The following is a 68,208-nucleotide window of genomic DNA, read 5'->3' as shown; positions in this document are numbered from 1 at the left end:
TCCTGCCCTAAACCTGTGCTCCCAAGAGGGTGGGAGCAGCAGAAGATTTTATTTTATTTTATTATTTTATTTACTTTATTTTATTTCAGCAGAAGCTCCTGCAATCTTCACTGTGGCCCAGGGTAATGTAGCCACAGGAGATACTCAGCAGTGTGCGGACACTACAACTCCCACTTCACAACCAGAGGAGCAGGGAGGGAGGCCTCTGGAGGCAAAGAGTGTAGGGGATAAGAAGGAGGTCTGGAAAAAGATCCCATGAAGCTTAGTATGATGTTCTAGACTCACCCTTGAGCTGGACATGTGTGGAAAGGCTTTGAGCATTGAAACATGATACAGACCATTGCCAAGGTCAAAGACTGGCCCCAGGGTCATGCAAGTGTGAGATGTATCCAAATAACACTGTGAAGACTGTGAAAACTGATCTCATGTGGGAACCACAGCCTACAGGAAGCAGATCTGAACTTGTGGTCTGCTTCTAATCAGGCTGACCTGACAGCAAAAACAAAGTGAGCAAGGTTGGAGATTTTGATAGGATCCAGAGACTTATTAAGTAATACTCAAAATGTTCAAAATACAATCCAAAAGTACTCACATGACAATAACACCAAAGAAAATCTCAGGAATTTGTAAGACAAAAAATAATGAACGATACTAACTCTGAGATGATCCGGTGTTGAAACTACCACAGAAAGCATTTAAATCAGCTATCATGAATATGGTCCATTAAGTAAGGAAAACACTCTTGAAACAAATACAAAGGTAAAAATTTTCAGCAGAGATAAAAAAAAAAACTATGAAAAAGAATAAGATGGGATTTAAATTAAAAATACAGTGACAGAGATTAAAAAAATCATTGAATGGTCTTAATGGGAGAATGGTGAGACGGAAGAAAGTGAGTGAACTTGAAGACCATTATGAATGATAGAGAGAAAAAAGAGATTGGCAAAGACAGAGCCTGGGCCCCTGCAGGATAACATCTGCATTACTGAAGTCCCAGAAGGACAGAAGTGAACGGTTGATAGAAAAAGCATTTGAGGGGCACCTGTGTGGCTCAGTGGGTTAAGCCTCTGCCTTCGGCTCAGGTCATGATCCCAGGGTCCTGGGATCGAGCCCCGCATCGGGCTCTCTGCTCAGCGGGGAGCCTGCTTCCCCCTCTCCCTCTGCCTGCCTCTCGGCCCACTTGTGATCTCTGTCTGTCAAACAAATAAATAACATCTTTAAAAAAACGTCATAGAGCCTGGGTACAGTGGCACAGCGCTCAAAGGAAAGGGCCACCAGCCTTGGATTCTCCTGCAGTTCCCTTGTTCCCCACAAATGAAGAAGTAAATACATTCTCAGACGGAGGCACAGTGAGATTAGTCTCCAGCAGATAAGCTCTCACAGCCGTCTTAAGATTTCCGAGCGAAATGATACTGGAAGTATAGATACTGAGGAATAAAGACAGAGCAACAGACAGGGACAGAAGAAGGAGGACGAGGGAGCTGTGCCACAGCAGTGCCGACCGGTGGAAGACAGGGAAGTACCCCGCTGCTCTCGGTCACACGAGCTGCCGCAGCAGAGAAAAACCATCCATAGTCCGGTGGGGCCTTCCTTAACCGTAACGGGCCGACTCCATGAGCTGTAAGGTTTGTAAATGGGCACACAGCTAACAACAGGCTCATAGCACACGGACACGGTAGGAGCTGCAAGGAGAATGGGCGAACGCACACTTACAACTGCAGTCGTCAGTGCCCCCCTCAGCAGCCTGTTAGAAGGAGACAAGTGGAGCGAGCACACGGACGATCTGCAACACGTCAGCCAGCAGCCGCAGGGCGCGCGTGGCATTCAGCAAGGAGGACAGACTCCTGCCGCCTCCAAGAGAACCGAAATCACTCCAAGTATGTTCTGTAGCCAGAGTGGAATTTAACTAGAAAATAACCAGAAAGAGGTAGAGAAATCGCCAAAGAGACAACACACTTATTTTTTAAGACCTTATTTATTTATTTGACAGAGAGACAGATCACAAGGAGGCAGAGAGGCAGGCAGAGAGAGAGGGGGAAGCAGGCTCCCCGCGGAGCAGAGAGCCCGACGTGGGGCTCGATCCCAGGACCCTGGGATCATGACCTGAGCTAGAGGCAGAGGCCCAACCCACTGAGCCACCCAGGCGCCCCCACACTTCTTAATAATCTGTGGGTCAAACAGAAGCCTCAAAGTAAATTAGAAAATATTTTGAGGGGTACCTGGGTGGCTCAGTCATTAAGCATCTGCCTTTGGCTTAGGTCATGATCCCACGGTCCTGGGATTGGGCCCTGTATTGGATTCCCTGCTCGGCGGGGAGCCTGCTTTCCCTCTCCCACTCCCCCTGCTTGTGTTCCTGCTCTTGCTGTCTCTCTGTGTGTCAAATAAATAAATAAAATCTTTAAAAAAAAAAAAAGAAAATATTTTCAATGGAATGAAATGATATGCTGCCGGTCGTACTACGGGATGAAGGTAAAGCAGCTCCTAGAGGCAAATTGATGGCATTACATGAACGTATGAGAAATTCAACAACATGAGTGAATCCCAAGCATTCTTCAAGTGAAGAAAGTCAGCAGAACAGAGACTCAGTGGACACTGGGAAGACAGACACCAAAACCACACGAGATACCATTTCCCATGGGGACAAATTCAGAAAGATGGTGAGGTAATGGGGGGTAGTTGGTGTCACTTATTTAAGCGGGTAATATGCACACCATTTGTCCTTCCTGGTAGCTATAACCAGGACCACAAAGTGTCTGTGTCTTTATTGGGTCATTAGCATCTATAACATAATTAACTTACATCTAGTAATGGGGAAACGTCTAGGCAGACCATGGCACATCCAGTCTCTAGCACCATGGAGCAGGCAAGACCAGGGTGTGGTGCCAGTGACTAGGGCAGTGAGGTGGGAGACAGGGAGTCCTGGGGTGCGTGCCAAGGGGTTTCTCCACCCAGGAATAATGGTGTGAAACAGAGGAAGTGATGGTCCCACCAGCGGAAGCCTTTGTGGGGCGTGAGCATGAGAGACGAGGCTTGGTGTTTTGAAAAAAGCTGAAGCCAGGGGTGGAAGAACAGAATTCTGGGAAAAATCTTTTCCCCAAAGTCCCAATAAATTCCATCTGTGGTCACTTTCCTCTAGCCTTCTAGTAAATCAACTCTATTTCATCCGTTGTTCATTGAGGACGTGTTGCCTGGCCCAGTGCTGTGTTAGATGCCCAGAGGGCATGCAGCCTGCGCCCTCCAGGACACCATGGCCCAGTTCAGGGACGAGCTTGTCACAGTGTTATAAGGCAGAAAGAGCGGCAGTCCCTCAAATTATTCTGGGCATGGGGTGGGGGGGAAGCGGACAGCCTAAGTGATGTAAAACAGAGGAAGAGATGCAAGAGGCAGCTGTTTCCATTCTCTGGCTGTCCCAAATGCTGGCCTGGGCACCCGCAGCCCCACTCCCCACCCCCCAGCCATATTCCCACAATACACAGCACTAAGAGTTCTCAAAGATTAAGAAATAGTTTAATGATGGCCAAAGTGAGGCTCCCTTTATAGAGACTCCCAGGCACGCTGCGGTGTCTTAGCCAAAGTCAGGAAAAGTCTGGAAAGCGAGGCAGTACAGCCCACGGTGCTGTGTGGGTATGACGAGCCAGGCCTGAGAACGGGGGACCCACTCATCAGAGGAGGCACCGGGGAAACACAACCCAGCACTCAGAAGGCAGAAAGCAGGGGCGCCTGGGTGGCTCGGTCTGCTAAACGTCTGACTCTACATTTCGGCTCAGGCCATGATCTCAGGGTCCTGAGATCCAGCCCCAAGTCAGGCTCTGTGCTTAGCTGGGAGTCTGCTGGGGATTCTCTCTCCCTCTGCCCCTCCCTCTGCTTGAGCAGTCCCCTGCGTGCTCCCTCTCTCTCTCAAATAAATAAATAAATCTTTAAAAAAAAAAAAAGGCAGGGAACAAGCTTGGCCCTTGAAAGGGTGCCGTGACGTGGCGGCATTCAGGCCAACAGCAGGGCTGTGACAACATTTCCCAGCTGACACCCTCCTATCCTGCATCCCTTTGCGACTTCCGCCTGCCCCAGCTCTTGTCCTTTCGTGACCGCTCCCCGATCTTCACTTTTATTTTCTTTTTAATTTCTTCCTCGCAGTAACTTCCTTCTGCAATGTTGATTCAGCTGCTGCTCCCTTTGTGGGGCAGGAAGGGGGTGGAGGAGCCCGCGAGGCAGCTGCGGAGGAGGCGCGAGCATGCTGGGGGGTGGGCAGAGCAGAGCGGAAAACACTGTCAGCCCCGCCAGGTGCTCTGAACAGTTCTCTCCCTGGAGCCCCCACAAATCCAAACCAACAGGCAGAAAGCCACACCGCCAGGGCCACAGAGATCCTTACTGAAATCCAGGCCACACGGGTGCTAGGGCAGCCAGGCGAGCGTAGAAGGTAGGGAAGATGTTTGAGGGGTTGGGCCTTTTCCAGCCACCTACTGTCCTGGATGCTGACCTACGTGTCCTCATCCCCACTTACTGCCCAACTACAACTTCATGTCAAGCAGAAGGTCTTTTCTCCTTAGTCTTCCTCTTTCTGGCTTCCTCCTTCCAACCCGGCTAAAGGCAAGACACCCCGAGGAGGCCGGGGCAGAGGCTGGCCTATGGCCTGAGCAGGGACTGCCCAACCCTCACCAGAACAAAAAGATTAACCAACAGACTTGACTTTGTGGAAGGTCACACTGAGGACATGTTGGAGGGCAGAAGACTTGGCTCCTTCAAAGGAGATTGAGCCAGAAAAAATGAAGCAATTATCAAAGCTGGGGGAAAACCAGAAGTTGTATAAGGAAGAAAATATAATTCTAGAATGTTCCCTTGGCTCAGCAGTGCACAGTTACACTGTCAGGATAACCAACGCACTGAGCCCAGGTTAGAAATGGAACTGTTGGAGGGCACCTGGGTGGCTCAGTCAGTTGAGTATCTGCCTCTTGATCTCAGCTCAGGTCTTGATCTCAGGGTCATGAGTTCAAGGCCCATTTTGGGCTCCATGCTGGACATGGTGCCTATTTTAAAAACAATAATTTAAAAATGAAACTGTTCATCGTTCTACAGAGATGTGATGGGCGGGGGCGTGAGGAGCTAACATCCTCATTACCACAACAGGAAGGTCATAATGCCTTCCTGGTCCCCTGGAATCTAATTTCTCCTTTCAGTATGAAGACCGGGATGACAGGTGGGGCTTCCAGGAGGTCAGGCGAGCCGTCTAACCCTAACCCAGGTCCCAGGGTCATTTCTCTCCTTATGGTACCTACCAAATTGCCATTTCCTGTTCAATCTGTCATTTCTTCCAATGTCAAATAAAGCCCCTTTTGGACATCTTTAGGGACGTGTGCCCACTGGACGTCTCGGCTGCCTTTGTCAAATCAACTTTGTACCTTCCAAACCTGGATTAAGGAGCTCAGTTTCCATGTTTGCCTTCTAAGCTCCTGTGGCTGTAGGGGCCTGGTTTGGGGGCATGGATGCTAGGCTGAGAGAGGAGCATGGACTTGGGGTCCGACAGATGGGCCCGCTGGTAGCGGTAGTCGTCTCCAGACAGCCAATCCCTTTTCTTCCCTGGGCCCCCATTTCCCTCACCCCCCCTTCCACTGTGAGGACAAATGAAGACATATGAAAGGGTTCCTCAAAGGGCCTGGCACACACAGCAGGTGCCCAATAAGTGTGAAGTTGCAAATCATCAGAAAGATGGCAGCCACAAGGTCCCAGGAAGCATGGAGCTCTCAATCAAATTACAGCAGATTTTTCTTTTTTTGAGGGGAGTGTCTATACCTGGAGTTAAAGGAAATTTCTTTTGGGGCTACCTGGATAGCTCAGTTGGCTAAGCATTGACTCTTGATTTCGGCCCAAGTCATGATCTCAGGGTTGTGAGATCGAGCTCCGAATCAGGCTCTGTGCTCAGGGCAGGGTCTGCTTGAGCTTCTCTCTCCCTCTCCTGCTGTCCAGCCTCCTGGCTGTGGTGACAAGCAGTCGCTTCTGGCCTCGGGCTCCCCACCTGTCCATGAGGTGAGTGATCACTGGCCTCCCCTCCGTGGGTTTGAGGTTATGGGCCGACGGGGACAGAGAACAGGCCCGGCCCAGAGAAAGTGCGGGAAGAGCGAGCAGGAGGCATGTGTCACGGGGCTGCCGCGGAAACTGCTCTGCGGCACCAGGGAAGCCTCCGACCCGCCGCACGTAAGCGAGCTTAGCTGGGCTCAGAGCAGGCAGAGCCCTGCTCCATACCAGTGGCTCCCTGGGGAGGCCGCTGGGTGGGAGAGGAGGAAGTACACACAGGAACCTGGAAATCCCGGCCTAAGTGCTGGGCAGGGTCCGTGTGAGGAACGCACACCCGGGGCCCACACCCAGCCCGTGGATCTCAATCCTGATGGGGGCGGGGCTCGAGTGTCTGTTTCACTCGCTCCAGGGGGTCTGATGGGATGCTGGGTCCGGAGCCCCGAGCAGACTTTGAGCCCCGGGGCTGCTGGGTCTGCACTAGGAAGGCACTCGGTGCTGGGGAAGAAGGACTGGAGGACCTCAGGGCCCAGGACAGAACCAGGATCCCATGAAGCTGAAGTCAACCCTAGGGGCCTTTTTTCTCTCTCCAAAAGCTTCTCTCTTGGCCTCCCACACCAGTTTCAAGACTACTCCTCCTCCGCGGAGGAGATCCAGGCATTTTATTCTGCTCCCCAATTCCCCACCAGCACCCCCCCAAGCCCCAGAGGTCAGTGTTCCCGTGCCTGTCCCCCTGGGTCCACATCACCCTCGTGGGCAGCCAGCTGGGGCCAGGGGCCTCCTTTCCCGGTCTCCCGTGAAGTGCTCCAGCTCTGCCCACCTGCTTCCCGTCCCCCGCCTTGGATCGGGGTCCCAGCCGAGAGCTCTCCCCCAAGGAGCTATCCAGGAAAATCTCGCCCTCCTTCACCTGGGAAGCCCTTGCAGGCTAGGGGCAGCCTTTTCCGTCCTCTTCTTCCTGTTTTCTCTCTCAAGAGAACAGCAGCACCTTTCCAGCGTGGGGCCCCGTGGTCAGTCTTGCTTCTGGCCCGCCGAGGAGCAGGCAAGTGAGCAGGGCTGGGCCACTGGGCTCTGGGAAGCCCAGACGGCAGTTCCAGGTCCCCCGCTGGGCAGGTGGCTGCGAGGCCTCAGCCCAGTTCCTGAAAGGTGGGGGTGATGGGTCCGCCTCTCGGGGTGCTGAGATGAAGAGCCTGGAAAGGGGGAGGTGGGGCGGGGGTCAGGGCCCAGCGCCCAGGGCCCAGCCCACTAGGGCTGGTGAATAAGATCCAGCAGAGGGGTAGGAGAGGAAAATCCCATTCCCGTGGCGGAGCACCCAGGAGCCGCCTAAGCTGGGGTGAGGCTCAGGTTGGGGGGGGCGTTGGAACATGTGCCCTAATCTGGGTGTGACCCTGGCCACCCTCGGAATTGCCCACTGAAGCTCACATGGGTAGGATGGGGGGGCCGGACTGAGACCCAGGGCTGTGTGCTGGGTGGGCTCCAGGGAGACCTACCCCTTCTCACGCCTGAGCAACATGAAAATTTCACGTTTTTAAAAAGGTGGCAAGACCCAGACAGGTGGGGGAAAGGCGCTGGGAGGAACTGACGTTCATGGCCAAGCACCTCTGGGCAAGGGGGTCAGAGGGATTTTAGCTGTTTAAAGTAGGTTTCTGTGTTTTCCAAAGTGTTTCCGGTGGATGTTTGGGGCCTGGGGCTCTGCGGCCGCCCCCGGAGGGCGATGGCAGGCCCCACCCCGCAACCCCTGGGGGCAGAGCGGGCTGGTGAAATCTCGACTTCCCCGGGCCTCTTCCTCCCACCCCTCGCTCACCACTTCCTCCAGTCAACCCCCGGCATCACGCAGTGAGTTGGGACACGTTATTTTTACCCAGAAAGTTTCCAAATTCGGGAACTGCACAGCCCCAGAGCGTTTGCATCTGAACTTCCTGTCGCATTCCTGGGCGCGGACAGGCGCAGACGGTCAGCCCCGCAGACGCGCCCACGGCCTGCGGCCCCGCCGCACTGTCCAGGAGCCACGTGGGACGCGTGCGGTCCGACTCCTGGAAATCCCCCTGGTTACAGAGACGTTCAGACCACAGCCGTCCCGCAGAGATTCAAACCGATCGTTTTAACCCCTGAAGTGTCCGAAGCAAAGCCAAAGGGCACGGGGGTGTGCCCTCTGGGTGGCGGAGAAGGTTCTGAGCGTGGCCTCGGCGCTCCTCGCCCAGAGACCAGGCCAGGCGGAGGACACCGGGACCTGGCGCCTGCCTTAGTCTCCCAATTTGTAGCTGCGCCCCAGTGGGGCAGGTGTCAGCCACACGCCCTGCAGCATGGCATCTCCTTCCCAGAGTCGCTGGGTCCAGGACGCTGGGGAGGGTCCAGAAGATGGAGGAGGGGGGAGGGAAAACGCCCTCCCATCCCTGCGCCCTCGAGCACCCGGGTGGGGCAGGATGGGCTGGGGTCACACTCAGGATTTCAGCCCTGCCAACCCCACGCCGACCCTGAGCCACGAACCAGGCCACATTTGCTGCCTACATTTGCTGGGCCCTGGAGCCCACTGAGCCAGCTGCTGCGGGCGCGCCTGGGGCTCTGTCTCCCCAAGAACCCCGCACTGGCACCCACACTGTGGAAATGGGGAAACAGCCCCAGAAGTTCCTCCCTTGCCAAGTCAACCTCAAGCCTGGACAGCTCTCTGGGGGCGCGGGCAAGGAACTTCCTGCCAGGCGTGGGGCCTGGGGGCACCCTGAGACGGGGACTCAGGCCAGGAAGGGGTTGAAGGGAGTAGAGTGTGCGGGGAGAGGGGCAGAAACGGGCTGACAGGACACGTTCCCAGGGCTGAGTGGGGAGCGTTGGGGCGAATTTATCTGGACCCACGTTGGCCCCGGCTGGTGGCAATGGGGTGGCCATGACACCCCGGGAAGGAAGTCCTGACCCTGGGCACTTGGCGAGGGCAGGGTTAGGGCAGCGGCCTAGGGCCAGGTAGGGCTGGGAGTCCAAACTCCGGGGCTGTGACCGGGCCCAGGCAGCGTCAGAGCTGGGAGGGGCTGCACTACGGGGAGCGGTCGCTGGCCGCCCTCATGCGCAGCCTGGTGGGGTCTGCGGAACGGGTTCTTCACTAGGAAGTCCCTCACTGAGGGCCCGGGGGGGGGCAGGGGGGGACAGGGAAGGGCCGCGGGGGGTCTGCACCTCCTGGGATCCATCCTTCCGCGGCTGCGTGGGACCCCAGGCCTCGGCGCGCGGCGGTCTGGAGACGGCCCGTCCGCAGTCCGAGGGCGCAGGCCCTGGGGAAGCGGATTCTCCGGCAGCCCCACGGCCCCCCAGCTCCGCCCGGAAACCCAGAAGCCCAGGGTGCGCGCAGAGCCGGCCGCGAGCGCCCTCGGGCGACCGAAGAATGAGTCAGGGGAAAAGCGAAGAATCCCGGTTCCCGCTGAGCGCCACGAAGGGCAGAGCGGATGGGGCGGGGCCTCCCGGACCGAGAGCAGAGCCTGGCGGGGCGGGGGGTGAAGGAGGGGGAGGATTCTGTTTTAAGATTTTCACTACATTTTCGGGTGGAGATGGGGAGATCCGGCTGCAGATGGAAATGTGAGGACAGCAGGGTCGGGCGTGGGAAGTGTGGACAGGAGGAGGTCAGCCCGGGGACCATGGGACAGATGGAGAGAGAAGAGGCCCCAGGACTTTGGAAAACTCCTAGCTGACCCATTTTGTCGGACACGATTTTCTCTGTGTGGAGAAAACTTGCACTGCACAGAAGAGGCAAAAAGCAGGCCCCAAAACTGAAGGTGTCGCCGCCCCGGGGTGACCAAGTGCTGAGTGCCGACCGGGCTGCTCACCGCCTCGCAGGAGGTCCTCACCAGAGGCAGCCGGTCTCTCCTTTCCACCGACCTGGGCTGGCAGATACCGAGCAGAGCCCCACGCTGGCAGCTCTTACAGCGCAGGGATGTCAAGCCTGAGAGGGTCTCTGGGGTTTCTTCCCAGGACATTTCTCTGGCTTCAGCCCAGGTCCATGCTGTGAAGTCACCCCTGTACGTTCAGGTCTGGTTCTGCACCTATGAACCGCCTGGTTCCCTGTTGGGCCATTCTGGAACGGGACCGATCGGCTCCTGCACAGCCTGGCCAAAGACACCCTGAAGGGACCTGCTCTCCCCCCAAGTAGGACGTGCCCACGTGCCATAGTCCTGCCTCTTCTAGCACACTGTATGCTCAGTAAAGCCTTGAATATATAAACGGACACAAATTCCGGCCCCTTACGTGGCCTTGAGTCAATCACAGACCCCATCACCTTGGCCTTAAGCAGCTGATGTGGTCATCTGTCCAGTGTCCTGCTGGGGAGCACCTCTGTGTCCCTCCTGAGTAGCGGCCCCCGGCCCTGCCAGCAGCTGGCTCCTCCTTTCCCAAACTCATCTGTGCGCGTGGACTTCCACCGGGCTCCGGCCATGGTTGAGCTGTGGATGCTGACTCCCACTGTGGGGGGGGGGGTGGACACGGTGTGGCTAGTGTCCTGGCTGTCTGGGCTCCCGTGTGGCCCCCATCGCAGCCCTTTTTGTGCTGAACTTTGTTCTGGACTCATCAGCCTTGTGTCCCCAGCAGCACAACAGGGTCCCTGGGGATGGGAGTCACCCCCAGGTTGCTCTCCTGAACGCAGCCGTCCGGGCCGCATGCCCTGGAGCCCGGAGCACGGAGAGCAAACCGGGGCTGTCCGACGAGCGGGGCTCTCCAGCCTGCGACCCTGCCGCGCTTCACCGGGGCTGGGGGAGGTGGGGTGGGAAGGGGCGGGTTGCGCCAGTTTCCAGGAGCCATTCGGAGGAGTGAGTGAGACGGTGTAATTGTCCGGTCAGGGCGGATGAAAGCAGACGCGCCGGGTGGACCACGGGTTGTTGGGGTCCCCCTTGGTGTCCGGGGGACCCCCGCAGACCGGACTCCGCTTGTCAGCACATACAGGCCCGCACGGCCCCGGCCTCGGAGTCCTGCTCTCCCCCGGCGCGTTTCTGAAAGGCACGAGGCCGTGGGGCTGACACGCTGCTGTATTTCCAGCAGGTTTGGTCCGCGGCGCACCTGCTCCGTGGCTACCCCAGATCGCAGGACCGCAGAGGCGGTGGGGGCGGGGCCGCGCGTCCTAGCCCCGCCCCCGTCCGCGCACGTGCGCGGGAGGAGCGCGGATCCAGGCCGCCCGGCTCCTGTTTCCGGCCGGGCCGCCCGCGCGGAGGACCAGCTTCCGGCCGGTGGGGCGGCGCGCTGTCCCGGCTTCCGGCGGCCGGCGGGGCTGGCGGGGGCATGGGGAAGGTGAGGGGGCTGCGGGCCCGCGTGCACCAGGCGGCGGTGAGGCCGGCGGGGCAGGCCCTGTGCGGCCCCGCGCCCCCGGCCCGGGAGGCGGCCCCTGCGCAGGCGGCGGCCGGCGGGGTCGGCGCGAAGGTGAGCGGCGGCGCAGTGGGCGCCCGTGGCGTGGGGCCGCGCGGGGTCGGGGTCGGGGTCGGGGCGGGGCCGTGCGGGGCCGGGTGTTCGCGGACGCGCTCCGCCTGCCGCTTTCGGGGCCGGGGGCTCGGCGGGGTCGGCGCGCCTCGCCGGGGCGGACGCCGGCCGCGGCCCCGCACGGCTCCGCACGGCCCCGCAGCGCGGTCCGAGCCCAGGACGTGGGAGGCCGCGGGCTGCTCGGCGCGCGGGGCTGGGGCGCGGGCGGCGGGCGCTGGGACGCCTGCGAGCCGCGCGGTCTCTGGGGGGAACACCGGGCGGCGCCGGGTGAACGAGCGTCCAGTGACCCGGCCACCCGCGCCCCAGCCCCGCCGCACGCGGCAGCGTCCGGCCAGCGGGGTCCTGCCCACGGCCTGGCCCTCGGGGCGCTCGCGGTACGGGCCGGAGGTCGCGCGCCGGGGCGTCGGGGTCAGCGCTCGGGGCCGGCAGACGGTCCGTCACCGCCACAGAAGCCCGCGGGGCGGCCCCTGCTCTCCCCGCTCGCCCGCCGGTCGGAGCCGCGATGACGGGGAGGGGGCGGCTCTCAGCGTCCCCTGCAGCAGGTGGGGGCGGGCGGGGTCCCGGCCTCTGGCTCTCCTCGGACTGGAGCCGGCGCTCGTGGGGGGGGGGGGGTCGTTGGCCGCCGCGGCCTTTCCCGGGGGGGTTCTGTGAGGGGCGGGGTCCAGCGCGGCCTGGCCCAAGCCGCGGGTCCGGGGCTCCGACGCGTCGGTGAGCGTCCCCGGCGGATGGTTTGCGGGAGGCGGTGGTCGCGCTCTCTGCCCCCGTCTTGCTTACGTGCCTGACAGACACACGGCGGGAGGGGGACAAGCAGGCTCCCCGCCGAGCAGGGAGCCCGTGACCTGAGCCGGAGGTGGCGCCCCTGCAGCCGCGGCTCCATCCCCATCCGGTGCTGGCCAGGCCCGGAGGGGCCCCGCGCGGACAGAGTCCTGCTGATCCCGACCGCAGCCAGCTGGGAAGGAGCCGCCCCCGGAGCCGCCGTGGGCTGGAGCCGGACGCCGCGGCAGAGCGTTGAGCTGTCACGTGGAGACTGTGGGTGCGGGCTCTGGAGTGTGCAAGAGGAGGGGCCGAGAAGACCGGGAGAGGAGGGCGGCCGTGGGCCTGTGGAGACGCAGCTACAGGGGCTGCTCCGTTGGGGAGCACGCCGTCTCCAGTCACTGGGCGGCACCGCAGGCCCGGAAGGACACCAGCAGTGTAGCCCACGCCCGCTACGGGAAGTTCCGGACCCCTGAGGCTGTGAGCGCGGAGCTCCCCTGTGACGGTGTCCGGATGGCCGCGTGGGAAAAAGGGAGTCTTGGCTGTGCGCCACCACGGGCCCCCGGGTCAGCAGGCTGGACCTCACCTGCTGCGCGGCCTTCTAGCTGCCTCCCAGGCCCCAGCTCTGTCCCTGTGGGTTCTCCGACGTCTCCTGCGCACTGACCTCCCCTCCCGCCCGGAGCTCCTGAGGCGCCAGCTCTGGGCCGCAGGCCAGCCCTGCACCTTGGCGCTCAGGCTGGTTTGTGCTCACCACAGGCCTGTCTTGGTCTGTGACTCCCCTGGGGGTCCACGCTGCCCCCCCACCCCCATGCCTGTCCTGGAATGAGCTGGGGGAGGGGGAGCCTGGGAGGAGGGCTCTGGCTCAGCACCGTGTGCGTGGAGGGACTGGGAGGGTTTTGGAGTTTCCCTGTGGGCTGACCGTGGTGGGAAGCAGGCCTGGGGAGAGACGGCCGAGGCGGGACGGTGGTCACCAAACGGGAGAGTGCCGTGGGGAGAAGGTGGTGCGGGTTCCGGAGGAGAGCTGGCTCCTGTCACGGTGCTTCTGAATGTTGACCTTCCGTTCACAGCCCGTACCCATCCAGAGCCCGTGCTACGAGGGTCCCCAGAGCAGGAACAAAGCCCGTTTGAGGCTGGTGGGAGGGAGTGCTGCCTTAGGGGCCCGGGGCCCAGGGCTCAGCTCTGGGGGGCGAGGGTTCCCTCCCCTAGGCTCTCCGTGGAGGAGCTGGCCTGGCCCGGCCCATTGGGAGACCCCACTGGGGGCTCTCCCTGCGGTGTGACCAGCCTCGTGTGTACTCTGGAGCCGTGGAGAGATCTTAGGGTTTCTTTCCTTCTTAGGAATGGGCTTTCACAAGCACCGATATTTTCGCCGGGACGAAGATAGACCCCAGCGCCTTGGTGCAGAAGCTGGACCCGGACGCGAGGAGTGTTGCTTCCATCAGGAGAGGTGAGCATGCGGGGCTGAGGCCTGGGCGTTCAGAGCCTGGTCCCAGGCCACGTCTGAGACACTCACGTGTGGGCCAGGGTAAGGTCAGCTAACCTGTGCGTGTTTTCAGAATGGCAGCGTTTTAAGCTGAACTAAAGTAGAAAGAGCGGCGTAAAGATACCCGTGTACGCATCTCTCTTCCGCCGCACGCTGGAGCGCACTGTTTCACTCCCAGGCTCTTTTGACGCGTGTTGGCAGGGCTGTGCAAACACACGCGTTTAGTACGTGGATCAGCGAGTACTTGTTCTTTATCGTCAGGTACGCACACGGTGCGCACGTCGTCGTGACGTCCTGAAAACGTCTTTGTAGACATCGCTGCGCTCGGGGACGCCCGTCCCGTCCCAGCTCCTGCCCGACTGTATCTTTCCGTGCCGTCCGGTGTGGGGCAGGTCATGTTCCCCGCGTGCTTCCCCATGCGGGACTTCGCCGGGTGCTTTTCTGACGGGCTGCTGCTGGTCGCAGCCCTTGGGCGCGGTGGGCTCTGGCCTGGACAGGGCACGCTGCCACCGCCGCCACCTGGAGGGAGGTGTCCCCGCTGCCCCGGGGACGGCACACGCACAGTGGGGCAGTTGGGCGATGGCGGCGTGTGAACCCGTGCAGGGCAGGGCCGTCTGCGCAGCCCCGAGACCCTGCTCTGCTGGGATCCGCTGTCTTTTCACCTTGCCGGAGGGAGTCCTGCTCTGCCTTTCGGTCTTGAGAGTTGCAAGTCTGTGCCGTGCCGCGGTCGGCGCTGGTCTCTGGGGCCCCGCGGTACTCAGTCCGTCCACGCGCGCGTTTCGGAACTCTCCTCGTGTTGGGTAACGGCGTGGCTTCCAGGTCTTCATAGCGTCCGGGTTCCGTCTCCTGCTTGTCGCCTTTCTCTGGGCTCGTGAGCTGTAGTTTCGCAGCTGTGGCTTGTGTCAAGCCCTTAGCCTGGGGTTACGCGCGCCGTGCCGTGTGGTTGTTGCTGTTTCCCGGGCAGATGGGCCATCCCGATCTCCGTGGCTTCTCGGTACGTTGAAGCCTGTAGGGGAGCCGGCTCTGCGTTCTCAGCCGGGAGCTCAGTGACCAACAGAAGACAGACGAGAGGAAGAGGGTATCGCCCGGGGGGAGCCTCTGTGAGAGGAGACTCCACGGGGCCGTGGAACTGCGGCTTCTCTGGCATCTTAGCATGGAGGCTGATCCTGTAGGCTTCCAAGGGCACAGACGAGAGGGTAAATCGAGGAGGCCTTAGCGGAGGAAGGGGCGTCGGTGCAGGTGCAGCCAGAGGACATCCCAGGACAGGGACCCCTGCAGTCGTTTTCAGGATTTTCTGCGCTGAGTCAGGAAGGGGCGCTCTGGGAGGGCCCCCTCCCGCGTCTGCCTGCAGCTGCGGGACGCCTTATGGTGGCCCCCAGGGCAGGTTCGTCCCTCACGGGCCCCCGGCTGTCTTGGAGGACGCCCGCCACACAGCGGGATGTAGCTCGGGCTGCGTCCTGCCGCGGTGTGAGCCCCTGTGCTTCCTCAGGGCCACGGGGGCCGCAGGCCCTCAGGCCTCTTCGTCGACCAGCGACAGCTGTTCTGTCTTCGTCTGTCCACGTGGACGGCTTCTCCCCCTTCGCTCGGCGTTGGGTGAGAGCTCTGTGTTCAGGGTCGCTCTTCGGGGTTTCTGAGTCACCGTGTGGACTGTGCCTTCAGAGAGCGGACAGACGCGGTCTTCCCACGTCCCCCCACCCCCACACTGTGCCACCCTGTGGCCTCTACCCTGCTCTGCCTGCCTCCGTGGTGGCTGTGCGGCGGTTTGCCTCCTGCCCGTGGGGCGGGCTCAGGCGTACTGGTCCGGCCCCAGTCTGGGCCGCACAGGCTGAGCCCTCCGTGGGGTGGGCGGGCAGCGGGCGGGAGATGGCACCACTTGGCGCACGCTGTCTTCTCGTCGTGTGCTCCTCACGGTCCCGTCTGTGGCTGCCAGCTGGAGCGGAGCGGCTGAGCCCAGCCAGACCTGTTGCCGTGGCGATGCGCCCTGGGCAGCTGCCCGCTCCGTCCCGGCGTACGGTGGAGGCAGCTTGTGTGTGGCTCTTGTTCCCGTGGCCGCTGACGAACCACTGTCAGCAGCAGCCGTGTCCATGGGCGCGCACCTGGGCTCCCCCTGACCTGAGACGGTGGGGTCGGTGGGGCGCTCCGGGGACCCCAGTCCTGCGCCCGCCTCCAGCCTGCCTGTAGTGGGGGCTCTGTGAGGGGCTGGCTTCAGGGGCAAAGGGCGGGAGAAGGCGTCCGTGCTGTGGAGTCCCCAAGCAGCGGCGGGAGCCGTGGGACAGAGCCTGGTCCTGCCTCGGCTGCTGCCAGTCCACAGTGGTGGCTGCTGGCGATCGGGGCTCCCGTTGCACTTAGGGGTCAGCTGAGGGTGGCATCTGCCGGGCAGGCGTGCCACGTGGCCTGCCTGGGAGGGTCCGGGGCGCCTCTCACCGTTCTGGCCAGGCAGCGCTGCCCTGCCTGCGAGGGGCCGGCGTACTGTGTCCCCCTCGTGGATGATACGGGAGGAGCTGGTCTGGGCGCCGGACCCTCTGCGGAGCTCGGAGAGATGAGGCCCCATCCAGGAGTGAGAGTGACAGCAGCGCCTCTCTCGGGTTCCCCGCAGGGCACAGTGGCCTCTCCCTCCATGTCTCTCCTTCCCTGAGCAGCGAGAGCCGCTGAGGTTGCGTGCCCACCAGCATCACGGGGACCCCAGCCGGACCTGCCGGACCTTGCTGCCGCCGCCCTCCAGTGGTCTCCACGTCGGGGAATCGGCCAGGAGCCGGTGGGTCTTGTTTGGCAGCTGTAAGGGCACAGGGGCCCCTCCCGTCTTCTTCCGGACCCTCTTGAAGACCGTAGACCCCAGCCCAGTCCTCTCGGTTCTTTACTCTGCGTGAGCACGTCCTTCCTGACCTGACGGGGTCCTAGCAGCCGCTGTGGTCCCGCGGGAGCCCCCGGAGTGGCGGCCCCTTAGCACGTCAGCGGGTCCACCCGCAGAGCTAGGGCCTTGGCTCGTGTCTGTGCCCACGGGGAAGAACTCCGTTACCTCTTGCCTTTGCGCTGAGTCCGAGGGCTCGGTAGAAAATGCCGGACCACACGGAAAGCGTGGCCACCCAGAAAGGGCACCACGTTCTTCCCAGCAAAGAGAGCAGTGCACCTCCGGGTGGTGTGAGCCGGACCACCACGGGGAAGGCGCTTGGGTGTCTTTATGGGGCGGGCAGTCAGATGGGGTCCCAGGAAGAGGCAGGAGGAGCTCGGGAGAAGCGTGTGCTCCGCTCTCGGGTCCTGGAGCCGGGGGCACGGCACAGTGGGCCTCGCGGGCGGAAGTGCCGGGGAGGGGGGTGGTTAGGAGACGGAAGACGGGCATTGGCTAGTCCGTGGCCTCTCCCCAGCCAGGAGAGTGTGATTTTAGGATGTCACACGTCATCACACACAGAAAACTAAGCAACACGAGCAGAATGAGAGGGCCCGGGCTCAGGGGTGTGGAGCTCAGCGCTCGGGCTGTGTCGGGAGCTCTGCAGTCTTTGCAGTCGGCGGAGCCGGGAGGGCCTCAGGAAGAGCCCGGGTCCTGGGGACCCTGAAGTGGGCAGGTCGCCTGGGGCCGAGCTGCTGCTGGTCAGGGGCGTGTGCTCAGGAGCCTCATGAGCCGGTGGCCTCCAGCAGGGCGCCGGGTCTGCAGGTCTGTAGGCCAGAGGCGGCCGTGGTGTCTGCCTTCCGAGTCCTGCCCGGTTTGGTGCAGGTGGGCCAGGTGGGAAGTGCTGGACAGGGCACTTGATTCCTGTCGCCGCCCGCCTGGGGCTGCCGAAGCTGCGGCCCCTTCCCTGCCGGCCTGACGCGTCCAGACGGCTCAGATGGCAGCTTTCGGCCTCCCCCCGACGCCGGGCCGCCCTCCCTGCCAGCGGCTCTTCCGCCTTGGCCTGCATCCCCTTGTCTCCCGACTGACCGGCGCCCTGGGTCCTGGCATGCTTTGTGGCTCCCCAGGTTTGCGCCGGGGCTGGTGGCCTGAGGCAGGCGCGGGTCCTGTGGAAGGAGGCATCCGAGGACTCGGCTGCTGCTCAGTCACGTGCTGGGCCGCGAGGGCGCGGGTGCCTGCCGGCCCGGGTCAGCGCAGACACGGTCCTTCCAGAGTCCTTGCCCTGGGCTGAGTCAGCAGCGGAAGTGCTGTCTGTCTGGCTGCGGGAGCCATGTGGTGGGGGGCGCTGGGGCGGCTGGCCCACCATGTGTCCCCGCGTTTGTCCCCACCGCGTGCGCGTGTGCAGCTCCCTGCCCTAGTCTGGACTTGTGCTCACACCCAAGTGGCCTCTGACTGTGTGGGAGCTGCTGCTGGCCTCTCCCCTGAGCCTGTACTGGCGTCTTTGCGATCCCTGCTGGCCTGTGAGCCGCATCCTGCCTCCGTAGGCTGCCTTGTGATTGCCGGCTGGGATGCTGAGCTCCCCCCGGAGGGCCCCCGGACTCTGTGCCGTGGGCTGTGGGGTTCCTATGCTGCTGTGGCTTCGTCTCCCATCCCCAGGGGCAGGAGGCTATGCTGCAGAGCCAGAGGTCACCCCAGTTCCTGCTGCAGATGGCACCCCGTCCCCTCCAGTAGCGGAACTCGGCATTGCCCAGGGGTCCAGGTCTGTGGGCTCCTGGACCTGTGTGTGACGTGGCTTTGAGGCTCCTCCATGTCTGTCTGTGAGGGCCCGCGGCCGGTCGGGGGGGCGGGGCGTCTGGCTCCTGCGTCCCTGCCCCGCACAGGACACTGCTCTGCCGGTTCTCTGTCCCGTGTAGTCCTCTGTGCTGGCAGGTTGCAGGTCACAGGCCCCGTCTGCTGTCATGTAAGCGCGCAGAGTGTTGGGTCAGTACTGGGGCGTGTGGCCTGGGGTGGGCAGTGCTGGCCCCCAGACCCAAGCCCAGGGGAGCAGGCGCGCGCGGGGAAGGCCTGGTTGGGTGGGGGTGTGTCAGCATCGCCGAGGGGCGCGGTCAGCCCACTTGAAGGCCAGGACGCTGGGCGGTGTGGAGGCTGCAGGGACGTGCTCTGGGGGCCCACTTGCCTGTGGCGGAGAAGGTCTGCAGGTGGCTGTGGTGAGCGGACCAGGCCAGCCTCCGGGCTGGTGGGACTGAGGCCTGTGACCTTGGCTTTAGGCTGGAGCAGGTGCAGGCGCGCGGTCTGCTCAGCAGAGGGCGGCAGAGCCGCGTGTGCCGCGAGGCCCAGCCTGCATCGGGCGGCTGGATCCTGTGCCGGACTCCCGGGGCTTCCTGGTGGTTGTCGCCTGGGATCCCGTAACGCTCTCCCCCTTCAAAGACTTTCACAGCTTTTTGTCCAGCTGTGAGGTAGGGGCGAGACGACCCACCGGGAGGGTTTTCATTACTCCCCTCACGCTGCCCGCGTGGGATGAGTGGGAAGCGGGGATGGCTCTGGGCCAGGCTGGGGCCTTGCGTGGCTGTGCAGGGACTGCTTTGGCCGAGGGGGTGTCTGACTCCCCCGTGGCCTTGTGGCCCTCCTGAAGACCGTTGTGGGGGGGTCCCGGAGTCTGCAGGGGCTGGCAGTGTTTGCCAGGTCCGGGAGCCAGAGGGCCGTCCTGTTTCCTTGCTGTGCGTGGTGACCGCCTCTGGGCGGTGGCCACGTCTCCCGAGACCTGTGGGGCGGGAGCGCCTTTGCCCAGCCCCAGGGAGGGGCACCCACTGCCTCCAGAAGCACCGTGACTCACGGGGCCCAAAAGTCTGTGTGCCTGTCCGTGCGGAGGACGGGGAGGCAGGCTCTCCAGCCCTGGGCCTGCTGGCCGCCACGGGGCCGCAGAGCTGGAGTGCTGATGGCCCCTGACCTGCAGTCACACACTGGGGCGCAGGAAGGGGCCCGCCGTTGGGCTGCCCGCGGCTTGGTCTGCCTCCAGCCCGTTCTTTGCAACAACAGGAAGCCGGGAAGGGCAGGGTCAAGGAGGCAGCCTGGAAGGGCCCTGCTCCGATGGCTTGGAGACGGTGTGGGGCCTGGGGCCTGTGTCCCGCTCCCTCTGTCATCAGTGCTTGGGAGGAGGAACGTGGGAGGCCTTGGTCCTGTGCTTGAATTCCCCTTCCTCCCACTTTGGGACAAGCCAAGGCCGCTTCGCTTCCAAGACCTTCTTCTAGCCTGTAGACGGGCTCCTCTTGGGGGATGAAGCGTGGGAGGACCTGGCTGATGCCCGCGGGCGCTGCAGCCCGGCCGCACAGGGGCTTGCGTGCGCCGTCTGTGCTGAGAGGGTTCGGTGTGGGGCTGTGGGCACGGCAGCGTGCCAGCACCCTGGAGTGACCGCAGCTTGCCCTCTACCCACTGAGTTCCTGTGCTTTGATGTGGGGGTCGGCTGTGCCTGTGTTAGGCTGAGCGGCCGGAGCCTCTGCCCATCCCGGCAGCCCTGAGCGTGGGGTGGGGGCTGAGATCCACGCTGGAGGAGGCCTGGTGGCCTTAGGAGGTGTTTTTCCTGGGCCAAAGCAGGGTAGGTGTGGGGTGGTGAGGGTCTGCAGGACACCCACACCTAGGCCTGGGCTCAGGGCGTGCAGCGGGCAGGGCCTGGCCAGCCCCTGTCTTTACCCTGCAGGTGGCTGGGGCAGCCTTCCAGCCGGCGCCTCCCTGCCCGGTTCCAGGCCATCTTGTGGGCACCCCTCTCGGAGAGCCCCAGCCCAAGCCCTGTCCCCACGCTGTTGCCCAGCCCTGATGACCCAAATGCCAGTGGCGCTACACAGCCCACATAGCGGGTGGGGGAGAGACGGGACGTGCTGGGCTCACCCGGGCTCCCAGAGTCAGTGTGAGCCACAGCAGGGTGTGGGCCCCACGTGTCACCGCGCTCGCCAGGTCCAGGGCCTCATCGATGGTCACAACCCCTTTGAGCAAGGGGCCCTCCTTCCTCCCAGCAGGGGTCCCTGGCTTGGCCCAGTGTAGCCTCTGGAGTCTGTGTCTACCTGTGTCTACCTTCAGGGAAGCATAGGGGACCTTCGGGGTGAGCCCGGCAGCCATCCCGCAGGGCTGGGGTCCAAGGTCCCGCCTGGCCGTGGGAAAGAGGACCAGGGTTGGGACTGGGAGGACCGTACCTCACTCTACAGTCAGGCCACGGGGGTGCCACGCTGTGGGGCCTTGGTGTGCCTATTGGCTGAGGCCCCGGGTCCAGGTCTGGATCAGGCTCCAGCCCTGGCAGTGCTCATGTTTGTGCTCCTCGGAGGCTCTGGGCGTCCGTCCCACCCCGACACACGCCCGAGCCGCCTCCTATAGCAGTGGGCAGTGGCCGGCATGAGGACACGCCCGGAGTCGGCTGTTCTGGTCGGGTCGTTGCGGACCTGGGAGGCCGAGCTCTCCTCGGGCAGCAGTGAGAGGCTGTCCCTTCAGGGTGGGGACGCTGGAGTGGGGTGCGCTGCGGCTTCTGGGCCGGCCTGTGCGGGGCTGGGGCTGTGTTCCTCTCCGCAGCCATCTGTAGGGCTGCTGCCTTTGTCCCGGACCCCGCGTGCTTCAGTGACTCTCTCTGCTGGGTTGGCGGGCAGTCGGGGGAGCCGGCCTGCTCCGTCACGTCCTGCCCACCGGTTTCTTCCTGTGGTTGGCTCCCTCACCGGCAAGAGGGCTGCTGGGGGGCCCTGTGAGGTCATCCTCGCAGAGCTTGGCTTGCAGGGCGTGGCCCAAGCAGTGACAGGGAGGCTCGTGACGACCCCTGCTCTGTCCTGGAGCGTGTCCCGGCGGCCCCTCCCTGGCAGCTCGGCGGGCCTCATGAGCGTCCGTCGGACGGAGGAGGCTGTTGGATTTGACCGTCGTAGGGACGGCTGACGCGTGTCGGGGGAGAACAGGCAGCCCTTCGGGGGCCAGCGTGGAGAGTCGGGCGGGAAGGCAGACCGGGGCTCGCTCTGGCATCGGGGGGAGCGGGGGGGCCAGGCTGCGGAGGAGGCCCCTTCGCTCTGTGCCACTTGAGGTCCCCGCTCTGCGAAGCTGAGCTGACGCGTGAGCAAATGCCCCGATCCCCAGCCTGGAGCCACCAGGGCAGCCACCCGGGGAGCCCTGGCGGAGGCGCGGAGGTCAGGGCCTGGCCTCCCTCTGAAACCGCTTTTGTGGAAGGTAACGCTTCCCAACGGGAGAAGCTCGTGTGCGTTCTGGAAAAGACAGCGCCTCCGTCTCCACCCAGGGAGCGCACTTCCTGTGTCTCTGTGTCCCTGTGTGGGCTTTGTGTTTGTGACCCGGCTGTGCCCACGCACTGACCTGGTCAGAGCAGGTGTCACCCGCCCCGTTTCCGGATGCGGCCGGCGGCTGCCTGGCCGAGCTGGTCTCCCGCTCTCTGAGCAGACGGGCCCCTCCGCCCGTGGCTGGCTGGGGGAGCCGCCGGCCCTGTCTGTGGCCGCGTCCCTCGGAATCGCCCCGCTCGCCCCTGCACGGCTCGCGCACCGCCGCCTCCACACGCGGCACGGGAGGCCGGCCTGGCCCCGCGGAGAGCTGGCGGCCCAGTGTCGGGACGGTGCGCCACCTCGGCTCCTGGAGCTCCTCCGTCAGCGGAGTTGGCTGTGGTCGCCAGCGGGTCCTCGGGGCTCTCTGTCACCGGACACCGCCTGAGAGCCTCGTCTCTGCTCCCGCCACTCCTGCCCCTTTCCACTGAGAGGGGACGTGGTCTTTATGGCGCTGTCCACCAGCCACGGTCTTCGGACCCGTTGGGGCATGTGGGGCTGTCTGGCCGTTGGGGGTTCATTGCGTCCTGAGGGGTGTCGCGTACTGGCAAAGACGGGCTGGACAGGTGCCGTCGTGCACGCGGCTCACGCTTTCTAACCCGGCGCTCTGCGCTTGGCGGCAAGGGGCCATGTCCGCGGCTCGTGGGGCCTGGCAGCGGCACCCCGCCGGGCCGTCTGCTTGTCACTCATGTCCCCGTGGCTGAGCGGGGACCGTCCGGCCTTGTCAGTGCTTGGGGCTCGTGGGTCTGGCGGCCGTCGCCCTGTGAGCACCGGCGCGCTGGTGGGTTTTCCAAAGCCCACCTCAAGGTGCTCAGGGGATGCGTGAGGTTGGGGCCCCCCTGGTCTCCTGGGGACGAAGGGTCCTCACGTCCCTACCACTCAGAGGTACAGTCCAGTGAACGTGCCGTGACCGCTGAGCCTGAGTGTCACCTGCGCTCGCCAGCGTGTCTGTGACGTCCCCGTGGGCTCTGCGGGCCGGGTGCTTGCCACGTTCAGGCAGGGGCTGTGTGGCCTGTCTGGCAAGGAGCCTGGAGCCGGGCCTGGCCTGTCCGCTGTGGGGTGGTCGTAGACTGGAGAGGAGGCGAGGAGGCCCCAGAGCATGTTGAGCGGGTGTTACTTGGGGCCTCCTTGGGCACCTCTCGTACTGTCCACTTTCTCCCTGGCAGACGCCGAGGTCCCCCCGCCCCTGCCAGAGGGAGGCCGAGCTGGGCTCCAGCATCTCAGGGTGGCGGCCCCCTGCAGGCTTCCTTCCCTGAGAGAAAGGAGCCCGTGAGGACGAGCTGATTGCCTCCGTCCTTGGAGTGCAACTGTGCTGCTCGCTGGCCCTCTGGCGCCTGGTTATGTGGACGGTCCCCCACCTGGTCTCCCCTGACAGTGGCCTCCAGAAGGCGATGGCGATATGGGCCGGGTTGGCAGAGGTGGGACAAGGGGTCGTGGGAGGAGCAGACGGGTTACTCGTGTCGTGCTGGGGATGGGGGCCCAGGCGCTGGCAGGACGGTCTGCCCTGAGGGGACACCGCAGGTTGGCCCGAGCCCCCCCAGGAGCCCCTCCCCTCTGCACATGGGTGCTGCCCTCATTCCGTCCCGTCAGACTTTGGGGCTGGCAGGGTCACCTCTGAAGGAGGACAGCTCTGCGGCTGCAGCACCGAAACCACCGCGGCCACGTCACCATGTCTTTATGGTAGAAGTTGGTCCTAAGGGTTTTGAGTCTCTCTTTTTGACATACGCAACAGTTGGGGCATCTGGGAGTTCGTCATGGGAGAGGGCTTTCACAGCAAAAAGGGTGTTTTAACGGTAAAACTTGGGGGGTGTGTTTTTGAGAATACGTTGATGTGGCCTGTTCGGTGAATAATCTTGTCATTTTTCTTCTCAGACATTGTCTCTGGTTAGGGAAATTTGTCCTCAGTTCTTTTATATCTTTGTTTTTTGAAAAGAATTCTATAAGGCCACCTGCTTGCAGAGTGCAGTGTCAATACTTAAATGGAAAATGAAGAAACAATCTATCTGCACCATCGGTGGTAGGCGACCTCCTGTCTCAGACTGGGGTGGGGAGAGCGGGCCCTCCACGTCTGGCTGCATCTCCCGCCGCTGGCCCGTCCTCTCCCTCCTGCAGAGCCCCCAGTGCTCACCCGCCCTGCCCCCGAGAGCTCGCTGCGCTTCCTCACTGGTGTCCCGCCACTGCCCTCTGGTTAGCGTGACACACACAAGCGTAGACGCTCTGTGCAGGGACTCTGGCGTGGCTTTCCCCATTGCAGGCTCCTCTGTCTCCATTGTCTGCACGTGTGGCTGGTCCCGGCCCCACGTGTCCTCTAGCGTGGGCATGTGGCCCAGCAGCACACGGCATGCCCGCTCCTGTGCTAGGCTGTTGGGGTTTGTCGTATGACGGGCCCTGGGCTGCGGGGCGTGTCTTGTCTGCTGGCCACTGTGCATGCTAGTTAACTCCCTCTGCGGACGTAGTTGGGCAATTGCTGAGACCACGTGCAGACATTTAGAAAACCCGTGGGTGGTGTTGGGAGCTGGATGGGCCCTTTGGCCCCAGGTTTGCATCCCAAGTCCCCGCCTGTGGCCCAGGGTATGAGTGTGTGTCTCCGACTGGGGCCTGCACGCACGAGGCCCGTAGAGCAACGGAGGTCAGCTGGCGCTGCCTAGTCCCCGTCTGAAGGCGCTGCCCGTGGGAGCCCCTGCTCTGCGTGTGGGAGTCTGCCTCTGGTCTGAGCTGGCGGGCGCACGCGTAGGTCTCTGCTCATGTCAAGGGCAAACAGCGGGGGCCAGTTTGTAGAACATGCGCGTCCTTTGAGGTTCCGTGAGCCGTGGTTCTCTGCAGGCAGCCCACTTCTGCACCTTCCCTGTTCCTTTATTTGTCTTTCTTGTTTTTCAGAAGAGCTTTTTACATAGGAAGGACGCAGCCTGTTCTGTTTGCGGCAGGTGGCCCCGACAGGTCACTGAGCTCTTCCACTACAGGTCTCGTATGTTGTCAGATGGACGTTTTCTTTGTGTTTTGTGACTCGTTTGTGCTCTTCATGGCTCCTTCGTGGTGCTGTGGTTTCTGTATTTCATGCACTGGGACCTTCTTTCGATGCACAGAGGGACGGGAAGGAGTCGCGCTCCCTCCCCCGCACCTGTCTTCGGCAGCCCGCACCGAGGTGGGGAGGTGTGTGTGTCACCCCGGGTGCCTTCGTGCGAGGCCTCGGTGACGCCGGCCCGCTCCCGCAGCCGCTCCGGACCCCATGCCCGCATCTTGCACATCTTGTCGATGGAGGGAGAGTGGGTTCTTGATGTCGTTTATGGAGAAGCAAATTACGTATTGATTCATCTTCCGGTTCGTTGGGACGTCCATCCTGGGATGATGCGCTGCCGCGTCACGTCCCCTCCGCTGACCGCCGGTGCGGGCCACGGGGCGCCAGCGCAGTGCCGGGCTGGCCGATGTGGGCCCCTGCCGGGCGTCACTGCCTCTGCCCTGGGGCTTCGCCAGCACGTGGTGCCCGAGCGGCTCACACAGACGAGTGGACCGTCGCGTCTCTGCCACCGGAGACCCAGGGCTCCAGCCGCATCTTACCGTCGGCTTTTCTCTTCTGGGCAGCCTCTGCCCGAGTCTGTGCCCGCCCTTTGTCCCGGGGGTGCCCAGAGCCCTTTCGGTAGCTGAGGCCACGGCCTGGGGCTGCGGGGCCTGGAGGACGGCTGGGGGCACAGCGAGGGCGGGAGGCCGCCCTTCCTCCTGCTCAGCATGGTCAGCGGGTTGTTTCGAGCATTGACTTTAGTCTGGAGACTGGTTCTGACCCTGCAGGTGAGAGCTCGCTGCTCGCTGCGGCACGTGGACACCCGGGGCTGGCATTCCTGGCCCCGGCCCTGAGGTCGGTGGGCGCTCGTGGGGGTGACCGGCCCCGAGGGCGCAGCTTCTGTCACTTGTCAAGAAGGCTGCTGGACACCTCTTGTTCCTCCCCCCCGAGCGGCGAGGCTGTAGTGTTGACCCTGGGGGTTCTGGAGGAGAGGGCACGCCCAGGACAGCAGCCCTGGGACAGACTGGGACCCAAGTTTGCGTGCGGAACTCCAGGCCTCCAGCCTGGGACCGGAGAGGCCAGCGTCATCTCGCCCAGCCCCATTTCTCTGAGGCTGGGGTTTCTGCTCTCGTGGGTCACACACAGCTTGCTGCGCTGCGGTGGCGGCTAGAGATGTGGTGCGTATCCTCTGTCGTAAGTGTGAGAACTGGGACCGCCCACAGTGACGGCGCACGTGGGTCTGTGGGCCCCGGGGTGGGAGGTGCCCGTTGCGCTCCCTTTGCCTGGTTCTGGGCAGTTCCTGGGCCTCCATGTCTTCCTTTGAGACATGGCCCAGCAGTCTGCTGGGCATCAGGAGGGACAGGGCCTGTGGGACCGGCACCCTCTAACCCCTGCGACCACAGGAGGGCAGCCCGCCGGGCGGGAGTAACTGAGCCAGAGCAGAACTGGGGGGTGCTCTGGGTAGGATGTGAGCCAGTGTCCCCGGGAGCCGGCCCCTGTGGCAGAGGCCCCGCTGGTGTGCCGCTGTGTAGAAGCCACAGTCAGGCAGCTCTGTGGGGATTCCCGTCTGCCCAGGAGAGGTGTCCTTGCTTGGAGTCGTGAGAGTGGCATGTCCGGGGCTGAGCCCAGGGGGGCCCTGATGTGGGGCCATGGCAGGGGTTTGGTGCCTGCATAGACCGCCGTGTCCCCCTGAGTGTCTCCTGACCCATCTTGGCTGGTTCCCCTGGTGCCGGTGCCGAGGGTGGGTCCCCTTTCATAGCTGTTGGCTCCGGCCCCCGGGGGCACTCGTGAGCAGGCGCTGGTGGGGCCTGGGGGCGGAGGGCACGAGACCGGGACGGAGGTGTGCTGTAAGCCACCGGGTCGGAGTGGACACAGCTGGAGGTACTCGAGGGTTCTTCATGGTCTCCCTCTCCTGCATGTGTGTGACAGTCTCCTGTAAGAAGGCTGCCACAGAGGCCTTAACCCCCCAGGATCTGTGTTTCTCTTTCTTCCAGGGCTGCCTCCGCTCCGGGTCTGACACCGTTCAGGGACAGTGAGGTGTGCCCGGGCAGCTGTCTGGCCTTGCTCAGCCTCGGGCTCTGGCTGCCCAGACCATCCCGATGCCCCCAGGTACCACCTTTCCTGAAGCCTGTGCTGCCATGGCTTGTCCATAGGGTCTGTCCACCTGGCCCACCAGCCACCGCTCCCCTCCTGCCCTCTGGTCTGTGTCATTCCAGGGCTGTAGCCTCCGTGCAGAGCAGGGGCGTTGCCTAGTCCGTGGGGGCTTGGGCTTTGGAACCCTCTAGATGCCCTGGGGGGCCTCCCTCTGCGGGTGCTCGGCTGTCTTACAGTGAGGGCATGTTTGGTTCCCGTTTCCCTGGTGCCGTGGGGACAGGCTGCTGGGCTGAGGCCCCTGGGGTGGGGTCGAGGCACAGGCGCCCCGGACCGTGTGCGTGGCCTGTGCGTCAGCCAGAGGCCGTGCGGCTGGGAGTCTCGGTCTTCCTTGGTCGTGTGAGAGCGAGCCGTCTACACGTCCCGCGGTCAGAGGCTTCCCTGGGAGGCCACCCGCCCACGTTCGTCCACTGGATGGGTGCGTCAGCTCCGTTCCCAACACTGGCCTCCGTTGCCCAGGATTATACCCCAGTCAGGTGCCCCCTGAGCCCACAGTGGGTACCGTTGTCACCCGTCTGTGGCTTGACATGGCACTGGGACATGTGGACGTCTCCCCGACCCCCAGGGGCCTCTGACGCCTGCATGGGGCTGCAGAGATGCCCTCCGTGGCCCGCAGCAGGCCCGCACGTGGGGCTGGACAGCACAGCGGGGTTGGGGCATCTCAGGAGCAGTGGTGCCCGGCGCCTGCACCCTGCAGCCCCTTCTGTCCACCCTGTCGCACGCGCCCTGTTGGGAGCAGCTGAGGGTGACCGGAAAGTCACACAATGCCTCCGCTCTCCGCGGGGGTTTGGGGGTGGCAGGGCCACGAGGAGGAAAGCAGGTCACCTCGCATGAGTCTGGAGGTTCCAGCGCAAGGCCAGAGCGTGCAGGGTCTTACTCTTGGAGAAGGGATTAAATCCTCCTGGGGGCCCCGGGTTCTGAGACGAAGAGTCTAGTTTAGCACACGCACCCCCTTTCTTTGACGGCCCTGCTCTCCGCTCTCTTGTCAGATGCCCCAGATCTGCCGTGTGAGCCAGAAGAGCGGCGGAAGTAGAGCTGCATCGGAGACGCGCGTGACTCATAGTCTGTGCCCTGGGTGGCGTGTGCCCTGGGCTCAGGCCCCGTGAAGGCCAAGGAAGTGGAGCTGGCCTGGGACCACACTGTGCTGAGAGCGCACGGGAGGCAGACACACTCTGCAGCGTCTGGTGGCTCCTGGCCCCGCGCCCTCCCAGCCTGTGTTCCCACGTGCCACGGCCCTGGTGTGGGGCACACGGCAGCCAGACTGGTCCGTCTCTGTGCACCGGAGCCTGGCAGCCACGCTTTGCTCCCTGCCCCACCCAGGTCGGGCCAGGTTCCGGTGCACAGAGCCCGGGGACGCCTGCGTGTCTCGCCCGCGGCAGCTCTGGCGATGTGAGCAGCCTCTCTTCCCGCGGCTGGAAGAATCCCAGAGGCTTACCGCTGGGCTCTCGGGGTTTGCGTCATAACTGTACGGACCACGCCCGAAGCAGCCCTCCTGTCTGTGCCACCAGCTACCCTCGAATGCAGAGGCTCGAGGCGCTCAGTACCTTATGAAAGGTCCCTCCTTTTGCGGAGGTCCCGCTGCCCAACGTGTAGTTCCAGGCCCATCCTGACGTCCTGCCCTTGGAGAAGGAGGGGCCTGGGGAAGGGGAGGCGCAGTGCCGTCTGAGGCACCTGCAGGCCCTGCCCCAGCGTCCTCGGGGCTCTCGATGGCTTCTGCTGACACAGACTGACTGGCTTCGTCCGGCGGGGGGTCCGCTTTGGGTCAGGGACGTCAGGTGCTGCCCTGCCGCTCTCTGGCCTGCTGGGGGCAGGGGCTCCTCTGTCTCGCCCCCGTCCTGGCCGGCTGCTGAGGGCGAGAGCCCCGTGTCCTGTAGCCAGGGCCAAGGGGGTTTCTGAGCCATCTGAGAGGCTCCACCTGTGCCCGCGTGGCTCAGGCTTTGCTCCGCGTCCTGTGTCTCCGTTACCCTCCAGCAGCGTCGTCCCCGGGCAGTTTCTGAGGGCCCAGCCCGGGGCCGCCGAGCCGTGGAGGCCGCTAGGCTCGCTCGCACACTCCTTGCCCATCCCAGTCGCTAGCTTTCCCGGGACTCCGGGGTTTCGGCCCCCTCTGACACGGGGCTAGCTCGTAGGGTCGCTGACAGGTGCCCAGCGCTCCTAAAGGTCAGCAGGTTTCTTCAGGTAGTTCGTGAACAAGCACTATGGGCGCCCCTTTCCTTGGGGGCAGCGGGGGACGCCACGCCAGTGCCCAGTAACTCCTCAGTCCACGTGGGCACTGGGCGGGCAGGGCCATGCGGGCTGGCTGCCTGGCAGCTATGGTGGAAGCACAGGGCTTTGCCTTATTCCTGAGCAGATGGATGTGCGGGTCCGCCTGGGTGGCTGGAACAGACTCCACACCAGTAGCCCTCACCGTCTGGGGACTGGGCATCTGAGGTCGGCATGCTGGCTGGCTCGGGCCCTCCTAAGGCCTCTCTTGTGGGCGCATGCATGGCCGTCGTCCCCACATCCTCGTGTTGTCGTCCCCGTGCGTGTCTGCGATCTCTCTTTCTGTGAGGAGCCCAGTCACCTCGGATCGGCCACCCTGGTGCCCTCAGTAAAGACTGTGTCTTGACACAGTTGCATTCCGAGGGCCTGGAGATCAGCACATGAGCATGTGCGTTTGGGGGACACAGTTTAGTCCATAAAATGGGGGTGTGCAGGCATACATGGGGGTGAGGGTGGGCTGATAGGGTGGGGAGGCCACCTGCCCACTGAGCTGGGGGGAGGAGGGAAGGTGGTGGGAGGGTCCGCCCGTGGCCTGTGTTCTGGGGCAGAGGAGAAGGCGTGTGGGGCACTCTTCACCCTGTGACCCTGGACTGGCAAGGCCAGGGCCATGTTGGGGACACGTTCCCATGCTGGCAGGCAAGAGTGGACAGCCGACCCCTGCAGAAGGCACTGTGTGAGGAGAAGTGGGTTTTTCTTTCCTTTTTTTTTTTAAGATTTTATTTATTTATTTGATGGAGAGAGATCACAGGCAGGCAGAGAGAGAGAGAGGAGAGAGCAGGCTCCCCACAGAGAAGAGAGCCCAATGTGGGGCTCGATCCCAGGACCCTGAGATCATGACCTGAGCTGAAGGCAGAGGCTTAACCCACTGAGCCACCCAGGAGCCCCAGAAGTGGGTTTTTCTTACTGTCTTGGTAGAATCAGTGACAAGATCTGGGACCATCTCTTGCTTTGACCAGACTCACCCGATACCCTTGGCTTTGGGCAGCGCCCGTGCAAACGGGTAGGGGAGGAATTGCAAGCGGGGGGGACCGTGAGCCTCTGCTCCAGGGTGCAAGGGCTCAGGGCCATGGGCTTCCTCCTTGGTGCCACTAGGCTTTGCCTGAGTGGAGAGCGCATGCCGCCTCCTGATGAGTTGTGTGGGGTCTCTGGGCCGCCTGCCAGAGGTCCTCCCGGGGTCAGGGGCACTGCCTGACACTGGGCTGCCGTGCACAGCTCGAGCTCCCCGCTGTGGGCACGGAGCACCCCGCTCACTCCCGTGTGTTCTCTGTCCTCAGGTGTGGAGCCCAGGGTGGTTTTACCCAAGAAGGAGAAGCTGAAGCTGCGGCGTGAGAGGTGGCTGCAGAGTAAGTCCGTGTCCAGCCCCTGTGCCCCCCATCCCTACGGCCCCCATCGCTACGGCCCCCATCCCTGTACAGGTGGCTGATGGCCCGGAGCAATGCCCTGACCCCTCCTCCCCAAGCACTGTGGCTCTGGGCTCCGCATGTGCAGGGCTGGCTTGTGAGCGTGCAGGTGACAGTGCTGTCGCAAGGGTCTCCCGGCAGAACCATCCTGGGGCCCCTGCTCCTCCCTTCCCCCGGCCCGTCTACGGGGGCTTGGTCCCGGGCCTCCGGCAGATGCCACACCACGCCGGGTGTCCCGTCTAGAGCGTTTTCCTGCTGCTGAATACACACTGGTGGTTCGCTAAGGATTTTCCTACGAGGCTTGCTTTGTGATTTTTTCCTTATTATTCTCATTTTAGTGTGGTTCTGTTCACTTTTATTTTTATTTATTTGTTTATACTATTTTTTGGTTCTTTTGACTTTTTAAAATTGTTACATCCAGTATGTCCACTCATGGTTAAAATTAATTTTTTTCTCTGAAGGTTTTTTTAATAAAAAGATGTTATTTATTTATTTGACAGACGGAGATCACAAGCAGGCAGAGAAGCAGGCAGAGAGAGAGAGGAGGAAGCAGGCTCCCTGCTGAGCAGAGAGCCTGATGTGGGGCTCGATCCCATGACCCTGAGATCATGACCTGAGCCGAAGGCAGAGACTTTAACCCACTGAGCCACCCGGGTGCCCCTGGACACTGTTCTTTACTGCATCTGTTCCTCTGTCCATTCTTGCCCCTCTGTCCACCACCCAGGTCCCACCCACACATTGCTCCGTGGGTGGCAGAGGGCAGGACACTTTGTTCCGAATGACTCTGCTGCAGCACAGCCTCTGCTGGCGGTTCTCTTCACTATGGGGAGAAGCCGGCCTCCGATGGATGGCCAGGCCGCGGGCCACCGCACGCGCAGGTGCCAGCAGTCCCCGAGAGAGGCGGAGCAGCAGCCCCGATAAGCCCCCTGTGCCCCCCACTAGTCCCCGCCATCCCTGGCCCCGGCCGTGACCGCCGCCCCTCTCTGAGTCCGCGGTTGGGATGTGACGGTGGCAGACGCCTGCAAGCCGGCCTCGTGGGTGTGCTCGGTGTGTGCGCGTCTCTTGGCCCCGTGGGACGGTTGGAGGTTCCGCGCCTCCGTGTGGGGTGTGGCCCGGGCCCCCCTCTCGCCGGGAGGGTTTATCTGGGTGCGCCATGTGCGGCCGCTTTCCTGTTGCCGGACGCCTGCCGCTCACTCCTCGCTGCTGGGAGGACGGCGGCTGCGAGCGTCGGTTCCGGTCTCCTGTGGAACGTGTTGCCATTTCTCCGTGAGGACTAGTTGGGAACGGGACGCCAGGCCACAGGCAGGTGTGTGTTCGGTTTTACGAGCCGTGACCAGACGTCTGTCTGGAGCGGTCAGACGCTCCTGCTGCCTCGGCCACGGCACCCGTGCACGGCGTGGGTGCCCTGGCCGGGTCTGGTTCGTGGGGTCCCTCGCCTCCGTCGCCGCGTCCAGCGCTCTTGCCGACGTCCTCCCGCACCGTGAGGGGCTGGGTTTACCCTTTTTTAATGCGGTCGTTTCGTGTGCGTGTCTCGTGTAGGAAAACCGCCCGATCTCGAGTCCTCGAGACGCCGTCCTGCGTCTCCGACCGCCCCGTCGCTCGGTTGGCTCGGCTTCTGGGCCGTCTCGGGGAGCGCGTGTGGGCACATGCGGGACTGGCCGCGGCTCGCTGTCCCCGCGGGGGTGCCCCGTCCCTGGACGCGGTTTGTCGAGGAGCCTCCGCGTCCCTCCTCTGCTCGTTTCCGTGTCCTCGCGCACACTGTGTCGCCTCCGGGGCCTGGGTCGGCTTGGGGGCGCCGCTGTCGGCTGATGCCGCTGTCGGGGAGGCTGTGGGGTCTCGTGGCCACGCCCTCCGCCCCGGTTCTCTGCGGGGCCACGTCCATGGCGGCTCCGTGTGGAGTTTGCCGTGGGCGCCCGGCTGCGTGACTCCCACCCCACCGACAGCCCTGCCTGGCTACGGCTGCGGTGCCTTGAGTGTATAGGTCGGTTTGGGGAACGTTGCCGTGTTGACAGTACCGCATCTTCACGTTCACGGACACGTCTGTTTCTCCGCTTAATGCGGACTTTCTTTCATTTCCGTTGTTGGCGTCATACGGTCTTCACGGTAGGGGTCTTACGCGGGTCTTTGTCCTGTTTTGTTAAGCTCGTTACTGACCGTTTTATAGTTATAGTTATGGGATTCTTGAAAGATTCATTTTCTAGTTTTCTATTAGTAAATAACATGGCTTTTTTGTTACTGTTTCTATTAACATGGAATGTATCATTAGCCCCAGGGGTGCAGGTCTGTGAACCGTCAGGTTTACACACTTCACAGCACTCACCACAGCACATGCCCTCCCAGTGTCCGTCCCCCAACCGCCCTCTCCACACCCCCTCCCCCAGCAACCCTCTTAGTGAGTAAGACGGCTTTTTAATATTGTGTCCTTTGACGGGGCTAAAGTCGTGTGTCCTGATAGTTATTCTGTAGCGTCCTTAGAACTTTCTACATGAAAATCACGCCACCTAAAGTGGAGAGGACGTTTCATCTTCCTCACCTCACGTTTTTATGTCTTCTTGTTGTGGGGCCGGGGCTCGAGCCTCTGGTGGGGCAGTGACGGAAGGGGTGTGAGTGGTTCCCAGGCCGGGGTCAGGGGCTGGGACCCAGCTGCGCTGTGCATGATGCAAGGTGCCATCTGTCACGTGCTGTCCGCCGCACACCTGGTTTCTGGGGACCTTCCCCTGGGCTTCTCATCGGCCGGCAGGTGTGGACACGGGAGTCAGGGGAGTGACTGGGGCGCAGCCTTGCCGCCGCCTCCCAAATTCTGGCAGTTGCCTGCCAGCCACACTGGTTGGAACACATATTTTATTAGCAGTTGTAAAATAAAAATATTTTTAAGTGAAAATCAAATCCCCAGGCTTTGGGGTGCTGGTGGGCTCCGTCGGTTAAGTGTCCACCTTTCGATTTCGGCTCACATCCTGGTCTCAGGATCCCAGGATGCAGCCCTGTGTCGGCTCCACGCTCAGCAGGGAGTCTGCACCTCCCCCTTCCTCTGCCCTGCCCCCACTCGTGCCCACGTGTTCTCAAACGAATACATCTAAAAAAAAGAAATTCCCAAGGCTGTGCCCCCACGCAGGCCCTGCCCTCGTCCCTCCTCCAGCGGGGAGGCCCTGCCCTGCTGGCTGGTGCGGGCTCCGCCTCCAGCTCCCTGTTCTCCACTCAGCCATGCTGGCCCCCAGCCTACCCCAGGGCCCCCTTCCCAGGGGCTGCGCTGCCCCTTCAGAGGCCCAGACCACTGTGCAGCGCCTTCTGGGAGCCCCGTGACGCCTGCTCCCATATGTGGGGACCTGCTTTCTCCTTGCTGGTGCGTCCCCGGGGAAGCGTGCGGAGCACAGGCGTGCATGCCCCTCCGTGACCCACTGTTCCTGTCGTCCGCCCCTCGCCCCCTTTGATGCAGCAGCCCCCATGCCCACCACGCACAGGCCGCCGCGCCAGCATCCCTTTCAGAAAGAGAGCGCCTGCGCGTGCAGCTCGGTTTTGGCCTTCGCCGTTAGGCTGCCGGCCTGCCTCCGGCCCGCCGGCCCCGCTCAGGGAAGAAGCCGGTTGCTTGTGTGCTCGTCCCTTACTCTCTGCTCCTTTTGCTAACCCACTGGCCTCCCTCCCCCCAGAAATCGAAGCCATTAAGCTGGCGGAGCGACAGCGCAAGGCGGAGCGGAGACGGAGGGCTGCGGTGGTGGTGGGGGACCTGCAGCCCCTGAGAGATGCCCTCCCTGAGCTGCTGGAGCTGGAGGCGGGTGCACGGCAGCCCCGTGCCCGAGGGTGAGTGTCCGTCTGCGGCCTGGGGATTGCGGCACCAGGATGGGGCCGGCCTTTCCGGGGCGGCAGCCGCTGACCTGTGTCCAGAGCCCCGAGAAGAACCGACGGGGGGCCGGGGGGGGGGGGCAGAGGCCACTGAGGCGCCTGACCTCCTTGTTGGTGCAGAAGCCCTCGCTCCCGTGGCCCGAGCCTCAAGGCAGGCAGGTGGTGTGGTGACTCCCTCGCGTGGGGCTGGGAGCCCTGGGGCCTCTGGCGGCGGGCGGCCCGGCCAGCGTGTGGACGAGGGGCGCCTGTCGGCCTTCTCCACTGCGGGCCTCGGAGTGGCTTAGCCGGGAGGGCCGTGGTGTGGTGGGTCCTTCCAGCTGCTGGGCTCACCCCGCAGGGACCCTGCCTGCCACCACACCCGCGGCCTTCAGCTGCCCCTCCCGGAAGCACGCGTGCCTGTAGCGCTTCCTGCCTCCCTGGGACTCGCGTGCTCTAGGGAAGCCAGTCCCTTTGCAGTCCCTCCCTGGGCCTCACTGCATTGGCTTGGCAGGGGGGTGTCCAACGACATGCTCAGGGCCACTAGGCCGCAGAGTTGGAAGATCCCGGGCCAGCCGGGATGGAAGCACCCAGAACCTTTAGTCCGGACAGGGAGTCAAGGAGTGGCCTTCACAGTTGAGACTGGGGATGGAGCCAGAGCCTGAGAGGCAAATCCCCCCGGTTCTCCATAAAAAATGTGACCCCGGTCAAGTGTCCTTTCCCTGCTTTCAGCTTTCTCATCTGAAAAATGTGCTCGGGGCTCCTTGGGGGAAGAAGAGCCACGTAAGCACCCGGCCGGTGGCCTCTCGCGGCCTGGGTGCCGAGCTGGGCCGTAGCTGAGGTGGCTTCCGGCACTCCGGGTGCAGGAAGGTCCCCAGCTGGTCTCCCCCCTGAGCCTCCTATTGGACAGGGTCACTGTCTCTCCTTAAGTGTGTCTTGGCACTGGGAGGCTGTTTATTTGAATAATGTTATTTTAGAAGAGTTTCAGATTTACAGAAGAATGATGAGAGGACCGAGAGTTGCCACGTCCCTGACACCCAGCCCCTTGTCAGTGGCAGCTTCCGGGATGCGTCGGGCGCCGTTAAAGGAGCCAGCGTCGATACGTAAATAACAGCAATAAATAAGAGCGATGGGATTAAGCTCACGGTTTATTCAGATTTTCTCAGTCTCCCCTAACATCTATCCCAGGATCCCGTCCAGGACACCAGGCAACATCAGTCACGTCCCTTTCCGTCTCCTCTTGGCTGTGACCGTCCTTCCGAGGACCCCTAGTGTTAGGCGGAGAGGCCCAGTCAGGCATTTGGGGAGACGCCCCTTGCTGGGATTACCATGGTGGTTCCTCATGAGTGGACCGGGGTCAGGGGCTGTTGGGAAGACCGCAAAGGGGAAGTGTCCGTGTCCTCCCATCCACACTGCGTGGAGGGGGACCGGGCGCTGGGGGCACCTGTCACTGCTCACGTGGGCCGTGGTCACCTGGCGGAGGTGGGTCTGCCGGGTGTCCCCACCCCACGTGGCTCCTTCCCTTCCCTGCACCGTCCCCTGGGGCACAGCCCACACCTAAGGAGGGGGAGGCACACTCCACTCCCCGAGGACAGAGCGGCTGCGCAGACACTGGGGGGTTCTCCTTCGGAGGAGAGAAATACCGTTTCGGCACCAGCGTGCGCGTGAGCCGCTGACCGATGTCAGTGCAGACTCGTGGGTGGTTACGTACAGTGCGGGCTGTGATCCAGCACGACTTCACTGTGTGGCTGGCACGGGTCCGGCTCTGGCCACCGGGAGCCCCTTCAGGTGGCTCCTCTGTCCCTCTGACACGCCCATCAGGGTGGGGGCTCCTTCCCTCTGGCTCTGCCTGGTGCTCTAGGGCCCCCGGCGCAGGTCTTGCCTGATCCTGGAATCAGCGTTTCTGCGGGCGCCCCGGTCTGTCTTGCGGCGGGAGTGAGGAGCTCTGTGTGCGCCCCCAGTGCGTTCCTGCAAAAGTACTACAATGGTTTACAAGTCCATCTTTTTTTTTGTTTTTTTCCTAGGATTTTATTTTTAAGCAATGTCCACACCCACTGTGGGGCTCAAACCTACAATTCTGACACCAGGTCACATGTTCCACTGACTGAGCCGGCCGGGCACCACAGGACCACCTTCCCTGTAACACTGGCCTGGAGTCTGAGGGTCCCCAGGATCACCCTTAGTTTTAGTCGTTCTCTAGGACTCAGAACTCAGCAGGCTGAAGGGAACGGGCCAGAGTTAGCCACGGGAGAGGCCCTTGGGCGGGGACCAGGAGGGTCCAAATGCAGACCTTCCCGCCATCCTGTCCCCATGGGGTGGGGTGAGGGTACAGCCCGTGTCTGTGTTTACAGTACACAGGGACTGTGCCAACCAGCCGTGCCCTCTGAGCTCTGTGTCCCCCTTCCCCAGGCGGCTGGTGAGCTGGGCCTTTGTTTCCTTTCTGTCCCTTGTGCTTCTGAGCCGGCTGCGGCCCAGCTGAGAGCCCCCAGCCCCATCTTACAGGGTAGAGTCCCTGGGAGCTCACCCCTCAGCCCTGCAGTCCTGAGCACAGGCCAAGCCCTCAGTGTGGTCACAGGAAGCGTTTGGTCCCCTTCCTGCCTCACCGGGGCAGGGTCCTGTAGCCAGGGGGAGGTTCCGTGCTGGATGGGCCACAGCAGAGGCTGAGTCTAGGAGGCAGGCAGATGGCACAGGTGACTGCTGATTAGTGTGTGTTGTCCCCCCTCCTCTGGGTGTGTCTTAGCGTCGGGATGGGACAGGAGGGGGCTGGCCTTGTGGTCCTGGACCCCCAGACCTGAGTGCAAGGGTCACCAGTCACCTACTGGGCCACCCTGACCGAGGCCCTGGGCCGCTCTAAGCTCGTCCCACACCCGTGATGTGGCCTTGGGGGGCGGCGGCCACAGAGAGCCTGGGGTCCGAGCCGTCTGAGCACGGCTTCCCAGGTGGTGTCCCCTGCCATCTGGGGGGCACCACACTGCCCAGTTGCACCAGCACAGTGACACTGTTCATCGGTGGAAGGTTAGGTTCTCTAGGAAACCCGTTCTCTGGGAAAAGAACGTCAGGCCAAGGTCACCTTGTCTTTTCTGGAACTGGAGTGGGGAGCTCTGTGTGGCTAAGCCGCCAGTCCAGCCACCTGTTGGACCCCATGTGGGCCTGGTGGCCTTGGCCACATCTTGAGGCTGCTGCCATGGATTCTCAGAGCGCCCCTGGTCGGCAACCAGGGTCGGGGGTGCTTCCTGCCGGCTCAGCCCCCCCAGATCTTACAGACCAGCAGCTGCTACGGAGAGCGGGCTGGGAATAGCGCCGTGGGACCCACTGGGCCGCCCCCGGCTGGACTTCACAGCCTCACCTGGAGCTGTGGATTTGGATGAGCCTGCATCGTTTGGGGTTTCTGCCTGCTTGGTTTCTAGGCCCCGGGGGGTGGGACATGCCATGTGGGCTCCCGCACATCGGCAGGCGAGTGCTGGGGCCGGGCTCCGCTGCCTGCAGGAGAGCCGCAAAGCTGGGAGTCTCCTGGGTGCTTCCACAGGAAAGCATTTGCCGGTGTGACAGGGAAGCTGAGGTTTCAGAGGTACAAAGGTTGTCCCAAGGGTCATCGTCAGCTGGTGTCCGGAGCCACTGCCTCCGGTGCTGGGGGTGCAGACTTCCTGCCAAGTGCGGAGCCCGACGCAGGGCTCAGTCGCATGACCCTGAGATCATGACCTGGGCCAGAATCCGGAGTCGGATGCTTAACTGACTGAGCCACCCAGACAGTCCGATTATACCTTTTTGTGGGTGGGGTACAGGGGTGTTGGGGTGGGGGCTCGGATCCAGGGCTTGGAGATGCCAGCCATGCCGAGAGGGGCCTGCTCGGGGTGAGCACGGGGAGGGACGGCAGTGAGAGGAGCAGAGTTGTGGTGGCTTGGGCTGCGGGTGTGACGCGTGACAGGCTGGCCGCGGGCGGGGCGTCCACGATGGCCCAGGGAAATGTGTGGCTCTGAGCCGCTGTCTCCGCAGGCCTGCATTGAGCATGGACACAGGAGATGAGTTTCTCATTCATATTTTAACGGAAACCATGAATAAAGGACGAGGTCTCCCGGGCTGGAGGCTAAATTTAGGTGTGGCCCGGGGCTCTGGTGTTCTCGCCCTTCCTGCTGCCTCGTGTGCCTCCTGGTGACCGCTCCGCAGGGGGCAGACTGTGCTGGCGACTGTGGCGTTGCAGCGGGAGAAGGTCGGGGGGGGAACCCGTGCTGACTTGCGTCTCTGTGCCCCCAGCAGAGTGAGCCGCAGGCCCCGGCCCGCCGAGCTGAGCCGCATGAGCGCTGCGGAGAGGCTCCAGCTCCTGTGAGTACAGCCGCCGCCACGGTGGGCCTGTAGTGCACCCGCTCCTGTCCTCCCTCCTCTCCCCAGGACTGTCCGGCCTCCGGCCATGGCTTCTCATTGGCACGAAGTAGCCTGTTTGTAGCTGGGCCCGGGAGCCCAATGCGGGGCTTGATCCTGGGACTCTGGGATCATGACCCGGGCGGATGGCGGAGGCTTCACTGACTGAGCTGCCCAGGAGCCCCGCCCCTGTGCTTCCGAGAGGCCGCGTAACCACAGGCTCCACCTGGGGGCTGGCTGGGCGTAGAGACCCACGTGGCGAGAGTGGCGGCCACCACTGTGGACCGCTGGGGCTCGGGCCTCCGCCAGAGGAAGCCTCCAGCTCCCGCCAGGCGCCCGTTTGTGGGCATGGCCCATCTTGGGCCCAGGGGCGGCAGCGCGGGAGGGAGGGCGGGCGCCTCTTACATCGGGCCGCGTCTGCCTCCCCACGTGTGTCCGCTTCTTCCTGCCTTGAATAGCAGCTCCGCATCGGAGTTGGGGGTGGGGGGCCCGGAGCCCACGTCCTGGGGGGTGGGCAGGGGTGCCAGTCCCTCAGCCACGGCTCTGGTACGGTGGTTCCAGAGCCTGTGTGGTCCCGAGGGGCCCCAGGGCGGCCACTCCCCCCCTCCCCATCCCGGGCCAGTCCCCCTGGGGCCTGACCCAGCCAGGCTGCTCCTGAGCCCCCTCCCTGCCCTGCTGCCTTCCCCACCCACCCCCATGGTGCCACTGCCCCCACCCACCTCCCCGAGGCCACCCTCAGGCCCCAGGGACTCTGCCCTGTGTAACCTCTTGGCGCCTGGCCTACTCCAGTGTCTAGCTTGCCCCGAGGTGCCCAGAGACGGCACGGCCGGCCCGGGAAGCTGCCGATGCTCCCCCTCCCCACCCCCCTCCCCACGTGGAAGCCTTGGGGTTTGCTGACCTGCTCTGATGTCGCTTCTTTCAGGGAGGAAGAAAGGGCTCGGTTTCGGGAGCTGCTGGCCAGTCCAGCCTACAGGGCCAGCCCCCTCCTGGCCATCGGGCAACAGCTGGCCCGGCAGGTGCAGCTGGACGGCGGCAGCCAGCTCTGATGCAGCCCGGAGGCATCCCAGGAGCTCCAGGGATCCGCCCCTTGCCGTCCTTGCCCCGAACCTGGCCAGAGAGCCCACCGCGAAAGTGAGGGCACGGTCGCAGGTGTTGGGGTGAGGGCAGCTCCCCTGTGCTCCCCACAGTCCCTGGGCTTCCTTCCAGACTGCTCTCGGGCTGCCCAGGGTCCCTCGGCACGATCCCCCACCCGGCTGGCTATGCGCCTCCCCAGCTCCTCTGCAGCCCGAGATGCTGTCCAGGCGGATTCTGTGGGCGGCTGCTGCCCTCCCAGTTCCCAGGGGCTCCTGTCTGCTCCTCTTGGGTCATGGCCTCCGTGCCCCTCCCCCAGCCCTTTCCCCCCCGTGTCTCCCTTGAGCTCCAAGCCCGCATCGCTCCCGACCTGCACCTGGCATTGAGGTGAGCAGGGCCGCCGCCGTCCAGCCGTCCGGAGACGGCGCAGACCTGGTCCTGCCCGAGAGCAAGATGGGCATTTCCTGTCCGAAGCCTGGGGTTTGGAGGCCAGGCTGCAGGGACAGACTTCACCCCTAAGGGCCTGGACTTGTCCGGGGGGTGTGTGTGGTGTGGGGGCACCCTGTCCACGTCCCGTGGGGTCAGTGGTGCTGGTCGTGTGGCCCAGTGGCCTGGGCACCCAGGGCAGCAGCTCCAGACCCAGGGAAGCCCCATCACCCTCGGGGCCAGGGCTGGGATACCCAGTACCCCTTGCCTGGCTGTGGCGTGCGGGCGGGGCGTCCAAGAGCCAGGCACTCTGGGCTTTGTGGCCGAACTGGCGTGAGCTCTGGAAATGTCGTCGACCTCTGGTGCCACGGCTAGTGTGCCCGCCGCTCCCAGACAGAACAGCGTCTCCCAAGGCTCTCTGGGCATGGGTGGCTGAAGGGAATCTGCGCCTGTGCCCCACCCCCATTGGGCATCCTGGACCCTTTCTCGCCACCAGAGCACACAGCGCCGCGCCTCCCAGGAACAGGACGCAGAAAGGGACAGGTGTGGCCTCTGAGGCTGCGGGTGGGAGCCTGAGTCCTTTCGGCCGGAGGTCAGCACGGCCGTCTGGACACCAGCCTCTGAGCGACGACGCTCTCTCGTCCTCAGCACGGACACCGGTTCCCCATAAGTGATATGAGTTGTTTACAATGTGGTGTTTGTGATCGACTCGCGTTTGCAATAAACACATGCGGGAGAACCCGAGTGGGGCCCTGCCGCCGTCTTGACGTTTCTCCATCACGCTTTTCCGAACGTCCGAGTTTGGTGGCGGTGACTGCGAGTGTGTTACGTGTTATCTGAAGGGAAGATACTTTCTGGCCTCCTGCAGCTCCAGGGTGTGCCGGGGGAGCCTGTACCATGGGCAGTGGAGGGTAGGCTGCCCTGACCACTGACCTCTGAAGAACCCCCCCCCCCCGCCGCACCGGGAGGCCTCGAATGTGTGGAGACCTCAGCCCCAGAGCAGAGTGCCGGACACCGGTGACCGCTGTGGCGGGAGAGGTCGTTCCGGGTGTCCCCTGGGTGTGGCTGGACGCCTGCCGCTGAGCAGGAAGGGAAGCGAGCACGTCCGTGGTTTCTGGTGTGCACGGCGTGGGTGTGACGACATGGCAGGTTAAGTGGTGAGAGGAACAGTTGTGTTCGTGCAGGGCTGCGTGGGTCTGTGTCTCTGGCACAGATGGTACCCGCAGGCTCACCTCTGCAGGTCCCCCGGCCCCAGCCTGATGTCGTCGGGACCCCCTTCTGAAGGACTCCAGTGACCCACCAGGATCCTCCCTCCCCAGGACCCCTCTCCTCTTCCCCCTGGGGTCCCGGTTGCCGTGTCTGCTGGCCCATTCTTCTGGCGCGCGTGCGTGTGCATGTGTGCGTGCACGGTACCGGCGCCGTGGGACCTGTTTAACAGACGTCCCCCCGGACGCGCAGCTGCCTGTTCTCCCCACAAGTGTGGGCCGGGCCGGACGCTTGCCTGCGGCACCCACCGAAGTTGTGTCTTGGGCAACACGTCAGCAGATGAGGTGACTTCAGACGCCAGGAATGCGTTCTCCCGTGGAGTCTGGTCCCTGCTGGCAAGCCCGCGCCGCCTCTGGAGGCCTCCAGACGGGGCGGTCCTATCTGCCAGCAGTTCTGGCGTCCCCAGCTGGTGGCTGCGTCACTCCTGTCGCTCCTCTGCCTCCCGGGAGTCCCTGGGTCAGGCCGCTGTCCTTTAGGATGACCTCCCCTCAGCTAATTCCACTGCGGGTTCCATTTCCAAATACAATCGTGCTCTGAGGTTCCAGGTAGACGGGAATCATCGGGACACACTGGGTCTGGGGAGGGTCAAGGCAGTGGGATTCTTGGAAGCTCCTGGGTGAACCGAAGGTCCACATCCAGAGTCGACGGCCACTCACCAAGTGGGGCAGGGAGGAGGCGACCTTGCCTATGGGGCAGAGCGCTGGGCGACAAAGACTTCGTGGGGTGGGACTGCCATGCGGGAGAAGGACAGGGAGGCGTGGGGCAGCCGTGGACAGCAGAGCACTGCGCTGGGGCCTTGGGCGGTGGGCTGGGGGTCCCCTCATGGTGATGAGGGCCTCCTGGTGCCCCCGGACCTCAGCACCCAGCCCTTGTCCTGCCTGGTGTTAACCTTATGTTCTCAGAGCTGCCTGGCTGTCCCGAAGACAAACGCTTGAGGGCAGGGGGTGATTTGCCCTGTTGGGTGTGGCAGTGAGTCAGTGAATGAACCAGAGACAGGAAACGTTGGCCCAGGTGACCAAGCCCTGGGTCGGGGTGGGGCGGCCTCGTGTCTGCACAGGGTGTCCAGCGGGGAGAGGGTTCCTGGGGCCCTGACTCAGAAGCGCCTGGAGAGGAGGAAGGAGCTGGTGTGAACGCACGGCCCTCGGGGTCACTCCGTTCCAGGCGGGCCGGCAGGACTGGCTCACGTTGGCTTATTGTCTCTGCTGTCTGGCTTGCGGGGCTGCACCAAGAGGGGCCTGGGTCTGGCACCGGGCAGATGGTGATGGGTGGCCCCGAGGCAGCCCCGCAGCCTCCGTATGCTGGCGTTCTCGTGGGCTCAGGCTCCCTGGCTGCTTCAGAGCCCTTTCCTTGGGCAGAGACCAGGGTCAGTGCGGGGCCATCTCAGCTGGATGGTGAGTCAGGCACAGGCAGCGCTGCCTGTGAAGGCCCCGTGTCGCATGGAAGTCTGGTGTCGCGCAGACTGCTTCTGGAATACCGTTCAGGTGGCGTTAACGCCCGGCACGGCTGCTTAGGCTGGTCACGTTGTGCTGAGATGTTGGGGCCTGGCCCCCGCCTGGCCCTAGCGGGTTCTTGGCTGCCACCCCATGACCTGGGTTCCAGGGTGCCGCTATCAGTGCACGTTTCCAGGATACCGGGAGAGCCAGTCGGCTCCTGGAGATAGCAAGACGCCAGCCTTCCGGTCTCTCTCTGATGTCCCGTTCCCGGACCAGCTGGTCCCCTGCTTCTGGACCTGAGACCCTGGGCTTGTGTGGACAGCTTCCTTATTTAGAAGTCAAATAGACTTAATAAACTGCATTTTTTTCTGAAGGTATTAAAATAACACGGTTACTGTGATAATTACAGACGTGTTTGTGATGTTGGCTTGTGTTGAGGCTTTGTTAAGATTGGGAAATGTGATTTTTCAGATTCTGGGGAGAAAATAGTGCTTACTTGTATCTGAATTCAGATGTGTTCTGGTGCCACAGAGGCTGCTGGGCCATGGAGTCTGCGGGGCCTCCTGCCAGGCTGAAGCCTTTTCCGTTCCTGTTCTGGTCTCTGCAGGCAGAAGAGGGGGCCCTGGGGGTTGGGACTTTGTCTGCAGAGGAGGGAGCCCAAGAGCCCGGAGAGGGGAGTGCCCCCGGGCTGGGGCTGGAGCTGGGGTAGCAGGTGCTTTCCCTGCTGAGGTTGAGGTCCTCAGGAATGCAGAGCTTCCAGCCCCCCGCCCCGCCCCTGGACCCCCACTGAGACCCTTGACCTCCACTCTGGGTTCCAGTCAGTGCCCAACAAGGACAGCACAGGGTTTGGGCGCCTGTCTCCCTGCTTGGGTGCCCAGGGCTTGTGCACAGCAGTAATTATTCCCGCCTCCGGGCTCCTAAGTTGGGAACAGATTCTAATTACATCACGATGTGTAATTAGAGAATCTGTCCTGGTCAGCCCTCCAGGCTCTGGGCGCCTGTGTGAGCAGCCCTCCCTCTGCCTCCTGCAGACGCATGCCCCTGGGTCTGATGGACTTGGCCATCACGTTCCCCATCTAGCAGGCTAAGGTGCCCCATCCTCTGGCCTGCCACCTGGCAGGGTGGCTGCCCCCCACCCCGTTCATTCCCAGCCAGTCTTTCTGTCCCAGTCTGTGGCGGGTCCTTGGGCCACACCCAGCACATGCCAAGGAAGCGCAGTCTGGTGGGGGCAGGCACAGCTGTCCGCCGTAGCTCAGTGGGGGGCCCTGGGCTGCACTAGGAGGCCTCTAGGGGAGGGGACAGTGGCAAGTGTGAGTGAGGAAGATGTCTGCTCCTGCTGGCTGAGCTCCTGTCCCAAACACAGACTGGTGGTGGAGGTCCTGGGCGGGTGGGTGAGGGGCACACAAAGGCTGGCTTGGGGCTGACCCAACGTTACTGTGGAACAGACTGGGGATGCCATCTGGGGGGGGGGGCTGAGAGGGGGTGTGGTGGTCATCTAGTTCCTGCTGTGCTGCTTGTGACTGAAAATGCAAGTCACAGCAGCTCATCATGTGGAAGAGGGTGGGTTGTCCCTCCCAGAAGGAAGCTGGATGCAAGGTGCTGGGTCAGCAGCCTGGTCTCTTACTCCTCCTGGTGCTAAGGCAGCTGCTAGTACCCCAGCCATCACGTCCACATTCCAGGCAGGAAAAGGGGGGAGGCCGAGAGCAAATGGTGGTTTCCTTTGCAGAGGGCAGGGCAAGGCCTAGGCTTCCTGAGCAGAGCCGTCCACAGCACCGTCCACCACGTCCCCCAGTGAGCTCACGTGTGCAGCACATCCTCTCACCAGGTCCTCGTGTGGCTTGTCCTGCTGCCGGGGGGTCTGAGCTGCTCACTGACCTGGGGCCACGACGAGCACTTTCGTTGCTAACTGGACGCGCCGCAGCGCAAGGGAGGGGTCGGTGGCTGCTGGTGGCAGCTGGGTGGTCAGGACGGCTCCCCTGCAGGTCTGACTCCTTAGGCCCTGGGCCCAGGCCAGACATCCAAGGGCAGGACAAACAGGTGCCCCTAAGAAGGCGGCTAGTGGTCCTGCTGTGGCTCAGCCCTGCCCACATCGCTCTGGCCCTTCAGCTCTGGCCCTTCGGGTGGGGGTGGGGGGGGGGTGGTGGAGGCAGCCGGCAGGAGGGCGGGGGCGCTGCAGGAAGGGAGGGACCGGAGTTGCAGCCAAGTAAATTGAGGGGCCCCCCGCGCTGGGTTTGGGGGCAGCTGGGAGCTGGGCCGTTGAACGTGTCTTGTCTGATGAGAAGCCCTGTCCTGGCAGCCATGCCGCCTCCCGGCACGGGCAGGCACCCGGCCGCCCTGGTCCCCCGCTTCAGCGGGAGCTTCCGCTGGAGGAGGGGAGGGTCCGGGCGTGGCATGGCTCAGCCACAGAGGCAGCCTTGGCGGGCAGCGCCCGGGTTCCGGGCAGGGATCGTCCTGATGGGTGCAGGGTCCGGGACCCTCGTCTTTTAGCACTTGTGTGTGTTGTGCACGTCTACCGGAGTAGCACAGAGCCCCGCGCGTGTGGGTAAGTGCCACACGGTGCTCGCACGCGGGTGCATGCTTGTGGACAACGCAGGTTTTTGCGTGCGGAAAAGCGCGCATTCCGGGGACAGCCTCCTGGAACGCCTGGTGAGCGGCCTGCTGGCTTGGCGGCTCTCGCGTGCTCAGAAGGTTTACGAAAGGAAGAGTCTTCCTCCTGTGTGAGGGGCTTGGGGAGGGCTGGGGACGGAGGTGCAGGGGAGGGGAGGGCAAGGGTGTGTTTGGGAGGGTCTGGGTGTCTGGAGGTTCCTCTAGAATTTGCCGCGGTCTGCCCTCTGTCCTCCCAGTGCCCCTAGACCCATGAGGCCACCGCAGGGCAGCCCCAGCTGGAGGACCTGGGCCGGGCACCGTGCCTGGCTGCTGCACAGCTGGGACCCCCCCGCTGCTGTGGTGGGACAGGCGTGGGACAACACGGGAGGACTTGTAGTGAAAGGGGGAGCGGAGGGCCGGAGTGGTTGGGCGGTCGGCTGCAGCCCCAGATCGTTGTCAGGGCCGCAGGCAGTGGCCAGTCCGCAGTCCCCCTCTCTCAACGCCCCTGTCTCTTTTCTCAGAGCTGCTTGGACCCTGGAGGGGGCTGCCCTTCCTGATAGCACAGGCCTGGGGTGGGGACCTTCTCTGGGAACCAAAGGCTGGGCTCGGTCCCCACGTTGTAGACAGGCCCAACCCTAGGAGCAGATGAGGGTCCCCCTCTTCCAGAAGAGTGCAGGGCTGGCTGCTTTGGGGACAGCTGAGCCGCACGGCCCCTGGTTTTAGAAGTCAGGCACTGCTCACTTCCCCGGGCTTGGCCAGGAGACCTCAGAGGACCCTGTGACCCTGGTCCCGCTTGATCGAGCGTGCTGACGAGTCCGTGACATTGGCTGAGGGTGAGGGGCAGTAACAGCCCTGACCCTCAGCCCCTCCTGCTCTAGGGCCAAGTGCTCTAAACTCCTCGGTCAGTTTTGCCCGGGAGAGGGGCGCTGGTGAGTCCAGATTTGGACGGGAGGCAGCACGGGGACACATGTTTTGACCCAGGAGATGCTGCTGCTGCTGTCTGGGGTCACATCCTGGGGGTGGTGGTGGGATAGGGTCGTCCTCTGGAACAGCTGGTCCCACTTTTAAGGACATAGCTGCTGTGGGGCACACGTGTGGGACTGTGAGCGTGCGTGCGCATGTGCGTACACACATAGCAAGTTATGTGCATTTGTGCGGGCACGTTTGTGCACATGCAGCATGTCATGTGTGTGTGCACGTGTGTTATACTGCACGTCTGCGCACATGTAACGTGCATGTGTGGACGTGCGTGTGCGTGTAGTGTGTTGTGTGCGTGCGAGCGTGCAGCATACAAGCTTCCATGTGCAAACTCAAACGTTCCCTGTAGGCGTGTGCTTTCCCTCGCATAACTTCCTGTCACTCCTGCTTCGGGAGCCCTTATAGCGAGACGGGATGAATGTTACTGAATTCCTTTTTGGCTCCTGTTGCGAAAGTCATGTGTTTTGTTATTTTGTTATTATTTTTCCTGCTGTGGGGCAAACGGTGTGATTACTTTTCCCCATGCTGCTCGGCTTTGCATTCCTGGGGTCACGTGCTTGGCTCGGGTCATGTTTCGGTTGCTGGGGACCCCGAGCAAGAGGTGCAGCCCAGGCTTCTGGAGAACCCGCGGGTCTCCGGGCAGCGTTCTGCTCTGTGTCTCTGAACTTCCGCCCTCTGGAGGGGGAAGGGTGGCGAGGAGGAGGCCAGTGTTCCCTGCCTTGGGTCCCCGAGGCTGGGGCCCACCCCGCAGGCCTGGTGCTGCAGCCCCGGGTGTGTGTGTGGGGAGCGGGGTGGCTCAGCACAGCCTCCAGCCCCGATCTCCTGGGGAGGGAGCCCTGAGGTTCTGCAGAGGCCACCGTGGGCCCCGCGGGACCCCGCCTGGCCCGCCCCGCAGATGTCCTGCTCCCCACACTCCAGAAGGAGCACTGCTGTGGGCACCACCCCTCTCTGGGGTCCTGCCATGGGCCTTCTGCTCGGTCCCTAACCAGCCAGGGCCTACCCTCCTCGCTGGCCCTGTAGCCTGCTGGTGTCTCCTTGTCATCTGTGACAAATCCCACTGCATAAGGAACATTTCCTGAGTCACACTGTCCTTCCCTGCAAGCTCTGTGGGGCCTCCGAGCCTGTCTGAGCAGGACAGCCGGAAGACAAGGCCAGAATAGTGGTGGGCACGGCCTGCCCCCATGCCGCCCTCGACCCTCCCCTTGGGCTTGACTGTAACTGTGCTTGAAAGGTGTCCGCTCAGGGTCCTGATCTCTGGGGATGTGGAAGGGGAGAGTCGTGGGGGATGGGCAGCCCCAGGAGGGAAGCCTTGAGGGACCCACAGAAAGCCGTGTGCCCACGGCCACCTCCAGGGGAGGCCCAGGGGCCCGGCGACCGATTCTCAGAAGCTTGGGGCACTCGGGGTACATTGGCTGTGTTGGCTCCGCCGGGGTTGCTTGGGGCCGAGTGGCCTCAGGGGTCCTCAGTGTCAAGGCCGCCAGGGCAGGGACACCCTGCCCTAACCCTCCCCCACCATCCCCAGCTTGTGGTAGGCCTGTACCCCCGCCCCTGGATTTGGGCACAGCCGTGCACCCAGTCTGGCCTCAGGCGTGAGGGACCCGTGCCACTTTTGGGGATGCTTCCGGAGTCCACAATGCGTGGTGCACCGTGCTGGTGTGGTGACCGGCAGGGCCGCAGTTGGTGTCCTGTCGGCAGCCCGGGCTCCCACTGTGCACACCACAGGGACCAGAGCCCCAGGCCACCCGCGGCGGTGGTGGAAGCCACTGGCTCTTCATGGACATTCCTTCCTGGGACGGCCACACCAGCCGGAAGACCGGGGAACAGACAGACCGCAGTACTTTGCCAGTCGAGGTCAGGAGCTGCCGCCACCCCTAGGCCAGGCCAGAAACACCCCGAGACGGAGATGACAGGTGTCCGCTGCAGCAAGCCACGCGCCGTCCCGCGAGCGCAGGGTTCTCTCTGGCGCGGTGGGGCCGGCGGCACAGCGAGAAATGACTCCAATGCTCTGCGTCCAGCTCGAGTCAAGAGTCGGCAACAGCACGTGACTGCCAAGTGCAGAAGACACGGCCCGCGGAAGCTTCTAGAAGGCGGCCAGAAACGCACTCTGAGGAAAGCTGGTCATCTTAAAGGGCCTCAAAATAATCCAAAGAGAATTAAAATCGGGGGGCCGGGCAGCTCGGCCGGTTGAGCGTCTGACTGCTGATCTCGGCTCAGGTCTCCACCTCAGGCCCTGTGTTGGGCTCCATGCTGGGCGTGAGTCTACTTAAAAATAAGGGAGACGGGGCGCCTGGGTGGCTCAGTGGGTTAAAGCCTCTGTCTTCAGCTCAGGTCATGATCTCAGGGTCCTGGGATCGAGCCCCGCATCGGGCTCCCTGCTCAGCGGGGAGCCCGCTTCCCTCTCTCTCTCTGCCTGCCTCTGCCTACTTGTGATCTCTTTGTCAAATAAATAAATAAAATCTTAAAAAAAAAAAAAAAAAGAACTAAAATAATACATGAATCCCAGCCCTGCCTGGAGTGTCCCGAACCCATGCAGGCTGTGCACTCCTCCCCTGCTGCCTTCCCATCCCCCACACACGTCCCATCTTGCATCTTCCACACCTGTCTCATCCCCACATCTGTCCCATCCCCCACACCTGTCCCATCCCCCACACTTATCCCTGACACTGTTGCACCCCCCCAAATCTAGTCCCACACACTTGTCCTAGCCCTGGTGAACATGTCGGGTGTCCACCCTCGGTAGCTACCGTTCAGGTGACACAACCCTAATTGTTCGTGTCCCTGAGCCAGGCGGCAGGCAGTGGGGCGGCAGGTGCAGTGGGAGTGAAACTGCAGCCCCAAGAGCCACCTGGGAACGAGCTGGCCCTGTCCTGAGAAGGCCCGGGGTCCTGAGCTGGCAAGGAGGTTGTGCCCTGGACACCCCCACCCCCCACCCAACAGCGCTTCGGAGGAGAACCCTGGGGCTGGAACGAGGACCTCGTGTGTGATGACGTGAGTTTGGGAGACGCCTAGGCACTGTACCCGGGAGCCTTGGCTGGCTGGACAGCGCTGGCCCCGGGGAGCCCTGGGCCCTCCCTCGGAGCCTGGTCTGCCCCAACGCGGTGGTCCGTCCTCCATCTTGGGCTGTGTCCCCAAAACCGGGCTGCGAGGTGGGAGGGCTCGGGGCGTCTGGAGGGGAAGAGGGGTTGGTGATGGGTCTGTTAGAGCGGCTGCACTCCTGCGTGCAGGAAGCTAAGTTCCATGGACTTCTGTCACAGGATGTTGCTAACGATTTCCGGTTTTGTTCACTTCTTGTTTACGGGTGTTCAGCCGGTGTTTCTGAACTGCACCACGTGCTGCGACGAGGGCCTGCGTGTGCAGACGGGCCCATCGTGCGTGCACACGTGTCTCGTGTATGTGCATGCGTGTGTGCCGTGTGTGTGCACGTGTCTTCCCCAATGTTGCATCTTACTGTGCTGGGGCGCGTGCACGCATATGTGTGGAAGGGGGCTCCCCGGGTCTTGGACTCCCGCGCCCAAGGTGTCTGTTGGCGTCGGGCAGAGCGCAGCCGTGGGGCTGGTTGGTGCAGGGAGGCTGCCCACGTCCGGAGGGGCCTCCAGGCTCTTTCATCGCCCCGTTTAGAGCGGAGTCCTAGCCTGGGACAGTGCTGAGTGGCCTCCCTCTCCCGCCTGGTGGTGAGCCCTGGGTGCCTGTAGCCTCCGACCGGCAGACCGGGGCTGAGTCGCCTTAATCAGATGGTGTTTCCAGGAGCCAAATAACAGATACGCTTTCCGGAAGCAGCAGCCCGTCTCCCAGGAGGGAAGGAGAACAAGCGGGTGCTGGTGGCCACACCCGGACAGCTGGAGGCCACCCAGGTCCCAGCGGGGTTGGGGGAGGCCTAAGCTTGGGAGCTGCCTCGTGGGAGAGCGGCCTGCGCGCTGAGGGCTGCTGTCTGGGCACCAAGGGCCTCTCTGTGGCAGGGCCTGGGATCGGGTGGGGCTGGGGCCTGGCTGGGCTCTGGGCTCTCCCAGTCTGTCCCCTGGGGCCAGAGGAAGGAAGGGCGGGGAAGGAAGGGCGGGGACGTGAAATGACCCCTGGAAACAGGCGTCAAGCTCTGCTTCTGGGGCCTGGAGTCCAGCCTCGGGGGTGCCTAGGGGCCTGCAGGCAGGCTCTGGTGGGGGTGGTGTGCACGCGGGACAGGGGAGGGCCGTCTGTGCCCATTGGCCCCCCAGGAGGCTTCTCAGAATCTGCTCTTGGGGAGTCTGCACAGGAGCCGCGGGTCCACTGAGGCCGCCGTGGTGGGCAGGGTCGAGCAGGCTGTGGAAACAGGAGAGGCCCTGCCTCCACCCCTGCTGTCCCAGCGCCTCCTGGGCCCTCAGGCCCCTTGCCTGTCCTGCCTGGCCTCTGGTGGAGCTCTGCTCCTCCTGCCGCAGAGACGGGAAGGATGAGCCAGGCCCCCCCACTCCGCCACAGGGTAGGCTCTGCAAACAGTGAGGTGCTCTGCGCGTACACAGTTTCCAGGGCGGGCATTGCTGAGGGGACCTCCTGGCCGGGCAGGGAGGGAAGGGGGAGGGGCTGCCTGGCCTGGTGCAGGGGCGCTGGGCAGCAGCCTGTCGCTGCGCCCGGCCTCTGGCTGAGTCCCACACTCGGGGGAGGAGGAGAGGGTCAAGGTCCTGGCTCCCAGAGGCACACAGGCTGCCCAGCCGGAGGTCCCGATCTGCTGGGGCGTGAGTGGGGATGGAAGTGCAGATCCGAACCCCTCTCCCAGGTGATTCTCCGGGGCAGCGGGGTTCCAGGCCCGCTGGGCGGTGGGTCCATGGCCAGTCCTCCCAGCCCCCACATCAGATCAGATGTTCCTTGCCCCCTGGTCACAGGCTTCCCCGGAGCCCCTCCGCCTGTCGCCCTCTGACCTGGGTCGGGACTAGCCTGTCGCCTGCAGGAGAAACCCTCTTATCTTCATGTTCAGCTTCGCTGGCGAGTCCCCCCGGGCGCTGCTGCGGACGGAGCCGTCTGCTCCCCAAGGGACGAGGGGGCGGGGGGTGGCCTGTGCGCACAGGCGCACGCATACTGGACGACGGGGCAGTCACCAGACAAAACCCCACCCAGGAGTGACCCCCGCCCCTGGGACTGTGCTGCCTGTCCCGGCAGAGCCCCCCCACACCCCAGCTCAGCGGTTGTCTGTACGAGGCCCTCACAGGACCCACCAGCAGCCCTCATTCCCTGCCCGGGGCTGGGGACATCAGGAATTGGGCACCTCCTGCCTGCCACCCTTGGTCCCCATGCCCCCGGACACAGGGAGTACCCTGAGGTCTGCAGGAGTGTGGGGGAGCAGAGGCCGGCCGGGCCCCGGGAGCTGGGGAGGGAGGGGCTGCCGAGGGAGCAGAAGGCCCGGCTCTAGCGGGCAGCAGGGGCCTGGCCTCTTGGCGGGCACCCCCCACCCTGGCAAGCTGGAAGGGTCCTGACATGCAGTCGTGGGCACGGGCTGCTGGCCCGGGCCCTGTTCCTCCACAGCCCCCAGACATGGGCCCCGTGACCCAGGGCAGGGCCTGACCTCATCCCGCTCTAAGGCTCCTGGACGGCCGGCTTGTGCTCTCAGGACGTGGGGCTCCAGCCACTCCTGGCCCTGGTTCCCGCCGCTGCTCAGCCTCCCTGGGGGTGGGAGTTGTGGGGGGAGGGCGGGGGGGGTCAGGAGGGTGGGGCTCACTCTGAAAGGAGTGTTGGGGGATGTCCCTCCCCCTCTGACCTCTGACCTCAGTTTCCCTAATCCCTGCTGGCTACAGCCCTGGTCCCCGATGCTTCTGTGGTGCCTACGGTTCCCGTCTACATCTCCAGGGCCGGACTGTGTCCTCCCGCCCTGGGTTGGAGCTCCGGATCGGGTCGTGCAGCGACTGTGCTCTCGGGGAGAGTGTGTTTCTTGCCCACCTGATGCTCTCTCCTGAGCTACCGAAATGTGGTGTGAGAGGCAGAGCCCGCAGCCCCGCCTCTCCCTCAAGACCCCAGCAGCTGGGCTGGGGGCTGCTCTGTTTGTCATGATGAGAATCGGCCCCCGTGGCTGTGTGTGCTCTGCTGGGGCTGAACGTCCTTGTTCCAGGGCTGGGGGATGGACGTCTGGGGTCCAGGGCTGGGGGATGGACGTCTGGGGTCCAGGGCTGGGGGACAGACACCCAGGGTCCAGGTGTCAGGGTTGGACGTCTGGGGTCCAGGGCTGGGGGACGGACGTCTGGGGTCCAGGGCTGGGGGACAGACACCCAGGGTCCAGGTGTCAGGGTTGGACGTCTGGGGTCCAGAGTTGGAAATGGACGTCCTTGGTCCAGGTCTGGGGGACTGATGGCCATGGTCCAGGCGTGGACAGGGCTGGCTTCTTCTCAGGTCTGTCTGTCTCAGTTGGACACCATCCTCCCCCCGTGTCCACACAGCGGCCTCTGGGCGAAGTCCTGATCTCATCGGGACACGGGTCAGATAGCATCACGGTCACCCTAGTGACCTCATTCTACCTCAGTCCCCTCCGTGTAGACCCCGTCTCTACAGTCACATTCTGGGTGCTGGGGTTCAGGGCTTCAGTTCATGACAGGCATTGGCATCCTTGGGTCTGTGTGCCCTGGCTGCTCACCCAGCTGGCCGCTGGCATCCCTGGGCTCCGGGGGTTTTCAGGGGGGTCGCACCCGTGTGGAGGCTGAACCTCCGATCTGGAGATGGCCGGGCTGTGGGGAGAGCCTCAGCTGTGGGCCAGACCCACATGGACCCTGCAGGCCCTCACTGGGTCCCTGTGCCCTCCTGTCCGCCAGGACAGTTCCGGTTCTCCTGTGATGTTTGCAAAGCCCGCAGCAGCGAGGGGTCTTCACTGGGACGTTTTCCTGGGGATTCCGTCCCCCCAGCAGCCCTGGCTGCCTCCTCGCGGTGGCACAGAGGAAACAGGAGCTGTGTGCACCCTGCTCACCCACACGGGTCCTGCAGACGTGGCGGGTGGGGGGAAGTGGCCCTCATGTGTGTGGCTCAAGGCCACTGCAGCAGGGCCGCAGCGGCGCCACCGGCCCCGATCCCGGGAACGCCTGCCCGCGGTTCTCCCGAGCTCTTGGTGGGAAAGACGGTCGCATGAGCTCCTGCTCCGTCCCGGCGTCCCCACGGGGCCTGCAGCCAGCTGGTCAGCTGCAGGCCACCTGTCCCCCCGGCCGATGCCCGGGTCCCATGACCTGGTCACTCAGCCCTGCGGATGTGCCCCTCAGGCCAGACGTAGGGCGGCCCTTGGGGTGCAGGGGCGTGGGGCGTCTGTGGGCGGGCTCCTGGAGACTTCACAGCTATCTTTAGGGGACCCCTGGATGTCAGTTTCAGGGTTGTACAAGTAAAGGGTTCATTCCCGGGATTGTCCCCAATAAAGAGACTTCCTGCCCTGGTAACTTCACTCGGCCCAAAAAGCGCGGCAGAACAAAACCAAACCACCTTAGGAAGGTGGACACTGAGGGACGCCCCTCACGAGCGCATGAAAGTCCACCCGGATTCTTAGCCTCCATCGTGTCCAACGGCAGCGCAGCCACCCGTCCTGTCTGGCTGGGGTCTGGTGGTGCCCCATACGCACCCAGGGCGGGGGAGCCCCCGCAGAAGACGAGGCACGGGGAAGGTGTCTTACCCCAGAAGTTTTCTCTAGAACAATGTCATCCATTTAGAAAATAGAGAAAATCTGGGTCTTAGCCTGAAAAATGTACCCCCCCCCCCCCGCCGAGTTGTGTTCACGTCCTCGTTTCTGGGATCCGTGAATATCCCCATGTGTGGCTAAGTTTGTGATGGGATCAAGGGCTTTAGGGTAAGGAGGTGGGCTTGCATGTCCGGCTGGGCCCCAAGGCAGCCACAGGTGTCCTTGCGAGAGAGGCAGGGACCTCGGGGTGGCGCACGGAGGGGATGCACAAGGGACACCCCTCGGCCTGTGCCCCTGCCTTGCCTCATCTGGGGGAGGGGGCACCCCGTCGGGAGCGCAGGAGGGCCTTCCCGGCTCGCCTGCTGGCTGAGGGAGATCCCCCTGCCCATCTCTCCTGGGAGCTCTCTGCTCGGGTGATCCCAGGTGGAAGGGGGCACTAGGTTGGGAACAGGGAATCAGGAGACCTTTGGAGGGTGGGGGGCTCAGTGCCTCGCCTCCTGCCTGCGCCCGATTTCCTGGAACGGAGAAGAGCTGCGGGTGAGCACTGTGGTCAGAGGGGCCTGGGCCGCTGGGGGGCTGTGGCCCCGACCCCTGTTTCCTTCCGAGGCGCTGGAGGCCTCTGTTTCCAGGGTGGCTGCCGTGAGGGCTGAAGGGGAGCATCACGTTCTTGTCCGGCGTGTTCAGGAGCCCCTGGGGCGGCCGGCCTCCTGCCTGCCCCCTGCACAGCCTCCAGCCGGGGGGCCCTGGGCTCAGCAATGCATCGGCTCCCTCTTGGGTATTTACCCCTGGGAACTGGAAGCTCACGTTCACAGCCACTTTCCGTGGTCGCCCAAACCTGGGGAGAACTTTCTAAGGTGAGCGGCGGCAGACGTGCGCACCCATAGCACCCGTCAGACGGGATGGACCAGAGCCAGCTGTGACTCCGGCGGCGCTGCCGCATCTCCGGGGCAGTGTCCAGCCTGACCCAACGGGCTGGACACCGTGCGATCCTGGTTACGGGGCATTCCGGAAACTTCAGAGCTCCCGGTGGTGGCGAGTAGATGCAAATCACTTCTGTTGGTCGGCGCTCGGGCTCCGCCTGGACGCCCCTGGGAGCCGAAGCCCAGAGCCGCCACGTTCTCCGGGCCCGGGACATCTGTGACTGCAGCCCCGGCCCTGGGATCTCCTGTCGTCCTGGCGCTCGTGCAGGAGTGGCCCTGACGTCACAGTCGCACCCCGTGGTGCTCACGGAGAACACCCATCGTCCTGAGTGGGCCTCCTGAGGAGTGGGAGGCAGCACGGCCCCGAGGGAGTCCTGAGAGGGAGTTGCAGGGCTGTCCATTATCCCACAGAACCGATGTCCTCATGGGTCCCCTGGTCACGCGCGTGCTGGGGTTGGTCCGGCGCTCCAAGAGCCACGTGACCCTGCTGTTCAGCAGCCAGCAAGGGGAGGTGTGACAAGGCGGGAGTCTGCGGCGTCCTGCTGTCCCACTTTTGGGGAGCCGGAGCTGGGGCTTGGATCCCAGGCTGTCTCTGGCCAGTAGCAAGGGCCTGGCCAAGCTCCCCCCGCCCACCTCTGCTTCCTCCCAGCAAGATGAGATGGGGTCTGCGTGCCCAGGTCTGGGCCCTGGAGCCTCTCCGCTGGCCCTGACACGGGCCCCGGGCATGGTCGCCAACGGCCAGGCGAGAGCAGGCACACAGCTTTCTGACCCCGAGGGCCGGCGTCTAGAATGTGCCGTAGAGACACGCTCACCCACCCCACGCACCACAAACCGCATCCTTAACGTTCTGGCAGGCATGAGAAGACGAGGCCTCGCAGGGAGAAGGCTGCCAGCCGGCCGAGGTTGCCAGCTGCTGTGGCCAGGGCCCACGGTGTTCGGGTCAGGACGGGGCTGGGCTGCTCCGGGAGACCCGCGGCGGGGAGTGGTGCCCACATCCTGAGTGGCCCCGCTGGGCTGCGTCTCCGCTGGGTGCGCACATGCTGGATCCCCGAGGGCGGGCAGGTGCCTTCCCCCGGGGCCGCAGGCGCGGAGTCCCACCTCTTACAGAAAACTTGCCTTACACAACTTCTGAACATTGAGATTTAATTCGTGTTTCTTGAAATCTGCCGTTTAAAGTGAAGGTCAGCCCCACTGAGTCCACAGGCGCGGTTCTGCGCGCTCTCCTGTCTCCTCTGTCGGGTCCAGAAGGTTCCAGGAGCCCCGCCCCCTCCCGCGCTGGCTGGTCGCCTCTCCTCGCAGCTCCTGCCCGTCTGTGTGTCTCCCTTTTTCTGCATTTCCTTCCAGCGGACCCTGGACAGTGACCTTTAGTGGCCGGCTAGCTCCGCGCCCGGTGTCGGAGTCCGTCCATCCCCGGTCACGGCGGGGCGACATTCCACACCACGGCCGACCACTCCTTGGGCTACGGACGCCTGGTGTGCACTCACCTGTGGGCCGCGGGCACAGCCGTGTGTGCACGTGTGTCCTCGTGCTCCCAGCACGCGGCAGCCCACCTGGCGGAGATCCCAGCGGAAGCGCCCAGCTCCCTCCCCGCCCGCTGCCCTGCATGCTGGGTTAGGGGACCCGCCGCCCACTTGGCCTGAGGCCGCATGGGGCTGCTCCCAAGGGATGCGCTAGGTCTGGCGTCTTTGTCTAATATGCTTATTTACATGTGATTGTTCTGTTACGGATTTCGTTCGTGTGTCTTAATTTCACCTTCTTTTTTTAAACTTTTTAAAAAAACTTTATTTGACAGAGGAGAGAGATAGATCACAAGTAGGCAGAGAGAGCGGGGAGACAGGCTCCCTGCTGAGGAGGGAGCCTGACGCGGGGCTTGATCCCAGGACACTGAGATCATGACCTGAGCAAAGGCAGAGGCTTAACCCACTGAGCCACCCGGGCGCCCCAATTCCACCTTCATTTTTGAGGGACAGTCTCCATGTGCAGAGTCTTTGCCTGGTGGTCTTTGCAGCCGTCCTCCGGGGCTCCTAGGGAGCCCAGCCCTCTCTCTCCCCGTGTTCTGCCTTCAGGCTTTGACCCCGGTGTGTCCAGGCGCGGCGGTGTCCTGGGTTTTCCTCCGTGGGCTCTGGTGAGCTTCTACACCGTGCAGACGAGTGGTTCTCACCCCATCTGCTACGTTCGGGGCCTTGTGTCTCCAAATACCCTCTCGGTATATATCGAAACAGGTGCTTCCCTGTTGCTGGGGTCCAGGTGTCTGCGCACCTTACTGCTCTGGGCTCCGCAGACGCCCTTCCCTGACCTTCCCCGACCTTCCCCGCCCATGGCCGCTGCCCGCGGTTACTGGGCTTCCAGAATCTCCTCTGCCTTTTGTGTCTTTGCTGACCCTCCCTGTTTGCCAACACGCTGATCCCAGGCTGCTTCTTAGTTCTTGGGACGTGGTTTCCGTGAAGGCTGGTGCGGGTCGGGGACCGGTGCGGGCTGGGGACCGGTGTCTGTGTGTCACATCTGCCCTGCGTGCATGGGGGAGAGCTTCCCTCGCTTCTCTGTGTGTCTCTATCATTTTAAAACTGGACACTTGACAGAAGATAATGTGGAAGCCCGAGTCTCCCCCATCGCTGTGGTTTTGCTGCTGTTTGTACAGTGACTTCATGAACGAGTTCTGGGAAGCTTGTCTGTCTGCAGCTCGCCCAATGGCCAGCCAAGGATCTGAAGGAGAGCTCCCCAAATTCTGGGAGCCCGTGCGTGCCCCAGGCTTTGTTGCGGGGGCCCCTTGTGTACCTGTGACCCCCGGCCAGGTGGCCCGCATGCAGGGTCTCCCCAGGCCCATATGGAGCCCGGGCACAGCTCTGGCGTGCGCACGGCCTCCCAGGTTCCTAGGAACGTGTAGGAGCCTCTCTGGTCTCCCCTGGCCCATCTCACTCCCCAGCGTTTGCTGTTAAGCTTGTTGCTGGTCTATTTTTGCCACAACCGCTGTCCGCTGCCTCAGGCGGCCGCCGGGTTACACAGCCGCCTCTGATCCTTTCTTCCAGCGAATTCCCGTGGGGAAACGGCGCTTCCTTCCTGGGGTGAGCTCCGGGGCGCGTCGCGTGAAGCCGCTCAGTGGGCAGGTGGGCCGGGGACTGCCAGCCATGGGTCTGGGGGTGGGCTTCGGGCGGGAGGACCCAGCTCAGTTCTGCCCCCTCCCGCGGCTGCCAGGGTTGCCATGGAGACGGGGTGGGCAGATGGGGTTGGGGCAGGTGAGGGTGCCCCGAGCTCACGGTTCCACCCAGATCCGCGAGCTTTCCCCCGAACGTGCGGTGCCCACGGCAAGTCTGCGCTCCCTTTCCCGAGGCCTGAGGGCGTTGTTGGGAGCGTTCTGGCTGCCGCCGTCATTGCTTAATGGAGAAGAGGCTTTTCAGATGTCCTTCCTCTGCCATTTTGTCAGTGTCATTATTCAGAGTTTTAGAAACAGCCTCATAATGTTGACACGTCTGAAGCCCAGGGCTTGACACGGTCTGACGTCTGCGTGGCCCCAGCGAACACACCCGCTCCTGCCAGGCTCCGCGAGCCCAACCGCGAGCCCTCCCTCCTGCCCTCTGCTCGGACCGCCGTCTCCGGGCAACCGCTGACCTGCTTTCTGTCGCCACAGATTCGCGGCCCTTGTCTCCCGTCTTACGTAAGTGGGATCATCCTGTCGAGGCATCATTACTCGGAGATCGAGCTCCGTTGCCGTGCGCACCGTTTCCTGCCGAACGCAGTTCCCTTGTAAGGACGCGCGGCGGCTGGCTAAGCCATGCCTGTCGATGGACATGTGGGTTGCTTCTTGCTTCTGGCTATTAAAAAAAAAAAACTGCTGTGGACATTCCTGCACAAGCCTTGTGTGGACGTGTGCTTTCCTCTCTCCAGGAGGCCACGTGGCTGGACCGTGTGGAAGGGATGTGTGTGATTTTAAAAGAAACTCCCGCTGTTTTGGAGATGCTCGCACCCCTTTCCATTCCCACCGGCAGTGTAGGAACTGCTCCACAACCTCTCCAATTCTTGATGTTGTCGGGCCTTTTATTTCTGGCCTGTTGGTGGATAGCGGTATCTCCTGGTGGTTTTAACTTCCCTAATAACTAACGATGGTGAACCTCGTTGTGTTCTCATTTATCACTGTAAACTGCCTTTGGTGCGTTGTCTGTTCAAATCCATGACCCGTTTTCAAAGGGGTTAATTTCTTACTACTGAGTGTCGAGAGTTCTTTATATATTGCGGCGACGACTTCTACCGTGCGTGTACTTTGCCGATGCTCTCTCCCAGTCTGCGGCTTCTTTCAGTTCTCCTCACAGCGTCTTTTAAGAAGCAGGTATTTTACACTTTGACATTTTGATGAAATCCCGTTTATTGATTTGTCCTTTTGTGGATCATTCTTGGGTTTTGATTCTAAGAAATCCTTGCCTAACCCACAGCCGCAAAGGTTTTCTTCTGTGTTTTTGTGCAGGAGTTTTAAGTCTAGGCTTTCCGTGTGCATGTGTGACGTGGACCTCTCGTCCCCGGTGTTCCCGTGCGCGCTCGTGAGTCCGTGCCGCAGCGTGTGTCCGTGCTCCCCGTGCGGCCAGCCACCTGCCGACACCTTTGTTAAAGGAACTCCCTTCTCCCCTGAGCTGACTGCATTTTTGTCAAAACCCAGTTGTCCACATGAGCCTGGGTCTCTCCTGGCCTTACATCACTCCCAGCCCGGCTCCTGATCTGAGGGGAGGGCGTTTGTTCTCACCATCAGCCACCGTGTCAGCTTTGGGTTCTCGTAGCCGCCCTGGGTACGCGGAGGAAGTTCCCTTCTGTTCGGTTTGCCCCGTTCTCGCCAGAACGGACGCCGGACGGTGTCAGGTGTCTGCTGTGTGTGGAGGTAACCCTGTCCTTCTACTCTGTTCCTCTGGTGAATCACATCGATTGGATTTTGAATGTAACCGGCCTCGGATTCTTGGGCTAAACCCCACTTGATTACAATGTAGCACCTTTTAAAATTCACCATTGAATTCAATTTAACAAACGTTTATAGAGGAGCACCTGGGTGGCTCCATGGGTTAAGCGTCTGTGTCGGGCTCAGGTCATGGTCTCAGGGTCCTGGGATTGAGCCCTGCATCGGACTCTCTGCTCGGCAGGAGCCTGCTCCGCCCCTGCCCCCCCCCACCGCCTGCCTCTGCCTACTTGTGATCACTCTCTCTCTTATAAATAAATAAAATCTTAAAAAAAACCCACAAATGTTTATAGAACTTCTCGCCTATGGAAGATGTTGTGTTCTTTTTCTTGTGAATCTTCGCCAATTCTGGGTCCGGAGACCCCTGGCCTTACGGGATGACTTCCTTCCTTCTCGGTCTTGCGGCAGCGCCGCATGGAACCGCTGTCTGTTCTTACCTGGGAAGCCGAGCTCCTGCTCTGAGGCCGCCCCGCGGAGTTTTCTTCACAGGAGGGTTCTTACCTACAGACTCTGTTTGCTCATCAGTCCTGTGCCACGCACTGGGGACAACCGTGGGTCTCCCCGCGGCTTCTCCCTGTGGGTGCTCGCCCGGCAAACCATGGCTGCCTCGGGCTCCGGGGACGCTCACACCCTCTGCTCAGGATGTCTCCAGGGTCTCTGCAGCTGTGCAGCCTGGAAGCCCCCTCCCGGCCGCCAGCCGGGCACTCGGCCGGCGCACCTGCCCTGTGTCCCCTTCCATGCGCCATCCGTGCCCTCACGCCAGCCCCTTGAAGCCCCCGGCTTCATGTGTCTCATCTGCGCTCCGTTGCTTCTGGTGGGAAAAGCAAACCCAGGCCCTGTAGTCCGTTGGCTGGACGTGGAAGTCTACTGTATGGGTTTTTACGTGTTTCCTGGAGCAAATCTAGACGATGCAGACGTAGAGGAAGAACAGAGTGAGAATCGCAGCCCAGCTTCTTGGGGCTAACGTGTGGGCTCCTTGACGCAGCGTATTTTCTTGTCCTGCCGCGCTCCGCCCGGCCGAGGACCGCCCCCACCCCATCTGCGGCTGCTGCTGAGACCTCCCTTCTGACACCAGGGTCCCTGCAGTTCGGGACAAGCCACCAGCAAGGTTCCACCCCCCGATCCACGGAATCCCACGGAATCCCAGTCCTCCACACACAGCAGACACCTGAGCGGATCCTGGATCAGCAGCTGTCCATGCCTTCCGTTCTGTCTCAGAGTCTCGTGGCCTGGCCTGTCCCCAAAGCGGCTCCCGAGGTGGAATTTCTGGGTCAGAGTGCGTGGGCATCGCTCAGACGCTCCGGCAGATCTCCGTCGGGGGAGGTGGCCACGTTGCCCACGTAACAGCCAACGACACAGCAGTGCTCAGAGGCCGGAGGGCGCGTGGGGTTTCGTCAGGCCCCACAGACTGCACTCCCAGGCCTTGTCCGGCTCCGCCTGCCGGCTCTCTGCGGTCCGTGGGCACCCCGCTGACGCGTCACCCCCTTCTGAGTCCAGGCTGCCACTGGAAACCACGCCTCCTCCCCTGGATGCAGGTTCCCCCGGGCCGGCCTGTCCTGGGTCCACAGCTGTGGGGTAGGACCTCAGGGGAGGCGACTGGGGTGCTGAGAGGTGGTCTGGCAGTGCACCCACAGCCTGACCTGTCCCCGTCTCCCCCAGAGGGGATGCTGGGTCCGCAGCCCCATCCCTGACCCTGAGTGCCAACAGAGCACCTCTGCAGGCTGTAGCCTCCATGCGTGGACAGCAAGGATGGGGGGCCAGGGACTCCAGACCCAAGGGGACCAGTGTCCGTATAGCTGTGCAAGCTGTGTCTGCGGCCCGTACTCTGATTTCCATGCCCACGGCTCATGTGACCGCTGGCTGGCGGGAGATGGCATGCGGGACTGGATGGGTGGGTGGGGGGCCGGGGCCGGGGTCGATCCAGGGGAGAGGTCTCAGCAGACGGCCTTGGTGTTGTAGGGTCTGCGCCAGGCCTCGCGTGTTGGGCCCATGGGACACGGTGCTCTCTCAGCTCTGTGTGACGTGTGGCCCCCTGTACAGATGGCTTCTTTTCAGGGCTGCACCCGTGGGAGCAGGAGGCGATGGGGCTCTGGCAGCTGGGAGGAGGCCGGCTCCATCCGAGGCCCTGTGTCGTCTGGGGAAGACAGGCTCCCCTGTTTGGCCAGGGTCTGGGAGAGCGGGGTGCACGCCAGAGCCAGGCCCCCAGTGCCCAAGGCACCTTGGCCGTCCCCTGCCCCCTTCCCGGCTCGGCCTCCAGGCCCAGAGCCACCTGGCTGTGGGAAGCTCAGGTCCAGGCCAGGGGGCCCTCCCTGCACGCTGCGGCGGGACCCACAGCCGCCCCGCCGGGCACAGTGAGTCCTTGTTCTTTGGCCGTGCAAACAGGCCACAGAGCGGCAAGCCTGAGGGGTGTGTTGGCGGGAGTTGTGGGTGTGGCCGGAGCCTGCACTGAGGGCCTGAGGAGGAGGAGCAGAGGGCCACGTGGGGTCCCTGGGCCACGCTGGAGGTTTGGGCTGGCCTCTGTGAGCCACAAAAGGCCCTGGAAAGTTCTAGAAGGGGGAGCAGGTCTGACCTTGCATAATATTATATATCCGTTAGCGATCCTTATTTCCAGTGCAGGGAAAGGGAGGGAAAGGGAGGGAGAGGCCGGAGGGCCCCTCAGCTCACACTCAGTCCCGCAGTCCCTCGGTCGGGTCTGGAAGGCCCCTAGATCTGCTGCTTTTAGTCTTTCATGATTTTTCCAGAATTCTTGCTGAAGTGGCCTAAGACCACCAGAGTGGAGCTTCCCCTGACATTACGGCTGGGCTCCAGTCAGCATGGAGCCCCTGCAGCCAGGGAGCCCCCCGTGGGCGGCAGAGGGGGGAGGACCTGCCTGTCCCCCGCATCCCTGGAGCTTCCCGGTTCTGACCAATCTGACTGGGGTGGGGGTGCTTGGCCGGGAGGGTCTTCTGTTCTGTTCCTGGAAGGAAAGACACAGGCAGAGAGGGGAGGCGATCGCTGTCCTATGTGTGGGGTCACAGCCCAGCCTGCCCTTCCCCAGTAACCCCTGACCTTGATTCGCAGACCTCGGGGGTGGTTTCCGAGTGGGTCCCCTGTGGACGCAGCCGGGGAGCCTGGGGCTGGAGCACACGCGTGTGACCCCCTCTGCGCGGGTCTGAACGTGTGACCCCCTCTGGGGCTCTGAGGGGCGAGGCCCGGTGGGGACAGAGGCTGGAATCGAGGTCCCGGGTGGGGCAGGGGCCGCCGACCGCGCTCTGTGTCTGGATCTCGGTGCCGGTTAAACATTGTGGTCCTTTTGTGGACGCTCCCCGGGAGTCCACTGGGGTTCCTGAGGCCGGACCCGATTGGAGCCCTTGCAACGGGGCCTCCGACGTCGGGGCCAAGCCACCCTTCTCCCTGCCGTTTGCGGGCAGGCTGCGCGGATGCAGCAAAGCCCTGCTCGAGGGGGCCGCGAGGCTGGCATCTGGGGATCCCCCGCAGACGTGGCAGCCATCCCCGCGAGCCCCACAGGCGGAGAAGCCCCCAGACTGTGCAGGGGGCAGATGGGGACGTGGACGGCCTGGCTCACAGGTTCCCGCGGACGGCGCGTGTGCTCAGACAAATTAAGTATTTCTATCCATTTGCTTAATGGATGTTTGATCAGAGGAATTCAAGCCTTAACTGTAAGCAGCGGGTCTGCTTTAAAGTGAATTACTCATCAGGAAATGGGCAAAACATCCCAAGAGATCAGTACTTGGCTTCCGAGCTCTTGTTTTTCTAAAAGGATCAGTAAATGCTGGCAGGCGAGAGCAGCAGGGGGTCACGGGGGAGCTCCTGGAGAGCACAAGCCCGCAGCCAGCCAGGTTGTGGGGTGACTGCCCCTTGAACTGGGGGGCCCTGGCTAGAGGTGCTCTGTGTCTTTGGGCACGTTTCTGGTGACCGACCAGGGGATCTGTCACTGCCCAGCCCTGTTGGGGCTGCGGATGGCCAGGCTCTGCTGATGCATGGGTGGGGGGTGTAAGGAGAGCCCCCGACCCCAGGTTCAGGTGGGACGGAGGGCATGGCCAGGTGACTCAGGGAGGCCAGGAGCGGGCCCGGGTGTGAGGGCCAGGGCTCACCGCCGGTGGAGTTGGGGACCCGTGAGTACCCCTGGGTTGGCGGGAGCTCCGGGAGTTGAGCACTCAGGGGCGAGCCCCCAGGCCTGCAGCCCACACACTGTGAGCTCAGCAGGGGTCACCCCGTTCCCACTGCCCCCGGAACACCCCGAGATGTGTTATTAATAGCATTGCTGCCCTGCACTACGGAGTTCATGCGTGTTTCTTTTAGAAGCTTGAGAAAGCGCAGATCGGCGAGAGGAAGACAGTGAGACTCCCTGGTGTTCTGATAAAGTGCCGCTGGTGTTTGCTTTACCGCATGGCATCTCAGATATGTGTGGGACCGTGCTATTTCTGTCACTCTGCACTCTTTTCTCAGTCTGCGATGGGAGCTTCTGCGTGTTACTCCCAATGTCACCATTTTAACTGGACGCTCTGTGCTCCTTGGGCTCCGACACCTTCTGGGTCACTCGGTCACTTTTCTATCGTCCCCTGAAGGACACAGTAATGGACACCTGTGGTGGCCTCGTGCTTTGATCTGCCCACCGTCTGATGGGGGTCCCGTGCCCGCACATGGCCGGGTGGGGCTGACCCCGCCCCTGGCTCTGGCTTGGCCGCCAGGAGCCAGGCGTCCTCCCGCTGATGGACTGGGTCAGGGATGGTTCTGTGGCCCGAGCCGAGCATCAGAACCATCCCAGAGAAAGGGGTGTCCTCCTCCGTTCTTGGGGCTCGACAGCCATGGGTCCCCTCCGGATACCGCATAAAGGAACCGAGCATAGGTTTGAGAGGGACAGTGGCCTGGGGACTGGCCTGGACACCTGGCTTCGCGGGGGCCACAGCAGTGTCCCGCTCCATGTGTGGTGCTTGTGTGCTTGTCTGATGCGGCGGCAGACACAGCCCGTGCGATCGGGAGTGGAGACGGCAGTGGGAGTGAGTGGCTGCCCGGGATGGCGCCGGGGGGCGGTGCGGGCAGTGGCACAATGTGCACGGCCAGCCCCAGCCGCGGTGTCATCCTGGCCACCTCCCAGAGCCTTCCAGTTGCTTGGGCCCCTGCTCAGTGCCTGTGGCGGTGGAGAGAGACGGAGCCCCGGCTGTGTGCCCAGATGCTCATCCCCAGACGCAGGCCGGGGCAAAGTCCAAGCCCAGAGAGCTAGTGTGTAGAGGTGGCCACTCCCTAGTCCCCACGGCTGACACGGGCACTTCTCCGCACGGGGCAGGGGTGAATGGCAGCAGCGCCATGTGTCCCCATGGCGCCCTGACGGGGCTGAGCGGGCCAGCAAGGCTGGCGGCATCCAGACCTGGAGGACAGGGGCTCAGGGCCCACGCCCCAGGGCTGCTGTCCCTGCGGCAGCGGGAGACCAGGGCCAGCAGGGACCACGCTGGGTGGTTTTCAGAAAATAAAATGTGAGGAAAGGAAAAGCCAGGGAAGACCCACCCCTTGGGGTCCGTCCTGCGCTGGCTCCTCCGGCCGGCCTGTCCGCAAATCTCTGCCCCCTGATGAACGCCAGGCACTGAAGACCCGGGGGCCCCGGGAGCAGGAGGCCCGGTCCTCCCTGGAAGCTGAGTCTGGACAGGGGAGGCTGGGCACTCCCACCCCGTGTCTCTGCACCGTCCCGCATGGGCACAGCGGTGCCAGAGTCAGCGGTCGGCCTGGGAAGGCAGAGCAGGTTCTTATCTGCTTCCTTGAGGCTCGTGCGCCTGGCTGGCTGGAAATGCGGGGCCCGCCCGCCACCCACGGTTCCCAGACATGCTCGGGGCCCCTGAGCTCCTGGCATCCGGCGTCCTGGCTGGGAAGCGGCCCATCGCCGGCTCCCACGCACCCGGCTCGCTGCTGCTGGGGCTCAGGCGGTGTCATCGGTCACCACTCTGTTCTTGCGGGCGGCACGCCCTGGGGCTGGGCCCACACCGCCCCCAGGCTGTCCAGGTCACTGCACATCCCTCTGTCCATCCCCTCCCTCCCTGTGCCACATGAGGACGCCACGACTGTTCTGGGACCGGCCGGGAAATGCAGGAGAGCCTGTATGTAGATGTGCATAGGCCCACAGGGATTGGGCCGTGGGCATCTTGGGGACCGCCAACATTCGGGGCTCCCTCATGTGCCCCTGGTACCGTGTCGGGACTATGGCCAGCCGGGGGACCTGGCAGAGGGCTCAGCATGGTGGGCTGGGGAGGAGCGTGAACAGCGCCCAGAGGCCGCACCTGTCCCTATGGGGGGCTGCTCACCCTGGGATCACAGGGAGGCCTGTCAACAATGCAGGGGAGTCTTCGTGGCCGGCTCCTGGCAGCGAGGAGCCGGGCTTCTCCAGCATAACTCTCAGGTCTCTAGGGGACAGGCCGGTTCTGCTGTGGTGGCCCAGGGGCTGCATCACTCACCAGCTCCGGGCGAGGCCTGCACAGCTGCCCGGAGGCCTCACGGCGGGGCCGGAGGGGACGGAGATCCGGAAGGGTCGGTAGGCCCGGAGTGCACCGGAGACTTGGCTTCAGCCAGATGGCGCAGCTCGGCCAGGACTGGTGGACAGGCTCAGGGCCCTGAGGACGCCACAAGCCCCCACACCTGAGGCCTACAGGTCGCTCTGAGGCCTCTCCCTGATCTCGGGGCGCTGCCACTGGCTGGCGGTCGCTGGGCCTCGGAATCCACCTGACAGATGCATTGGTCATGGGCTCCACCTCCAAAAACAAATCCGCAGCTCTCCCCACGGCCGCCTCCGTGTCCGAACCTGGACACCGCGGCCAGAGGTGCCCCTGTCCTGGCCCCCCAGGACCTGTCGCCCCTCTGCCCTCCCCCTGCTCCGGCCACACGCCTGCCTGCCACGTACCTACGGCACCATACCCCTTGGTCATCCTTGGGGCTGGCCTGTCCCCCTTCCACCGTCTGCCCCAGTGTAGTCTTGTGGGGGCTGTTCCCGTCCCCCTCCATAGAGCACGGACCCCACCCGCCGGTCACTCTCAGCCGCTTCACCCGTCTGCTCCGTGGTTGCCTGTCTCTGGCCACGGTCGTCTGACGTGGGCCGGAGCTGGGCCGACTCGGCCGCATGGCCACACCTGGGATGGCGTCTGCGATCACCCTGATGGACGTGGGAGCCACGGACCACATGTGGCAGCCACGCCATGGAACCGGGTCCTGGAGCCCACAGGATGAGAGGCCATGGCGTCCGCCCGCCCGCCGGGGGAGTAGAGGGGGAGGACACGACGGTGCGAGAGACGAGGCAGGCATCAGGTCACGGGGACACGGGCACCCTGCGCCCCGACAGAGCCGCCCACGTGCCGGGGCCCACATAGACGCTGGGAGGACCCGGGAGACCTGCTCGCCCACTCTTCACCGCGGGAGGGACTCATCCCTGCTCCCGCGGCCGTCCTGTCCTCTGGGTGAGGAGCACGGGAGACCCGGGGCAGGGCTGGCGAGGCCCCATGTGTCCTCCCGCAGCCCAGCGGCTTTCCTGGGGCCATGGGGGAACGGGCTCAGAGAGGCCCCCCACGCGCTCTTTCAGAACTTACTACAAAGCCGCAGGGATCCGAACCGTGCGGAGCTGACACACAGACAGACGTGCAGACCAGTGGACCAGAGCAGCCCCGAAATAAACTCTCAGACGTACAGTCAGTGACCCTCTGTCGGGGGCCAGGGTCACTCGCTGGGGGAGGACAGCCCCTTCAGCAAGTGGTGCTGGGAAAACTGGGCGTCATAGGCAGGAGAAAGACGCCGGACCCTCGCCCAGCACCACATACAGAAAGTAGCTCAGACCCCAAACGAACAAGTCCTAGAAGGTGCTGGGCAGAGCTTCCTGACCCTGGGTGTGGCCCGGATGTCGTGGCCGTGGCCCCGGAGGCAGGGCCCAGCAAGAAAGGCTGCCACCCGTGTCTGCAGGGCCCCCTGGAGGCAGGTGCTCCCGGCTGCCCGGGGTCTGCGCCCACCTGTGCGGTGGGGGCGGGGCCTGGGGCCCCGGGACGTCCCCCCACCACCTGCCAATGCTCCACAACCAGCCGGGGCCCAGGGGAAGCACCACGCGGCTGAGCCCACATCATCAACATGAGGACCCCGGACAGAAGTGCCCCCGACACGTGCGACCCCGAGAGGTGGACGGTTCCTCGGGCACACGTGTGCGAGTCCTGGAGCGGGGCTGGCCTGTGGTCTGAGCTCTGTGTGGTCCACAAGCAGCCCAT

The 68,208-nt window shown here is 63.3% G+C and overlaps 1 protein-coding gene across 4 annotated transcripts; it reads left to right on the top strand.

Moving 5' to 3' along the window:
- The first annotated feature begins 11,195 nt into the window (after positions 1–11,195).
- FAM207A (family with sequence similarity 207 member A) lies at positions 11,196–40,636 on the top strand. Of its 4 annotated transcripts, none has more exons than XM_032865244.1 (6): positions 11,196–11,382; positions 13,528–13,636; positions 30,467–30,535; positions 34,237–34,387; positions 38,660–38,725; positions 39,684–40,636. In XM_032865244.1, exons 1-6 carry the CDS (start codon positions 11,245–11,247, stop codon positions 39,805–39,807), a joined length of 657 nt encoding a protein of 218 aa, XP_032721135.1. In that variant the 5' UTR covers positions 11,196–11,244; the 3' UTR covers positions 39,808–40,636. The 4 variants fall into 4 exon arrangements, with proteins under 4 accessions (XP_032721135.1, XP_032721134.1, XP_032721136.1 ...); XM_032865243.1 differs by having other exon boundaries at positions 11,197–11,382; positions 38,657–38,725; XM_032865246.1 differs by having other exon boundaries at positions 11,240–11,253; positions 38,657–38,725.
- Positions 40,637–68,208: the final 27,572 nt, after the last annotated feature.

Source organism: Lontra canadensis, unplaced genomic scaffold (assembly GCF_010015895.1).
Source record: "Lontra canadensis isolate GAN:19392208 unplaced genomic scaffold, GSC_riverotter_1.0 scaffold29, whole genome shotgun sequence".
NCBI classification, from domain to species: Eukaryota; Metazoa; Chordata; class Mammalia; order Carnivora; family Mustelidae; genus Lontra; species Lontra canadensis.
The sequence above is the reverse complement of the archived record's forward strand: the minus strand, read 5'-3'. Positions and strand labels throughout refer to the sequence as shown.

Coding starts and splice junctions, on each gene's coding strand:
- FAM207A (XM_032865243.1), top strand. CDS start 11,245: ATGGGGAAGGTGAGGGGGCTGCGGGCCCGCGTGCACCAGGCGGCGGTG. Junction 30,536..34,236: donor GCGTGAGAGGTGGCTGCAGA/GTAAGTCCGTGT, acceptor CCCTCCCCCCAG/AAATCGAAGCCATTAAGCTG. Junction 38,726..39,683: donor GCGGAGAGGCTCCAGCTCCT/GTGAGTACAGCC, acceptor CGCTTCTTTCAG/GGAGGAAGAAAGGGCTCGGT.